Source organism: Ammospiza nelsoni, chromosome 1 (genome assembly GCF_027579445.1).
Source record: "Ammospiza nelsoni isolate bAmmNel1 chromosome 1, bAmmNel1.pri, whole genome shotgun sequence".
Taxonomy (NCBI): Eukaryota; Metazoa; Chordata; class Aves; order Passeriformes; family Passerellidae; genus Ammospiza; species Ammospiza nelsoni.
In genome coordinates this window covers 15,009,311-15,081,399 of record NC_080633.1, presented here as the reverse complement: position 1 = coordinate 15,081,399, position 72,089 = coordinate 15,009,311, and the positions used below count along the sequence as shown (strand labels likewise).

Genomic DNA, 72,089 nt, shown 5'->3' with positions numbered 1-72,089 from the left:
TGACCAATTTATCTGAACTGTTTTAAGGATCTATTTTGGGACAAGATTAATTGCATTCTAGAAACACCCATTTCTTTCCACTTGCCAGAAAGTCAAACAAATTTAATTAGAGACTAATTCAAATGGAGACATGTAAACTGGATGAGATGAATTCCTGATTCTCTGTAATCTTACACAACCTTACAGCTTGCCCATACTTTTAACTGGAACACTGAAAAAATATCCCCCATACACCAAAGGCATTGATGGAATGCTAAAATGCAGTAGCTGAAAAAAAAGGGGCAAGAAATGGAAATTTGATCAGTCATGTCCTCTATACTAACTTATGTAAATGTAAGAATGTACAATTTTAAAAATATGGCGATTTTTTGTATATTCTGGAATATTCATTTGTCCTTTTGAGCTTTCATTTTAAACTCTGATTTTGTAATTTGCATAATTCTTTTTCTGGAAGGTGTTCCATTTAAAAGCATTAAACAAGTTTTAAGGTAAAAATTGAGGAACTTTAAACTCTAAAATTAGGGATAATGTTCAGTAATTTCTCGTAAAAGCTTAATTCAACTTTTCTACTTTGAATTCTTGCTATTTGAAAAGCTATAAAAATGTTGTAACCACTTTTTATATTTTTACTTTTACATTTGAATGTGCTTTACTGTAGCTGTGCTACAGATATTAAGTGTATATTTGACTTGAAACTTAAACAATATTAAAATTTAAGAATTCTTCAGCTGGAAAGGGATTTAGAAAGGGCTTCTATGCATTGAAGTGAACCTGAGCAACAGAATTTCAATGCAGATATGTTTATAATATATACTTTAATAGGAAGCTTTGGAGTTTAACAAGCAATTTAGCAAAATCTAGACATAAGTTTTTCAAGAAAAATTAGTTACAAAATGTAGAAGAGGATCACATTGGTATTTCTGTCACCAATGAAAAAATGCTGAAGATTTATCTGAGAAAGGACAAAAAAGTGATTTAGAAGTGAAGGCAAGAGTACAGTGTTATCTTCCAAGGTCATTACTGAAACTGATAAATTAGTGCAGAAATTGGCAGTAGTGAATTAAGGAAAACAAGCTCTAAAAAAAGGGAAAAGTCCTGCATGAATGGAAGAAACTGAAGAAGTTGGAGCACCACTTCAAAAAGGATGCTAAATTATGAAAACAATTATTAGCAGAGAGAAGGAAGTGTAGCAATCATATGGGTTCAGCAGGCAAAGAAAAAAGATCAAATTCAGAAGTAAGGTGAGCTGGATAAACCCAAGGAATCAGATTCCCCCAGTTAATCTCAGACAGACAAGAGAGAACTGCTGCCTCTGCATTCCAGGTCTGGCATTCACAGGGCTGATTCATACAGTAATTTTAACCTGAAATAATTTAAAATATTTATAAAATTAGATAAGCATTCTTTTCCCCTTGCTGCAGGTGAAATCCATGATACAGGCTCTCACAGGTAATACATGCCAGGCTCTCACAGATAGTACTTTGGTATTTCTGCCATGGAAGTACCCATGTCACTGTTATTTACAGCCCTCTGATGAGAGTGCTGAGTTATGGCTGTGCTCAGGGCTGTTGGATTTCTGTTCTCTCCATCTGAATAGAAAGCCTTGTGTTTCACTGATGGAAACTCTAAATTCACCCACCCTTCAGGCAGGTTTCCTTCATATTCCTGGGGAAAAAGGGTTCTTTTGAAGGAGGATGGGATGGGACAGGATATGATACTTGTCATTTTCCAAAGAAGTCATACATTTCTGGTTTTTGTGGGTTTTTTTGGGTTTTTTTTTTTTTTTTTTTTTTTTTTTTTTTTTTTTGGGTTTTTTTGTCATTCTGGCTAATAGAGTATCAACAACCAGCCATAACTACCTCCCTTTGTTTTACTGTAAATAGGCAGAAACCCAAGACTGGAAAACCTGATCAAATTACTGAGCTCAGTCCAGCGACAGCAAGATCTATTTTACTGGTGGATTTAGTCTAAAGGAACTAGATGGTAGGAGATGGTAGAGTCCTGTTTTCCAAGGTGTTGGTCATCACATTAGCTGCAAATTTGCATTGCATTTTGCCTGTTCAAATCTTGAAATGTACTTTGTGAACTTAGTATAGTAGTAAGTTCACAAAGCACATTTTGTGTGAAGAAGAAGAAACAGAAGCAGATGGGGACAGAGGTTATTAAATTTTTTCATACAATGGACAGGTGAAATTAATAATTTTTTATTACTACAGATTACTGTGTCTGTTTATTACTGTTGCTCTCTGTCTGTTAGCAATTGCTATTAGCTTAATTCAGTGAGAAAACTCTTGTTCATAACCTGAACTGCAGCTGTTTAAACTTGGAGAAATTGATTGCAGGAGAAGGAATTATTTTGTTTTCCTACCTGTCCTTTAATTTTGTCAGTTTTGTGAAATTCACAGGATTGAAAATGTTTCACTTTAACTTTTCTCATTGTTTTGTGAGAGAAAAATACAAACATAAAGGAACTGAATCTAGATTATAATGTGAAACAAAATATTTCCTCTATTTTCAAAACAATCCATTGGCTCTTGGGTATTCTTAGTTACCATGTTTGAACATATTGATGAGTTTTGCTTCCTTAAACCATAGTGAACCATATAACCCTCCCAGAAATTAATTTTCAGCACTTGAACACAGCATGTTTGGCTTTTGGGGACTTTTGCATGAAAATATTTTCATGCAAATATTTTGGACTTCATCAGTTCCTCTACATGCAGTAACAGAGGCTGTAGTGGAATGTACTGGACTGTTACATGACATTTATACTGCAGTATTTGATTCCAGAGCCATCTGCAAGAACCTCATGATGGATGGAGGTAAAAACCTAACAGAGAAATTGAAATTTATAGATTACCCTTAAAAACATTAAAATATAATCAATAACAAATTTTGGAGCAAAATACTTCCATGTTTGCTAGCCATGAGGAAACAAAGAATATGATCCAAAAGCAGCAGTGGAAGCTACAGGAAACTTTCATTATTTCTATTTTCCTTTGAGCATTGGAAGATGACACAGCCCATCCAGCACTACTGTGTGAGAGCTCTCTTCTTTGCCATATTTGTTCCCACATTCAGCAGTTCAAAATACACCCCAATACCTCCACAATAATAGATATTCTGTAGTTTTCCTAATATTGAAGAATTTCTTTGAAGTCATCAACTGCCAGCATTTCATTGGTTTCATATCAGACTTCTCAATCTTGAAAAAGTTGATGGAATAAAGTGAAGAAGGAATTGAATTGTAAATAAGGTTCTGTGAATTTGTATAAATAAAATTGAGAGGGGAAAAGGGAAACATTATTAAGTTTATCGGTTTTGAAATTAGTTCTACTAAATTAATTAACTGCTTCTGAGTTCTTCAAGGTAGCTCATTAATTTGTAGTTTGAATGAGTTTACTCAGGACCTGGATATGTTAAAATGAAAGCATTTATCAGGTGACTAGTGTTGTAATAACAACATCATGTATACAATATCATATAATGTCATAATCTTTCATTATAGAATCTAACTTTGGAAACCATCTTACTTGAGGAAGAAAATCTTCCATGGACTTTTTTAAAAGGAAGTAGTAGATGTTAAAGATAAATGCTCTCTTTTCTTTAGAAAGAAGACTACCTGATTGTAACTATTGCCATCATGACAAAAATCACCAGAGACCTTGGAATTTGCTTCCCAAACCCAGTGGTTTAACAATATCAAGGACCATTTCTCTCTGCTGCACTGGGAATGTGTTATACCAAAAAACAGGTTTCCAGCTGAGCTGATTATATATTAAAGATCATGCTGACATACAGAAAGTATGAATGTTAAATAATTGTAAAACATAATATGTGGTGACAATTATATGAAAATTTATGTGCATTAATGTGTTTTGCCATTAAAAATATTTTTGCTGTATGGAGAATATTTACACAAGTAAAGCTCATACTTTTGTAATAGCTGTCAAGTGAGGAGCCTGCACCAGAAGGAGAAAATACCCATAATTAAATTAGGTCCAGACAAACAATAATGTAGGGTCCCTGCAATGACAATGATTACTTTCAAAGTAACTCCATAAATTATTAGAGTTATTCTCTGTGGCAGTCAGTCTTCCTTGAATTACTACATTATGTCTCCTTAATTGCTAAATGCTTTGAACCTGCAGGGTGAGCAGGAGAAGTCAGACACACCTGGCCTTTTAAAGTTCCTGCTGCAGTTCCTGAAATGACTGTCAGCCTTAGGTGCTCCTTGTTTGTGGGCTAAAAATATGGCAGCATAAGTACTTTTAAAAATTGTACAAATTAGTGAAATAATTGTGTTCAATAGGTTCCAGCCAAGAAACCTGCAATTTATCTGTGTTCTCAGTCTTTCCAGACTGCAAAAAAAAAAAAAAAAAAAAAAAGGTACTGTTTGGATGTTGCACTGATATTTCCACATTGGCAATTAATTTGTCTTAACTTTTTTCATGCCTGTCTCCTGAACCTTGAGGTTTTGTTTCTGTAAAAAGAAATAATGAGTCTTAGTCTGCAGATAGTTTTGCCTGCTTCAGAACATATTCTCATCATGCAAATAAGTCTGTAACATAGCAAAATTTTAAATCTTGGGTTTTAGGTAAATATACAACAACAGAAACATGATATATATTAATCCTTTTTTTGATCTTGTTTTGTACTAAGTGATGCTTCAGCTATTTTAAAGCTTCATTATTATAACAGCAGGAAAGTATGCAGTAGCTTTAATATACATTATTATCAAGGCTGTAATGTATTATGTACTTATATTTATGATCCTATAGTCCTAAAAGACCATAGAATTAAATATAGAACATAGTTTTAAATATGTTACTCTATGTCCTAGATTAAAGCTTATGGGTTTTTCTAAAGTAACCTTTGCTTTTTTTCACCATTCCCAAGGAACTAGAACTTCTACTAGATGACAAAAGACTGCCATCAATAAATCAAGTGAGTAAAATCCAACAGGCAGCAGCAGCTGGCCTGGAAACTGCTAAATGGAAAGCTGCTCATGAAGGGTCCTGATTAGAGAACATGAAACATGGCATGAGGATGCTGACAGTTTGCCCCAGTGAGGTGCTGTTTATCTTCTTGTGGGTTTTTCCCTCTGCTATTACTGAAACCTGACCAGCTCCATAAAATCTTAAGTTTGTGCCACTTCCTCATCTATCTGCATGAAATGGCTGCTAAAGGATGAGGTAAGGATATAATAAAGGATGAGGTAAAGATATGCCACAGTGAAGGATATAATTCTCATCTGAGGATGAAATTGCCAATCTCTGTGCTATGCAAGTGCCATCCAAAATGGGCCCAAATTCCTGTGTCTGGGCTGGTTCTTGCATTGCCTTCATCACGGACTGAAAATGCAGGGATTGCACAGCCTGCAGCAAGAAATGGCAGAAAGGCCAATTCTTAGGAGTTGTAGAAAGTTTTCTTCACTCTTTTTAGAAAACACCGTGTGCCAGTTTCCGGAGGAAAAGCAGACACTGTTTAGATGTTTTCTCTATTGAACATCTTTCTGAGCAGCTTTTATCTTTGCAAGGAAACAGTGGAGCTTTGGCACAGCAAAACTTGCTAAGCTGTCATCAGGTACAGAAGATCTGAAAGGCAGAGGAGCTTTTGAAGACAGTTAAATAGACAGAAGCACTGCTAAATGCAGCAGAGATACAGAGATCTGTATTCTATTATTTAGGTCCCTGTTTAATTTACTCTACCACCTCTCATGCACTTATTCAAGAAATGTTACTGCTCTGGCCATTCCCAGTCTCAGGATGAAGAAACAGATGCTTGGGAAAGTTATGGAGATGCTGTGAAAAGTAGAATTATTTTAAGAGGAACTTAAATAGGGTAAACCACTTTATATGATACATAGATGACAGACTGTCAAACATATTACACAAGACTGGGAATACTGGCAGGATGTACAAAATATAAATAGGCATCAAGCTTAATGAGCAAATATGTTGTGAGAGAACTGTAGAGCTATAGAGATGAACAGGAAGAGTGCCCATGAATGCACAGAGTTGTGCATGAGCTAATGCATCCTGCCAAGAAGCTCAGTACCACTGAGGGTACTTCACTGCTTCTAATTTTAAACTAGCTCAGATATTTCTTCTACTTGGCAATTACATATAATTTATCTTGCATAGTGTTCAATTTTTTTTTTTTTTTAACATGCAGTTTTATGTCACATGGACATTTAAAAGCAATACTGAAAAATGTAGGTTTGATATCAAAGGGAAATGGGCCCTGGTGGAAGAATTCAGATGATTCAGTCTTGAGGCAAAGGAATTGCATGAACAAATTGAAAGAGTACTTAAAAGGTTTTTTTATAACATCTTATTAGGATTTGAAGAAGCTGCTTCTGTTTGGACAAAGAGGGAAGCAGGACGATGAGTAGATGAAGATCCCAAAATGGCATGTGCATTTTCTTTTTTAAGAGCAGTATGAGGAAAAATTTTGAAAGTATCCTGAGAACACATACCTAAATGTGCAGAAAGTAAAGGTATGGCAAGTTTTTGGGAAGAAAGATACTAGTTTTTTCTTAAGATTGGTCAAAGCTGATAAAACCTTGATATTACACAATTTGAGAGAAGGACAGATGGAGAATATTGCTGGAAGAACAAGTAATGATGCTGAGCTTGATTTGTTAGTCATCAGCATGGAGATGATAACTGAGGATGTGTCAGGTGATGAAATTGCTTGGAGAGACAGCATAATGTAAGGTGAGCAAAAGGCTATAGATACTGCCCTGGGGAATAATGAGAGTGGGGAAAGAGCAAAAATCCTCATGAAAAGATCAGCTACAAGAACAGCTTTGAAAAGAACTGGAGTGAAAAAAGACAATCTTCACGTCTAGTGGGTGTAAAATGCCAGGAAGGCAAGAATGATCAATGGCATCAAAAATTGGAAGAAGGTAAAAGAAAGGAAGTGTGGGGATGAAGGACAGGGAGATTATGCATCTCAAGGAGCAGCAGGAGTAGGTGTTCCCACATGGGGGGGCCCTCTGGGACATGACAATGACAGCAGATGGTTGGAGGTACTGACAGGGGCACAGTCCCACAGAAGCTGGGCAAGGCAAGCTGAGCTGGTCAGGTTGAGGCTGTTGGTGTCCCCAGACAGTCCAGATCATGAGGCAAGTGCAAAATGGTGAGACATAACCTGATGTCAAGGTCAGAATGAGGCCGGCAGCAGCAGCCCAGCCCAATCCCAGCACGGTGACTCAGGCAGGGGTGCAGTGACCAGGCAGGCCCAAGGCCATGGCAGGGGACAGCACAGTGAGGCCATGGCCAGGCAAACCAAACCCACAGCAGAGCCCAGCAGGGGCTGGGCACTCCCTGGCACTCCCAGGGCCCAGCCTGGGGAGAAGGGGCTGGTCTGGTACAGCTCTGGGCTCAGCTTTGTGCCAGCTGCACCATTCCAGGGCCAGCCTTGGGCAGGGCAGCTCAGCCCCTGGCAGGGGCACCAGGCAGGGCTCAGTAACTCCCTGCACTCAGGGCCTGGGGCTGGGCTTGGGCACTGTCACATTTTCTGAAAAATCTCTCTGCCCAGGATTCCTCTCCTAGGAAGCTGAGAAGCCTCAGAGAAAAAGGAAAGCAATATTATCTCATTTGCTTCTCCTGTGTTTTGCTGCTTTGGAATGTGTTTGGAGATTGTTTATCCAACAGGGATTGTTTCATTGGTTTCTGTTCTGAGTGTTCTCACTCATTGGCCCATCATGGCCAAGCTTATTGGGACTCTGGAAGGAGTCACCAATTTTCATTTGTATCTTTTTAGCCTTCTGTCTGCATCCTTTCTGTATTCTTTAGTATAGTTTACTTCAGTATTCTTTAATATAATATAGATAATAAAATAATAAATTAGCCTTCTAAGAACATGGAGTCAGATTCATCATTCCTCCCTTCATTGGGGATCCCTGAAAGTACAACAGGACTCAGGCACAAGTAATGGGAATGTGGTCACTGGTTTAATTGGAGTCAGGGACTCACCCTAGGCCTATGTCTGACCATTATTCCTTCTTGCTACTGAAATGTGTAAGGTGGGAAAATAATTTATTATGATCTAGAGGCTGGAATGAGAATCACAGCTGCATTGTGATAAAAACAGGAAGATAATCTGTGTTTTGAAGGGCTTAAATATCAACTACAACATATTCAGGAGGCAAGAGCTAACAAGATAATAGAAATGTTATTGTTTGCCAGTCCCTGTGCACTTTTAAATTTTGGAATTGTTTAAATGTGAGCTTTCTTTTCACAGCTTAGAAATTTCTTTCTCAACGTCACTCACGGTACAGGCTTAATAATTTATCATGGATGTTATTTCCAACATAAAATTTAAGCTCAAGATCCTTCTGTTAGGATTAAATTTTTAAAGAAATTATGAACATAGTTTTCTATCTGAAGGAGCTATCAAACCAGTGAAGGCTTCTTGCAGTTTTGGAATGAAATCTGAAGGACCTGCAGGAAAGGGAGGGTCTGGCAGGCAGCCAAGCAGGCAGCACAAATGGCAGCACACAGCTGCAGTCTGATGCTGGATTATTTATTCATGTGTGTCCATGGAGCAGAATCATGGAGACATTCATATCTCTCAGGACTAGGAGTGCAGGACTGGCTTTTTATAAACATGGAAATTATTTTTAGCCATTTTTAATGTTTCGAATTCTTTCCCTTGAGATGTGAAGAAAAGGAAGTTGAAGGGAATATCTGTTTTGACATAAGTGAAAATGGACACTGACTGAACTTCTGACATGGGGGAATGATATTTTATATTGTCTAAGAGCTACTTAAACATTTTAAAATAAAAACCCTTAAAAGACTGATAAGCCAGGAGCATATTAGTTAAAGATGCATAAAAATAAACTTCTGATCTATATCTGCAATACTAGATTGTCACTATAAATGAAAAATGTTATCAAAGGTGTAAATTTCAGCAGGTAGGAGTCAGGTGCTTTTATTCCCTAAGCTGTACAGAGAGAGGATGTTACACACTTGCATTATATCTTTGTCATATTAAATTTCAGTTTATAGACCCTTTTTAACCTTCACTTTAAATATTTTCTGTGTCAAATTTCAGTTTACTGTATTTACTATGAGAATGCAAGGACAACTTTTCAACAGTAAGCACTCTATCTTAAAATCTTACATTACAAGAGCTTGCAAAACTTTAAATTGAAAAATAATTCTCTCAATTCCTATAGGGAAGAGAGGATATGAGCTGAAAAGAATTTTAGCAGCAAGTCTGAAAGAAAAATGGAAAGACCTGCAGCAAGTGAGGAATTCTGCAGCAGAACAGCCAAGTGCACACGGGTCAGAGAGTGGGCATTCATCTGCGTGTACAGTCAGTAAAAATTGTGGCTTTGGTAGACAGTCCTAAGATGGTTACTTAAAGTATTTTTTATTTTTTCATTTTTATTTTAACTGAAAATACATATTATTGATACGTGGGTGTGATTTGGAATACGTCAGATGAAATGTGAATATTCTAAACTGATCTATGTAGATAATTATCTATAAAAGATAATTAGCCTTAACAGTCTTTTGCCCTGTGAAGATGGAAAGATGTCAGGGGATTCTAAATTCTTTTTTTCATAGAGGCCTCAGTCTCTTTCTTTCTAATTCAGAACTTAATTAATAGAACAGAACAAATAAAGTTAATGATCCAAATATGTACTGAGGTATTTTTAATATTAATGAAATTTACCTGGAAGTTCTTAGTGAGTTTTGAAATACAATTTTGTGATGTTTGGCCTTTGAAGACCAGTGTTCTAAGGCTCAGGAGGCAGAGCTAATTTATGTAGACTTTTCCTCTGTGTTCTGTTCACTGCAGTCGTTGCTGTTTTGTGTCCTTGCAGTTCCTGAAGATGCAGAACCCTTTTATGGGCTGTGTTCATCTTCTCTGCTCAGCTGCAGCTGCCCTCCTTCTGCAAGCCCCTGAAAAACTGTGCTGTGATTTAGGTGTTGGCTAGGACATGTTTTATATCTGAATATAACTCCTAATTACTCTCTGCAATTGTTATGTAGCCAGTGACATTTTAGTATATGAACTTAATATGAAAATTTGATGATAAAATGTTGTAGTTATGAGAAACCATTTCGGTATAAAACTGTTGATAGACTATAAATTCTGATAATATCTCTTTGGGAACTACTAAAATAAATAATAAATCTTTGAAAGATTTTCCAAGAGCAGGAAAATCTTGGCTCAGAAAAAAAAAATATACTATTTTTGGTCCAATTTTCTGATTTTTGTTAAACTCTAATGAAACTGATGGGATGTTTCAGATAACAGGAAAGAAATATTAACCTTGTTACACTACAAAATGTTCTACTACAAGGGCACAGGCAGTGCCCCAGTCTGCAGGGGCATGAGCAGAGTGCTTGTTTGTGAGCTGAGGATTGTCTTGGAAAGGTGCTGAACAAATGGGAACAACGGTCAAGGAGCTGCTTGGACAGATAATTTATGGTCGTTCTTGAAACTGTGCAGAGTTTCCATGAAGCTCTAATGGAGCTACTGTTGTGCAGGTGTTTTAAAACCAATATATTGCTGGTGTTTTAAAAGAATATAGGGGACAGTATCAGTTTTATATCAGATAGTTTTCTATTAATATTGCCCTGTTAAAAGATTCTAAGGGAAGAAAATATAGCTGATCTCACTCATTCTTGTTTTATGAAGATAAGATGCAAACCAACCTAATTTTTATTTTTGAGCAGTGCTGAAGGTACCCTTTTTATTAATAGCAGTTATAATGCTGGCAGAGCTGAGATCTGCAAGTTAGTAGAGTTTTGCAGAAAGATATTTTTACTACAAAATTAGATAAATACGGAATTAACTGTTCTGCCAAGTAATTCCAGCTGAATACTTGTCAGCTCTGTGGTGTGTTCCTTACCAGTGTAAAATGAAAACAGGTTATCTTCATTTTAATTTTCCATCTCAAAAGGAATCAGTTGAGGAAAACCTGATGGCAGGACCCTGAAATCAGTGCCAAGGTCAGACCTTACCAATTTGGCACTTAAGGCAGAATGTTCCATAGAAAACAGGTGCCCAAGAGAGCAGTACAGCAAAAGCTGAACGTGTCAAGTAATTACTTATTTACAGAGTAACATGCCTTCCTGGTTTTCAACTGTCCAAAAGAATTCCAGGCTTCTGACTGCACAGTGGTCCAGCTTCAACAGGGAATGGAGTCCCACCAAACTTTTACTCCATGGTGTTCTCCAGCCACTGCACTGTATCGTACTTGGGAGGGCTCAGGGCTCTGGGTCCTGTATGGATGAAGGTGCCAGTGAAAGGAAATAATGGCCATAAAATTTCATTTCTAGTATTTTCTGTTTGCTCACTGTAGACAATATTTCCAACACAAGCAGAGAATGACTGTATTCCGTTTGGGGATTAAATGAATTGGCACTTGGATCATTTCACTGAAACACCAGTTCTTACAGAAATGTAAGATGCATTTGGATGCTTCCAAGTTAGAGGTGGCTTTGGTAACTCCTGAGTCTGTAAACTGCCTTGAAATGGCTGCACTTTCTGTTCTGGTGGGAGAATTCATGCATCATGTGAAAAAATGGAATGTGGAGCAGTGGGCTGGGGGTGTCTCCCTAATCAGGTACTGGTAACAGCCTGGATATTTTTTCCTGATGTATCAGACTAAAGTGAAGAGTCTCTTACTGCCAGGAGTCTCTTCTGCAACAGCTCCCAGATCCCTTAATACACACTACATGCATTGCTGTCTGAGAGATTTATGGGAAAGTGCTCTAGCTGTACTTCAGTGGAGAGCCTGGAAATTAAAGAATTTATTGTTTTCTGTTCTGGGAGGGAGGTTTGGATGAGCCCATTAGCATGACACAGAGGAGCAGGGCAGACAGCCTTATTGAAATATGTCCATTATTTCTTTTGTTTCATATTTTAAAATAGTAAATGTAATTTACTTCTACTTATTGCTGCTAAGTATTTCTCTTGTGATAGAAAAGAAAATGCAGGAGGTAACTGAAAGCTTTTGCTTACAAGATTGGAATCAAACTGGAAAGCTCTGCGAGAAGCTGGGGCTCTTACAGCTGGTCAGTGCTGGGACATGAATGGTAAATACCAAAGAACATAAAGGTTTCTGACCTTCCTGGGCCACTTTAAGGCTTCATGTAATCCAGTGCCCTCTCTCCATCTGTGCTCACATGGAAATGTGTAGAGAAAAAAATCGATTCTTCCCAGCATAATCTCCAATTTCAAGGTAAGCAATATTTGCTAGGTTCTGTAGCTAATATCCCATGATGAATTCCTCTTTTGTGACTTTATCTGCTAATTTTAAATACATACTACCCACAGCATGTCAGAATCTTTTACAGCTTATGGGTTATGGGAAGATGTACCTTAGATTTATTTCTTGGGGCTGTCTTTGTCTGATAACTCTTTGGTCTTCCCCTATTCACCTTCTCCACTGCCTCTCACAGTAAGTCACTATGGTATCCTCGTTGTCTCTTCCAGGCTGAAAATCCCTTTGTATTTTTTAATGCCCTGTACAGAAACTGGTGTGCAACTTCTGTTACGTTATCCTCCTTTGTATCTTTTCTCATTATACTTTATCTTTGTTGAGAAGGCTGAAACTGAAGTGATACTCAACATTTAGTCACATCAGTCTTTTCTTAAAAAAAAAAATACTGTTTTCTCTTTTGCTTTTTACTTTTTCTAGGAATCCCTACTTATGCTGTGTGTTTTATTGACTGTTACTGAGCATTAAAGTGATGGTCTGTATCAGATTTCCTGAGTAGGCACCAGGTAGTTCAGGGACTGTCCCTGAATACACACAGGTAATGACCTGTTTGTACCCTTAACTTGGTTTAAATGGATGGATTTGGTTTTCCCAGGGCACAGCAGTGGATGTTATCTCCCTCTCAGTAAAGCTTTTGACACTGTTTGCCACAACATCATTGCAGACAGGGTGATGGAGTTTAGGGCAGACAGGAGGGCACTGAGATGGGTTGAAAGCTGCCTGAAATGCCAGGGCTGAGGGGGCAGAGATTGGTGGCACCAATCTGGAGGCAGCCACCAGTGGGGGATCCAAGGGCTGGACACTGGGCCCCTCCCAGCTCAGCATCCCCTGGAATGGCCTGAAGGACAGGGCACCTCCTCAGCACCTCCAGAGAGGAACAAAACTGGGAGGAGTGGCTGGCTCACTGCAGGGCTGGGGCTGCAGGGGGACCTGGCACACTGGGAATGGAAGAGACCTTTGGACATTCGATAAAGAGAAGTGCCAAGGCCATTCCCTGGGGAGGAAAACCCAAGCCCCAGCACACCCTGGGGCTCAGTGTGTGGCAGGCAGCCCTGCAGAGGAACATTGCTGTTCCTGGTGACTGCACAAGGACCAGGGAGTGACTCAGTGCCCCCAAGGCAAAGGTGGCAGTGGTGTCCTGGACTGCACTGAGAGGGGAACTGCCAGCAGCTTGAAAACTCACCCATGTCACCTCCCAGGCTGGAGAACTGGTAACTGACTTCCTATGCTGTGTTTTTAACCTTCTACCTTAATAGCTGTTTATTCTTTTGAAGACTTTCTTCACATCCCCTGGCAGTTTCTGCAATAGTCCTTGATGCAAAGCATTGTTAGAAGGCTTTGGAAGTTCAGTTGTATGAAATGCCCTCTTTGCATGTTGCTGATTCCCTCAAAGTGCACATCTGTGAGATGGGACATCCCTCTTCCCTGTCACACTTACCCTGTGTGCACTTATCATTCCTACCAGACAGTGGTAGAAACATCTTGGTAACTCTTTTTTAAAATTTTAAGTCCCAGAAAGCCTCTTAAAAATTGAGACTATGTGTGTTAGACATTTCCCATCCATATGGCAATGAGACCAGGCACTCATCCTTGAGTTCTTCAAGGCTTCTCAAATGATTACCATTGGCTTTTGGCACTTTGCTCCTATTCATTCTGTTGATTCCTTTCTAGAATATTTTGAATAATTTCTCTGGTATTTGCCCTCTGCTGGGGAATGTTAGGTTGGCTGTCTCATGAAACTTTTCCATAAGAAATATATAAGCAAAGAATGAGTTTACATATTCTGTCATTTTTTTACTCCAACTGTCCTTCTTAATCTCGGTGTCAGACTTCTTTTTACAGTCTATTTATTATTTCTTGTGCCTTTCATGAGGAACTAAATCCTCTTTAGCATACTTCTAATGTTTAAATTTCTTTCATATTTTCAGCTTTTTCAAGGACATCTTTGATCAGCTGCTTTTACTGGCTTTTTAATCCAGCTTTCTCTTTGTGTAATCTTTCTAAAATCTTCCTTGAACAGGTTCTCTGGTGCCCAAGAAAAATTTGGTGGCTCCACTCAAACATACTTATAGTTACCTCCTTGAATTAATTTTATTTTCCCATTTTGCAGTTAGGCATTACTACAGTAGATGGTTTGACTAGCAATTGTCATATTTTTAGAGTTTCTGATATTATTCTGATTGTATTATTATTCTGATACTATGCTATGTCAGCACCCTCATTAAAAACATTCAAAAGTACTTTGAAATTATGTCCTACAGTGTTTTTTTTCTATGTGAAATTTATCCATTTTATTGAGATGGGGTTAATGTATTTATTATAATTAATGAACATTCACTGGAGTTACATTGCAGCAATCTGTGTCTGATAGTTGTATTCACAGCTGCTAATAAATATTTTCTTTCTGTTAGATAAATGCTTTGGCAGCAACTGACTTTTCAAAAAGAAAATCAGAAGTGCTTCAAAAACACCCTCTAAAGAGAAGTGTGTAGCTAGAACATATTCACCATCTCTACTTCATCAGTACTTTACTTAACTAAAAGCTTCGCCTTTTTATCCTACTTGCATTCTATGTTCCTCTGAGAATGCATTTTTATTTGTTATGGGAAAGAAAACGTATTGTAGCTTTTGCAGAAAAGGAACAAACCCATCAGCATCCCCAGAGCATCAATTTATCAGTCCAGATTCCTCATGTGTAGGTGCTCAAGGCTGTGCTAAGGCTACTTTCCAAGCAGACTTAGAGGCAATTCTAAGGTAGGAGGCTCAACATACCATTGCAAAATTAGTTAATCAATGAACCACATGATTGCAGAGAATTATTTTCTTTAGCTGACTTGTATTTTTGTCTTTAGTTTCTATCCAGGGTAAGAAACTCTGATGATTACAACTGCCATAACACAATTCTAGCTTAGCTCTTTAGTTACTAGACAGGAGTTGAGGAGATGGATGGATTAAGGATAGTGAGACTATGGGTATAATAACTGTAATTATTTTAAAACAGAGAAACTGCTGGGACCTTACATGTGGCTTGTGTGGGATCAGTCTTCTGGGTTGATGCACTGCTACTGACTGTAGGAGTTCACTGCTCTGTCCACTGGCAGAATTCAGGTAAGTACCTGAGGACACTGCTTACAAACCAAGGAGGATTCACAACTACTCCTGGCTCCCAGCATCCAGATTTTATCCTATTTGAACTACATCTTCTCTCTTAGCTGCATCATCCAAAATCCTGGTTAAAGCAAATCCCACAATCTGTGACCCTTATCTTGAATCTGATCCTGTAGGGTGGCAGCTGCTCTCTCTCATTTAAGAACTGCTCACTTGGAGATATTAAGCAGCATCCATCTGCCTGGAAGCCTCTGCTGGAAACCCAGTTCAGACAAGGGTTTAGAAAAGCTCTTTTAATGGGCCACTTAAATTCAAAGCCTTCAGCATCTCTGTGGGAAAGCAGCCTATCAATCCACAAAAGCATTTAGAAACCAGACTTGTTAAGGAAACTGGAGAACATGTAATATAATGAGTGGACAGGTTAATGCACATGTAATTAAATATTGGCCTAATTTGACAGCACTGGTAATACTGCATAGGGGTCAGTGTTCCTAAAGGTCAGCTTCCTGTGTGACATTAACTCCTTTCAGGGCATATTTGGTATTATTACAATTACTACCTTGCAGAGATGCAATGCTCCGGTTTTTTGAATAGTAACAACTTCTACAAGATAAAGAGACGAGATCAAGTATTTTAAGGTATTTTTATTTAATAAATAACTTCAGTAATAGCACTGTAAAAAGTGAACATCTGTTAAAATAAAAAGGCACTTAAAACAAGAATATGACTATGATGCAGTTTGAATGGTCTTGCAAAGGCAAATATACATGGCACATGCCAAGAATGATGTGTGACTGTTCACATGACAAACTATGCAATCTTAGCTACAGGGTAGAGGCAAATTTACAGCTAAGACTGCTCAAAAAAAAAAAAAAAGGAAAAAAAGCCTGTGTTGATACAAAAATATTACAAAAATAATGGCAACCGAATACGTTAAAAAGATTAGAAGGTGACAAAGCACCAGGCTTGAAAGCAAAGAAACATTACAGAATAAAGACACAGCATCACTAAGGCCCTTAGGTGATCTGAGGATGTCTTGGTAAGGTACTTCATGATACTGCCACCCAGGGCTTGAATTTACAAAGAAAAACTAAGTAAGTTACCAGTCAGCAACTTCTTCAGTAATGGCACGTGTTTTAAAGCTATTTTTTCCTTCTTAACATTCTTCTCAAAACATTTCATTTTAACCATAACCTGGCAATATGCAACTTGAAAATCAAAGATAAGTATGCACACGCTTTTCAGTCTTGTACACTGCTCCCCTCCAGCTTACTCAACTTACCAAACACTTAATCATTCATCTAGCAAGTCAAAGACCAATTAACCACCAGCTCCATGCTACATGAGTTTAATTACATCTGCAAACTCAAGCCCTGATTTCCCTGTAAAGCTAAAAAGTTTAATACTAAATGGCTAGGCAGAGCCCTCATGCTGATTGCTTTAACCCCTTCCCTCCCAGTCCTGCCATGCAGCACCATGCCCTGCACAAGACCTGGATTCACAACACGGGAATGGGAAAGGTCAAAAAGGCACCATGTGACCTGGGCTGACTAGGCTACACAGTCTCAAGTTTTTTTTTTGTCCCACCTCTGGCACCAATTACTCTTATTTGCAAAAAAAAAAAAAAAAAAAAAAAAAAAAAAAATTAAAGAAAAAAAAATTTACATAAGGTCTATTTTCACACAGGAAAACAAACCTGTATGTAATTCATTAGTAAAATCACTGCAGCTTGCCCTAAATCTATCTTATTGTGACTACAAAAGTTGCTATACTGCATACAGTGTTGTGAAGTTATACAAGCAGTGTTCATTTTCCCTCATATTTAGGATTGACCACAGTCGTCACTGCACTCTTGTAAATAGGATTTTCACCCTAGAAAAAGAAAAAAAAAATTATATTAACATTTAAAGATATGAAAAAAGATCTGTGTTTGCAAGAAGCATAAAAATCAGCATAAAAAACTACCCATTAATGCTTTGCTTGTATACACAAACAGCTTAAGTCAAACTAGTTTTCCTTCTAGTAACTTGAACAAAGGCATGCACAGCTAATAAATAAAGCAAAGGGTTAGCAGGATCCTGTTCCATTTGCACCACAGAATTCCTTGGAGGCAGCTGAACCTCAGGGCTGAGGCATCACCCAGGGCTTGCAGCCCAGGGCATTTTATAGAGAAGAACAGAATTATAAACACCAATGTTTGACACCAGGACTGACCACAGGCCACATTCTGCTATAATAAACATTTAAACAGCTTATCTTACATTGTAATTGAATTCTAGAAACAACTTGGAAAGACTGCTAGTATTTTGCTAATACACAGTCAATATTTACAGTGAACATTCAGTACTTGTCATTCTCATTTTATTCCTGCAGATCTCCCCAACCCCCTTAAGAGGAAAATGTACAGATAAAACAAAGAAACTTCTGCACTGGTGCAGATGCTGTAATAAAACAATTATTTCTACTGATATGAGGCAAGCCTACAGAACAATTGCTTACATCTCTCTTGATGAGATTTAAAACCCCCTAAATGAAGCTTATTTTAAGCTTCCTTTTCCCCCAGGTTTCCTTCTATCTCAGCACATCTTACTTCACTTATGACATCCTTGCACACCTCAGATGAACTCAAAATTAACAAATAAATCTTCACAGGAGAAAGGACCAGTGCTAGAAGGGCCTGGAGCTGCAGCCTGAACCTCAGCCTGAGTGAATGCTGTGTGCCAGCATGGAGCTCTCTGTGCACACACAGCTGCCTTCTGAGAAAACTGAGCTCAGCGAGGATGTGAGCTCCAGTGCTGCCTGGCCAGGGCTGGATCTGCCCTGCAGCACAGTGAGGGAATCTCTGTCCCTCCAGAGCTCCCCACCCCAATCTGAGATGGGCTGTACAACCAGACTGACTCAACTCCATTTACAATATTTCAGGTTAAACCAATTTTTCCTACACTCAATTAAACGATGCACAAACACCAGGTGTCTATTTTTCAGGGTCATAAACCTGGAAAAACAGCTTGGAATACCACAGAATGTGCCAAAGGCAAGCAAGAACCTCACTTGGTGTGAAATTTTTTCATCATGGCGCCTGGGAAGTTTGCTGCCTTCTGTTTGCAAGGCCCAGCACAGGATGAGTAACTGCTCTACCCCAACACCAGAGGCTGCAGCTGCTCTCATGGTTCCTTTCACAGAAAAAGGGTTTTTCTCCCCACAGCCAGCTTCTCTAGCATGCAAAGAGCAAGAAGGCACATCCAATCTTGCCTAGATCCAAGAGACCTGTCCAGCCAGAGCCTGGACTGCCAGACAATGGAAGTCAAAGCTCTCTGTTCAGTCTTCTCAAGATCTGACTCAATGTCACCTGGACAGAGGTGTCACCTGAAGGAGGAGCTGGGTGTTCAGTGCTGGCTGTGCTTCACAAATACAGTGGAACAGCAAAAGTCCTTTCCCCCTTCTATCAGCTCCCAGGCAAATGCTGTCTAGATTAGAAGTGTTTCACCTACTGGTCTGGGAAGGGATGAGGAGCAACATTTGGTTGGGGTTGTTTCAATTTTAAATCATGGACAATCATGTGATGTCACCAGTTCTCACACAGACTAATTAATCAATGCAAAATTATGACCTTCCCTAATATTTTTAGCAAAAGGTTTGCAATAGTAACATGCAAACAAAACGGGAAAAACACGTAGGGATGAGGGATTTAATCTGGTACTGAAGTATCTCTTTATGCCTCAAAGTTCTTGGCAATGTACATTGCTTATTTCCTTGACAAGTTTTAACAGAGAATTCTTAAAAATACAAATATAAACCAATAAAGTTTATGATGCAGAGGAAGTCTGTAAGCATGAGAGGCTGTATCATAGTAGAAGTTATTGTGCAGCTCCTCCATGGCAAGGTGTTATGTAATAGTTGTGCTGTGTGTAATGCTTAGCCTCCAACATTTTACAGAACAGACTCCCCCCAGCACATACAGGGGCTATACACTCACATCTTTTAATTTCTAAAAGAGAGATAAATTCTACCAGATAGCCTAGGAATGGGTCTAAAGGTAAGGACTATAACTTCAAAATTTGCTAGGTGCTACTCATAGAACTAATTTGAACCTGAAATCAGGCTTAACATACAATTTGAATAACAAGATTGCAAGTTTTCTACTACACTGCTTTTTGAAGAGAAGTCAGAATTGAAGTTCTCATGCTGTTGATTTAGCATAAGCCCTTTAAGGATATTGAAACTCTGTCCTGCCTCCCCTTGTACTTGCACTTCTCAGAAGCACACAGTGGGATTTAGGTCACTGGATAAAGCACTCAACTGGCTGTCTCCCCATGTCAGGTCAGTGTCTCAGTTCCCATTACAAATAATGGAGATTTAGTCAATATTCACAACTCTTCAGCTTAACCCAACCTGACATTTGATCAGCTAAATGGCTCCTGAGGCTCTACTGCCTAAAATTGCAACACAGGCACCTGATGGACCTGCAGGTTCCACTGCCTACAACTGCAACACAGACACCTGATGGACCTGCAGGTTCCACTGCCTACAACTGCAACACAGACACCTGATGGACCTGCAGGTTCCTTCCCTGCTCTCTTCTGGTGAAGCCCTGGCTGCTCCAGCCACCACAACCACTCTGCCTTGGGCCTGCCTTAGCAGGGTCTCCTGCAGACAGCTCTTCATTAAAATAAATATCCACTAATCCAACATGATGCTCCCCTCACTCAGGGCCTCTCACAGCTGGCAGAGAGTATATATTTTCAGAAGCATTAGAAGCATTCCAGTCTTTTCATTGGCCACTAAAACATGGGATTCCAAACTTGACGTCTTAGACTAATAGTATGATTTGGAATGCTCCCTTTTCTTCATGGCACTGCAGAGAATACACTGGTTTAAGCATGCAGAGTTAGGGAAAACACATTTGCCACATACCCCTACAAATGAAAACTCCATGCACACTTAAACCAAAATTAAAACTAACAAACAGTAACCACATACAAGACTCAGCGAAATACCGAGCAAAATAAAGATGGAGGTACTTTTAAAAAGTCTTTAAAAGACTGGAGTGATCAAAGGACAACAGTTCAGTCCAGTGTTACATAAAGATGAAACTATCACACAGAATAGTTCTGTGTTCAATTAACCTTCTTATTCCTTTTGCTGCAGGGGCTCAGTGTTCCAACAGCCACTGAATTACCTCCATGGTGGGTTTAAGACCTAAGTCACTGTAAGAAAAGGAGTTAAAGCTCATGCACACGCTGTTCAAGAGCTGCCTGTGACTGCTCCAGCCCCCGCCGCTGTCCCAGCGCTGCTTCCCAGGAGCGCGGGGCCGGCTCCGTGCCCGGGCGGCCGCCAGAGGGCGCCGCCAGCCCCATCCGTCCATCTGTCCATCCGCCCGTTCGTCCGTCCATCCCTCCATCCCTGGGCCACAAACCAGCGCTCACTGAACACAACAACTCACAGGAAAGGGACTGAAAACACGGTATCTCTGCTCCCACACCCAGAGCACCTCCATCATTCAGCAGCAAGGCAAGTCACAGGCATAAAACCCAACTCAGGAGAAGGACAAGTCTCTGTGACTTTGAGCGCTTTGAACTGTTTTTGGTTTTTTTTTTTTTTTTATTTTTATTTTAACTAGTAGCTGCTAATAAGGCTAACCAAATTACTACAGACCTAAATTTCTTAAATTTCCCATATTTTATTATTTATGTCTAATACAAATGTGTTTATCACTTGTGAAATTCAAGATGACTGAATTTGGAATCTTTCTGAAGATGCTTTGCAATGCACAATCTATCCCCATGCAGGAGTGGTAATGGCATTCACTACAGATAGCAGCTCCGTGTTTTAAATTTGTAGCACAGCTTTTTAGTCCAGAAGAAATTTATCCTTAGACTTGTTACAAGCATGATTGCACCAAAGCTTTTTATGGCTGGTTGGGGTAGAACCTGGGCAAACCCAGCTGTTTGAGCATTGAGCACTGGGATGCTGTGGCATCATCTGCACCACCATGGAGCAGCACCAGGGAAATACCTGAGTACCTGGTCCATGGCAAACTCCAGGTGCTGCAGTTCCCTCACCACACAGCCCCAGCCCGTGTGTGGATGATGGCTGTGGGACAGGGGAAGGGTCACACAAACTGCACAAAGTTAATTTGTGGATGCACACACCTGGAGGGAATCTACTACAGTGTGATTTTCATATAATGGGATTTCAGATGACTTTCCTGCCTTGATATTACAAAGCAACTCTTCATCTAAATGAGAGGCTATGGCAATAATCTAAGACCACCAGAAAATCTATCTATAGGGAAAAGCAGGACCTTGTTTTACATCTCATGGCTCACCTACTTTGACAATTCTGACTTCCTCCTTTCCAGTGTTCCATAAGAATAAACCCACCTCCCTCTCTCCCCAGACTTCTAATATTTCTATGAGTATCAACAATTACAAAGTCATGTTTAAAAAACCCAAAGCACACCCTTTTCACACTTTTAACCTTCGTATCTGAGCGAGCCAAAAAGGCAGAAATCAATCTCTCCATTTACACCAGAGAAAAGCTTTTGGCAGGAAATACATTTTGAGGAGAAATGGCAGCACCAAACATTACATCCTGAAGAGTCACAGGGTAGAGAACAAGAGCACAGAATGGAAGTTACACACCGTATGGGTTGTTAGGTGCTTGTCCTGCATGCAACAGAAAGTACACAATTAAGAGAATGGCAGAAGAACAGGTAACAGAGACTTAACCAGATGGAGTATGTGAAGTGTTAGAAAGGACCAAAAACTCAATCTCCTCCCCAGAATAATTGGCTCTGGGAAGAAAAATGAAAGGGAGGTGAATGTGGTTGATGTAGCAGGCAAAAGGAATGTTGTTTACAATCCATTTTAGACACACTGCAAAGTGAAATGATTGTGAAGAGAAAAGGAAAGTATTCATCAGGAAGGGCTTGGAATGCTACACAAAGTATTTGGAACTGTTGTCACAGTAAGAGCTTAAATATTCTCAGTTTCTGCTTTCTCCCCTTATTTTTCCTTTACAAAAAACTTTTGAATGCAACACTGAAAAAGGGAGACAGCAGGCAGTATAAAATTAGAGACAATGGATCCTTCCCTTCCACTGGCTTCTGAAAAACTCCGTTGATGTTTAATGGATGTGTTGCCTTCACAGCTTCTTAATTCCCCTCCCTCTAGTCTCATCTCTGCATTACTTTCTCTTAGTGCTCTTCTGACATCCATTCCCCATGTCAGCCTCCCTCTCCCTCCTTCCCCAGCAGCTGGGGGTCCCAGGGAGGAGAACACCTCCAGCACTCATGGAAGGGCAGTCTGAGTCTGCAGAAGGCATCAGCTCATCCCTTGTGCTTCCCTGACTTCCTCTCCTGGACACTGCTGTTACTCTGGGTGTTGGCTGTGAAGAGGACTGAACTCAGCAGCTCCAACCAAATGAGGTGCTCAGGCTGAGTTTAGGAGGGAGTAGAAACTGAGTGAAAAATGCATCTAGAGGGGACAAGAATATTTCCTCCTGTCCTATTAATGTTCCATATCTATGGACACCCTAAAGCTGGCTAGGTTACAAGGACTGTGATATTGCCAGTTTCAATAGAAATAAGGATGAAAAAAATAAGGTGCATATTTAATTATAAAATTAGTAGAGTATATGCATTTCATACCTTAATTACAGACTACATCTACACTAGGTTAATAAGTCAAAGCAGTTGACAGAAAAAAGTAATGCTACTCTGCATGTTCACAGAGGTATTCCAATAAAAACAGGGATATTTATAGGCTGGGATATTTTAGGAGTATCTAATCTAGCTTAGCAAAAATATTGATTTTAAGCGAACTGACTGCTGATTTGAAGAACTACAAGACAAAGCATCCCCTGTGTGTCTCTCTACAATCCAAAAATATTCTTCAATCCTAGGAGCTGCTCTATTATGTATCCACACATCTAGAAAAAATTAAGAATCACTTGTAGTATAGTTTAAGCCAGTACTGGCAGTATTAGTAAGCAATCTCACTGTCAAAACCAGTTAAAAATTTTCAAGCTGCATTCTTGAAAGCCCCACAATCAAAGCAGAAGTAAGATACACTGAGCAAGACTCAAACTGTGATTAACAGACTGTGACACACAGTGAGTATGAAGTACATGCAAAGGGGGAAAAAAGGAAAGAAAATGAAAGGAGATACAAACTGAGACTTAGAGACCAGCTTTACGTCCATAGTTTGGATTCTTGAAATTGTTAATAGGGCTCTTGTATATTGGATTTTCTTGCTGAAGTAAAAGAAATGGTCAATGTCGAATAATTCAACAGGAAAAAAAAAAGCAACATTCTCAAATATCACTGAAAAAGAATCATGCTATATATAAAATAAAATGTTAGTAATTTTTTCCCCAGTGTGAGAATAATCAATTTTCTTAAATAAAACCAAAAGGCTTCCTAGGACAATTTTTTAAAAAGATATTTTCTTATCAAGCCCATGGGGGTGTTGACTTCTAGAGAACTGTGGTAATGGGGCTCTTGATTAGAGACTCCTGACCCTGCCCAGAGGCAGCGACTCCGTAGCCTATGGAAGCCATAGACCACAGGCTTGCTTTCCTTGCACATTTCTCTGCTGACAAAGAGCTGGGAAGATTTCAACAAACCAGTACCAGCCATGATTCTGCAACTTTATGGAAGTCTCCCAACTAACCCTGTGTGAGCATTTACAAGATTTCCTCACTCAGTGCAAAATTTTCTTCTTCGCTTTCTACAGAAGTGACTCATCTTTGTAATAAACGTTTTAATCATAGGCTGTAAAGCGTGATAGAACTGCAAAGCTGAACTGTTCTGTCACCATCACATTTCCTCTCTGAAATGTTATTTAAACCTGAGCAACTACTCTCTTTCTGCCTCAAGAAACACCTCTCCAAGAGGACTGGTTATAATCTGAAACACTTTAAAGCACATGAACAAAAATCTTCTATTTTTCCTCCACTATTGTAGCTTTTGTGCATAGAAAAGCTTCTTGACTCACCGTATCCCACTTGGCATTCATCTTCTCCTTTTCAAATTTAGCAAATTCTCTTCTGTCATGAATGATCATTAGTAGTTTCCAAATCAATAATAATGCAAGTCCAATAAGAACAATTCCAGCAACCACACCAGCTACAATGGGAATGATGTCAGGACCACTGGGGCACTCTGGGGAACAAAGCAAGGGAAACATGATTTTCCAAAATGGTAAAGGTAATGTATATCCAGAAGCTGTTAATCTTTGATTTTGTACTGAAGCCAATATTTTAAATATCAGATATGCCAATACTACTTTTCTTTCAAATAACAGAATTTTTGGAATATGTACATCCTGTAACATTCCAGCTTATTTTTATCCTTCTAATTTGTGTTTGATCTTAGCAACAGAACAACCTGTTCTAAAGATAAAGTCTATACACTGCTTACCCCTTAAGCTAATTATTTACAATATTAAGAGTAAAATAACTAGCAACTGTATTTAAACATGCAAGAGCTCCAAGTCAAAGCTGTGGCAGCACAAATGCCAACTAGCAGAACAGGCCCCACGCACAGAAACAGAATACCCCGAGTTGGAAGGGACCCACAAGGATCATTGAGTCCAACTCCTTCCCTGCACAGGGATGTCCCAAGGGTCACACCCTGTGCCTGAGAACATTGTGCAAACACTTCTTGAGCTCTGGCAGGCTCGGTGCTGTGACCACTTCCCTGGTGAGCCTGCTCCAGTGCCCAACCACCCTCTGGGTGAGGAACCTTTTCTAATATCCAGCCTGAACCTTCCCTGACACAACCTCAGGCCATTCCCTTGGGTCCTGCCATGGTCACCACAGAGATCAGTGTGTGCCCCTCCTCTTCCCCTCATGAGGAAGCTGTAGACTGTGATGAGGTGCAAGGTGATTTAAAGTGGCTGACACAGAAATAATAATCCTCCAAATTAAAATCCAACTCCACTATTAACGTAAAATTCCCAATAATCACAAACTGAAGAAAGGCTTTTGCAGAGCTGAGTGCACAGACTGAAGGAGTCAGAAGCAAATGAATGCAAGTCCTGTGCAACAGAACAACTGTGGATAGAACACAGCTTCCCCCACACTCCCTGTCTTCATAGCTGCCTCTGCAAGAGTCAGGGAAAGTGGGAAGGGACACAACAGGAATTCCTTGGGAGCCAGTAAGGAACAAGTGTCTGCTCCACAGAACACAGCTCTACTGGCCAGAGCTTGTTCCTTCAGCACTTGTATGGCACAAATTAAGGTGCCTCCTCGTGTACATGAAAAGGTCAGGCCCCAAAAGCATAGGGCATATACAGCTTGTCCTAGGAGAGAGAGCTCAAGTTCCTCCTCTATACTGTGGACTACTTTTGTAGAGAATTTAAAACATTCTGAATTGAAGAAGTATTTATTTCTAAGAGCTGCTAGTCACTGGACTGTGTTAAGTCATGATCATCAAAATGATAAATTCTGAAAATGCTTAAAGAATATAATGCAGCACTAAATCTCTAAGGTGTGCATTTTCTATCAGGCTTTTAAAAATCAACAAACTGCTAATGTACAGAACCATAAATTCTGCACTGTTAGATGCAATATCCAGTGATTCAAACTAACAATACTCTTGGTAAAGAAAAGATAAATTACTGATGGAGCTATAGAATTGGTCTCACGTTTTTTTTCCTATCATAAGATTGATCTATTAGGGATTAACTAAACAAAATTATTTTGGGATCTATTACTGAAGGCACCACAGTCAAGTAAAAGCAAAGGTTCTCAGCATAAAAAAATTCAAGCAGTTTGCAGCATAGTACACAATTTCATGCAGACTGATCCCAAATTATCAAGAAAAGGAAAAGAAAAGAAGGAACAAAACCCCATAGACACCATTGTTTATGACAGAAGCATAGTTAAAAAAATTATCCAATTTATCTAAATAGGACTTGCTACAGGGGAGATAAAGTAAGTCAGAGTACATCAAGTGCAAACAGGAAATGTTTCAACAAATATGCATATCTGATTTACCTTTTGTTTAAAAAAAAAAAGAATCTGTTTCTATCAGCCCAAGGGTTTGAAAAATTTAGATCTAAGGAAACACATGTTTTTCTAAACTTTTTTTCTACTTTTTTTTCCACTTGGACATGCACAACTGTCACTCAGGTGACAGGCACTCGTTTCTGAATGCATTTAACTCACCCAAACCAACCAGAGGCAGCCAACAACTGCACAAATCAACAAGGGAGGAGCAGGCAACATTGTGTTCCTACCTGGGGTCTCCACCACGTGGACATTGGCTTCACCATTGGAGTTGACAGAGTAAGTGAAGTAGAACCAGCAGTCATCCACGTCCTTCTCTTTGCAGTGGGACAGGGGGTCGGGCTGGCCGGGCTGCGGCAGCTTGTCGCGGCTCTCCACGCGCGTCATGTTGAAGTGCATGCACTCCTGTGAACACGTCTCCTTCTTCTCGCCCTTGTCAAAAGCTCTGCACTGAACACAGTCCCTGGGCAAGAACAAAACAGAAAAGTGCTTCTGAATGTGTGCATGGAAGATTTCTAGCATTTAATCTCAAGAAATGTTATGGAGAAAACACAGGGCAAAAAGCCCAAAAAACCCCAACCACTTTGCCATAAAGGTTAGGAAAAAAATAAAGTTGTACCAGTCAAAAAATTTATACACCTTGAGATTAACAAAAGTCCTTTTCATAAGATCCTCTTTCCCTGAATGTCCTACAGGTTTGAAGGAGAGAAAAAACCCCAAAGTTTTTCAACACCTCTACCTGGGAAATGAATACTCTCAGAGAAGGCACTGTAAGAACAGAGTGGAACACACACAGGTTAAAAAGAACAAATTCAGTGATGGGCTTTACAGTGGGGTATCACTGAATAATTCATTGAAAAATGCAATTGAACAGGATGTTTTTACTAAAAATACCAAGTTTTTTTCTCAGCACAAAGTGAGTCGCACAGGAATCCTCTTAGCCACTAATCCTAAACATATTTCAAAGTTTTCATGCAGAAAATGCTAGGTTTCTAAAAACCTCGATTTCCAAAGGGAAGGATGCAAATTTCACTGGCTTACACAGGTCTAGGTTTAGTTATTGACTGTCAAGTTAGTAATTTCAGTATTTCATTTAAGTAAAAAGCTGAAATTTTAACTATCAAAAGCTTTGTTTTAAAAATCCTCACATATCACAAACTCAAAACACACAGAAGCTGGGACTTGGTTTTCTGGGTACATACTTGTGCTCTGCACAGACACCGAGGCAAGTCTGACACATTTCACAGGTGGGGCCTTGGAATTTGGGATCTGTACAGTTACAGGTGCCACATTCACAGGTTCCTCTCCCATTGCAAATCTGCCCATTTGATGCCATACACGGTGTAGTATCCAAGGAACAATCGCAGGCGCTGCCAGTGAAGTTGGGGAAACACTCGCACACTCTGCACTTGCAGATTCCATTTCCTGTGCAGTGAAAGGTATTGCAATGAGATCAAGTCTAATACAAAAACATCTGTGACTGTGAGAAATAAATGTTCACCACCTCAGGGTACATAAAAGAAAAAGAAACCATGGCGAGACAATGAAGAATGAATTAAGAGGTACAAAATAAATTTTAGCTCCTTGAAAGACAACTTGCAGGCATTTGTCCCCTTTCCCCATTCTCCCATACATCTGGATTTCTTTTCATAAACAATATAACAAGATGGAGGAGTATCAGATCAAGAATAGTATAATGTGATGACCATATCCCCTGGGTGGAGAAGCATGACAGCACTGCTTCAGTTCACATTCTGGCATGCACTGACTGCTATATGAAAATATGAATGGATGTAGACCACTACAGATAAATTCCATGCTCCTGTCTTCATATCTATCACTATACAAACGTATAAAGCAAGACTTAAAGGAGTGCACTAACAGAGTATTCAAAACAGAGAAAAATGAAACAGCTTTGGCTCCACAGTACACCAATGTTCAGCTGCTCTACTTCTGACCTCACACACCCAACCCAACTTCATGCTCCTTACACTCTCTGCACAAGCAACAAGATGCCTTTATACTGATCTGGATGACAAGGAAAGGTCTTTGGCTACACCCCTCACTGTCCAATGAACGAAGTGTTTCAGTCAAGACTTTCCTGTCACCGTGTATTCTGGAACATCACCACCATTGCTCCCATCCTTTGCAGAGCAATAGTGGATTCTGAGCAAATCAGACAAATGAGGTATTCTCATCACTCAGTTAGAGCTTACTGGCTTCTCTGTTTTATTTTTGCAGCACAGATAACACTGAGGTAGTGCTGAGTTATGCTCCTACCAGATACTTCCACGAGCAAAACAGCAAAATAATTTAGATACTGGCTGCTGAATGGCTTTTTAAATTGCTTTTGATTTCAGGAATTAACTATCATCAAAGTCTTGCTTGAAGTGCTTAAAGTGTTTTTCTGGATCTTGCACATTCTGGTCTTCACTTACCTTTCAGAACAGTGTCAAGCAGTTCACTGGTATCCTGTCAAGCACCAAAGTCAAGCACTCACTATTACAAGTAAGCTGACGCCATTCTCTCTTTCTATTGACACAGTGCTTACACTGAGCCAGTACAACATTACAATCTCAGGACAGCTGTCAGCCTTCTTTACTGAAATACCTGAGAGTAATTCTGTAATAAACAGCAGGAGTCAAGTTCACTTTACACCCTTCTTGGAGCTGTGATTGAAGGAAGGTGAGATGTGCATTAACAGACTACATGTTCAGAGAGCTCTTTTATTAACAGACAAGTGTTTGTAATCACTAAATCTGTGAGTATCCTCATCTCTGCTATCAAGTGGCTTTGATCTTTTAGCTAAGTATGCCTACTCTGCTGGGTAGAGAAGAGAAGACAGACTTGTGAACTGCTGATCAGCTTTGCTTGCAGAAAGCTGAAGCATCTCTCACCTCCACAGATTAAACCATTTGATCGATCACAGTTGAAGTTGTCACATTCACAGTATTTGCCAGAATACACCTCATTGGTGTTCTCCCTTTTCTTGCACACACATTGTCCACAAATGCATTCTCCATTGTTACTGCAGATTTCTGTGCTGTTCTCCCTCCTGCAGTAAGCATCCATATCCTCACTATTTACTTCATCTGTGCTACATTCACATAGTCTTCCGATTCGTCCTTCATTACATCTGCAAGGTAAGAGCATGGCTGAAAACGTAACCTTCATGGAAAGACACAAAAAAAAAAAAAAGACCACAAGAATAGCACAAAGAACAGCACTAAAAGTGATTACTCTCTCAAGGGATATTCCAACTTAATCTTCAAATGAGGTTTCCAGCAGACACCTATGTACCAGTTCTTGAAGGCAGTGGAGCAAACTGGACTAAGCTGCTTTTATGCTGATTATCTTATCTGATATTCGAGGTGAGAGACTATGTGTCACTCCCTCTAACTAAACTGTCACATAATCATTATTAATCCCTCTCTCATGTGACAGAACAGTAATTATTTCTCAAGTGACAACAACTGTTCCCTGTAGCTGCTGTGGTATTTCAATGAAAAGGCTCTTATGAACATCAATTAAGAAGGAGAGATGATCTTCAGAGCTGCCAAACTGAGAACTTCAGGGATCAGCACTTCTCATCATCAAGGGTAAGATACAGATGAGCAAATGGAGGTTGCTCTTGTTCCCATCAGTGATCAACAGACTGATACATGGTGTCCATCAGAGACAACAGATCATTGGGAAAGTGCTGCATTTACAAAACAAAAGTCTGTGCTTACCCACAGGCCTGTTCTCACCCATGTGAAACCAAGTGGACACCAGTGACAGTGACACCAAGTACAAGAAGTTCTTCCACACATAGATGGGAAAATCTGTTCTCTTGATTTTAAAAAGGAACACCAAAAACTGATCTGTGTCCTTTAAAGTACTGACACAAGGCCAAATTTGAATTCTGACTCATAAAACAATGCTGATCTAATGATCAATATTTAAGCATAGGGATTATTTGCAGAGATATGGCAGTATTTCAGAGTATCCTAAAAGGGCTCTAACAGCAATTCTTGTTCTTTAAAAAAAAAAAAATTAGTGAACTCAAGTAAACCCTAATTAAGGAAACAAAGATCTTGCTCGTATTTCTCTTTTGCAAAATAAAGAAAATGTGTATTTATTTACCTGCAGGCACCACATTCAAATGTTCCATTTCCTGCATGGCAGGCTGGACTATTAGGTTCTCCTTCACTCTGACACTGACACTCACAGATGAACTGAAGATTAATTTCAACTTCTTCAGTGAATCCCAGGGGTTTAATTTTAATTGTTTCATTTTGTTCTTTCTTTGGACATTCATTAGCTGTTATATTAATCTCGAATCTAACCTAAAAAAAAGGAGTGTCATGTTACTACAAGGAGTTTTGTCTGTACTATTTAAAAGAAATGCTGTGTTGGGCATTTTAAATGCATTTTGTATTTGAGCAGCAGCACTGCTCTGAGTTACCTCATCTCCAATTGAAATGTTAGAACACTTCCTTCCATCTTCTTGTGTGTCATTCACTCCATTCTTGCAGAAAGACTTGTAACTGATTGTCACTCCTTTTGGTAGCTTAGTATTTTCCAGGATAACCTCTGAAGAAAGGGACTGAAACAGCAGTTATTACCTAACTTCAAACTGAATTGCAGAAGTGTTCTGTTGAAGAGCAGACATTATACAACTATGCCCAGTCTAAGCACCAACCCCAGAGGCACACTGGAATTATTTAAGTTCCAATGTGCTGAGAAACACCAGCCCAGGGCTGCCCAAAGTCACTCTGCGGTGACTCCTTCCCATGTCTGAGCTTGTTACAAGGTCAGGACAGGTTCCCCCAGGCACTCGTTTACCCCACATCCTCCACAGGAGAAGTGAGCCTCATTTACACACAATGCAGCAATGAAGAAAATATTGTGGGGCCAAACCCAGCAAAATGGCCTCTTTTGCTAACAATTGGAAGGAAGGTAAAAGTGAAGAAGCTGAAGAAACAGTGTAAGATTTGGCTATGAATTTTATTTTCTGAAAGGGAAAACGCTGATGATAAGTCTTCCTTGTAATGCCATTTTAAATGACTTTAAGAGTGCATCTTTTTACTCATCTAATCTCTTACTGCCACAGAGGTTTAATGTTTAGTATGGTTTTACAGCAATGGAGTGTATTTACAGTGTAGAACACTAACTAATCCACCTTAGAGTCTCTGCTTGAAAAACTTACAAGCAAGAAAAATTAATACATAAAATCTGAACTTACATTGTATGCATCAATGATCAGCTGGATCACATTGCTGGAATTTGAAGACAATGTTCCCACTGCTGATTTTGGTATCAGATTTTTCAGTTCCTTTCAATATTGACAAAAAAGAAGGAAAAGTACAGTCTTACTAACAAACAGAGTATAATTCGCAATAAAAATGGTGATATAATGCATTAGTGGATTAACTAGTCAAGTACTTCAGAAAATAAAGCTGTGTTGCCAGTGATGAACACAATTTTTGAGGTTATACACAGCCTTTCTGGCACAAACTCTGCATTTGGTAAGAGAATACTAAGCCTTGTACAAGCTGACCACAATCTCTCTTCAACCACACTTAGAATACATTAAAAATAGGCAGGCATCATTTGCCAACAAAAATTTGAATACAGTTTAAGAAAGAACCCCAAAACCAAAAAAACAGGTTAAAAGAAGGAAAAATATGCATGTCCTTTACAAAGTCATTTCCTATTGCACAATCACATCCAGCAGTTTAGTTAATTTTAAACATGGGATACATAAATAGAACAAAAGAGACAAAATATGTTCTTTCATAAGTGTGTCCCCTGATTCAGTGTCCACACCCCCCTCAGCTATTTTGATGTAAAAAGGTTGACAAAAATTAGAACTGCAAATGTGTTCTCCACTCAGTCATACCTATAAAGAGTAGCTAGGACAAGGGGCACTTATTGGAAATTACACAGAGTCAGTTTTGATTTGAAGAAATAAAAAAAGCTTAATAACAAAGTATGTGGGTAGCAAAATACTACTTCCATGATCACTTACTTTCACAAAATTAATTTAATTTCAGGTTAGTAAATTTTAATGACTTCAGAGTAATTTCTTTACCTTATAGACTGCCTGAAACTCTTCAGTAACAGCAAAGATTGTCTGAATATTGTTCTCACTAAGTTTCTGTACCAGATGAGCAATAGAGGGATAATCCTAAAAAAGTCAAGCATAAAATTAAACTCAAATTTGAGACATGTTGTTAGAAAATAATCAAAAATACTCTGACATCATAAATACAAACCATCTTTAGAAACATACACAGAACTCCTAACTCTTCATGTCACAGTTCTAAAGCAAAACAACCTCTGGAAACAAACAGGCATTGGTAAGATTTCATATATGCCTCATGAAGATAGGTGTTCCTTCACATGGATGTTATCACATTCCATGCCATACAAAAGGTTAAATCCTTAATCTCAATGTCCTCAGAAAATTATCCTCTGTCCCTCAAAATCACTACTTTTTGTACTGTTTCACAAAGAAATGATAAAATAAAACTGAATTAATTTTAGGTTTTTATTGTGGTATTTTCACTCCAAGTTATGAATATATGAACACACAAACTTGGTGAAGTTTATTGTGGTTACCCCATCTGGTAATTTTTTCTCTTTGCATTTTTTGTCTGATCTCCCTCCCAATAAACCACGAAGACAATGTTAACCATACTCTTACCATAAACTTTGCATCAGAAGACTTCAGTCTTAAAAAACCATTCAAGCAGATATTTTACAGTATTTTTCACTAGTAAACTATTCTGAAAATGAAAACTGGTGAAATGATAAACTAATGACACAATCATCAGTTTTCCAGTGGACATACAAGTCCAGCTTAGGAGTTAGACTCTATGACCCTTGTGCACCCCTTCCAACTCAGAATATTCTGTGATTCAGTGTAGCATACAGGACTATTAGTCATCAGAAAGGTTAAAATCCAGTAACATATAGTCATAGCATGAAAGCTGCCATTTCTTGAAATTTTCCAACTAAGGCTAGATTAATTCTTGCACATTTGCTTTAGTTTAACTAAAATCACTTAGTGTAAACAGATAAATTTTCTAAGACATAGTGGTCTGACACCATATCAGATGACCCAATGAGTTCTTTTGAGCTTTAGCATCATAAAATATTCATTTCCCTAGAAGATGATATAATGACTTACGTAATAGTGGCTCATTGTGTACACATTATTTTCCAGATGACATTTCCCATCATTTGGCAGAACAATTCCACCAAGTTTACCATCTCCTGCAAAGTGGAAACCAGCATCCGTGGAAAATACTAATAGTCTTGTAACATTCCTCCAGCCAATTTGTTCCTTGGGAAAAACACAAACATATTTCTGGTACTTTGTACCAATTTATTTTAATGCATTGGGAACCAACACTTGAGACAGAAGTGCATGGAAAGTTAGAGACTCAGGAGAAGTCACATTGCAGAAGTGTCACCCTGGAAAACATTAATTCATGTAAACCTTGGAAACACTTGTATTTCATTTAATGTCTGCTCCAAAATATTGGCTGCAGGTTTTTCATCAAAGGCAAAAAAGATTCTTTTTGAAATAGACCCTGCTCAGTTCTCAGTGGAGTATCTGAAAAGTGACAGGGTTTAGAAATCAGGCTCTTCAGTGCCAGTCCCACTCCCCTGCCAGGAGCAGGCAGCCCAGGACACTGGTGTGCAGCACTGCTGCAGTTCTGAGCTGCCCAGCATTACACTCTGGAGAACCATCAGGCTTTGCCAACCTAGTGCAGATCTGCACCAGCACAGTGCCTGCCAGAGGACTGGCCCATCAGCATCCTGGCCCACAACTGTTTAATTACATAAATTGCCCTTTTCTAATTTTAAAAATTTATCCATGGAGCTGAAGCAGTAGCTAATTTAATGAAAGATGACCCTGCAGAAAATGTCATATACTAAGTCACCACCAAAAAAAACCTATAAGGCTTATGATAAACACTGCACTTTTAAATCAAGACTCCAGATCATTTCAGAAAGTCTTCAATCCATTGATCAACAGCAAAAATAATATGGAAACAGAGCAATAAACTTGGGTATTGCTTTTTTTGGAAATCCATTTGGTACAGGTGCATAGAACAGTCTGAAAAAATGTCAGACACAAGCAATCTTTAGGCCTTCAAAAGTAAGTAAAAAACCAGTTTTCCATCTACTTTGAGAAACTAGTAAAAGTCACAACACACCAAATTTCTGCAACCACAAGAAGCTTACAGACCTTTAAAATAATCTGAGAATACTTGCTACCTCAGGATCTCATACACTTTTAAGCAGAACCTGAGTCTTCTTCTATAGCAAACTTTAAAAGCTTTGTCCCTATGTGCTGTGATCACAACCTCTGTTTGGCACCTTCACATTTCCCAGTTTCATTCACTCACTGAATTCTTCCTCACCTACCCTGTCTTGCTCACAGGAGGTGACATATTCAAAAATCAGCCACCATAAAACACTATGGCTGCAGGCAAACAATTTCATCTAATAGAATAGTAAAAAAAGATAATACACACTTACCCCACAAACTGCAACCTGCATTATTGCATCAAATCCGCCTTCAGGAGAATCTAAGTTCCCAGAAATGTGCTGTTTACCTACAAGTTCATTGAACTTGTTTCCTTCACTGGTAAGACTGAGCACATTTTTATAGCTAAATGGACTTGTACAGTTCTGGTCCCCTGTGCAAGGATTTCTGAGTTTGGCTGGTGTTGTACTTATATAAGGCATCACAGTTTTCTCCACAAAAGAGCCAAAGCCTAAGACAAGAACAACAAAATCATTGTAAGTTGAAGAATGGAAGTCTCATTTCTATTATCACACAACAGAATTCAAATGCATTATAGCTGTACTGACATCAGAAATAGCTCTTATACTTGTTTATGTCTCACCATCTCCACCAATGCCAAATACTTTTACACTGTTCAATGGGTCCTATGTATTAAAACATCTGCCATAATACTGCTAAACTGAAAAAAAATACTCTTCATTTACAATAATGTAAAAAACATGAGGAAGGAAACTTAGAAGAAAATTATTGTATTTTTAGAATAGGCAAATCTTTCTTACCAATCCGAAAGTCTGAAGTTATTTTTTCCATCTCAAACATCAGAGCTGTTCCGAGACTTTTCACATTCTCTAAATCATCTTTCATAGAATAGGAGAGGTCCATAAGATAATAAAGGTCAATGGGGTAGTCTTCAGCTCTCTTGAATTTTAATGAAAATGTCTGGGGTTCCCCTGTTTTGCAGATTAAACAACAAACAGAAACCATTAAAAATTCCATAACTGCACTGGCAAGAAAAATGCCTTTCTAAGGAAAGGCTTGTAAATCCTTATGAAGGTTTTGAATTGCTAAAGGTGAGTTATTAAGGTGAGTTATTTTTTCCTCCTGTTGACTGAAATGCTTAACAACAAATTATGATTTAAAAAAAACTTCAACAAGTCTTTCTTTCAAATGTTCAACTTTGTATTTCTGAGGTGCTTTATCTCCCCACAGAAAAATTATCATGCCAAAACCCAAGCTTGTTATAATTGCTGCAATTTCAAATCTTCATAGTTGTAGTCATTCTAACAAGGTTCCTGTAACACCTAATGGCACAAATTTTTGACATCTATTTTCATCCAAGATGACTTCAATAATTCTCAAAAGTTAAAAAACCACATTGTTTTAATAGATTTATAAAAGAAAAATTAATTCTGGATTGAATACTGCAAGTTACTTTGCATCTACCAAGCTCAGAGCACAGAAATGGCAGTGAGAGAACAGCAAGTCAGTATTTGTTGTGATTGTAAGTCCAGACCCTGCATTTTACCTACAGAAGAATGTAGTCTCACTCTGATGCTGAAAGACAGTGCAGAAGGACTGCACATACATACCACATACCCCTTCTTCCCAGAAACTGGAACAGTATTCTTTTGCCTATTTTATATGAAATATGGAATTAAATCAATAGGATTGCCCCCTCCCCTCAGTCATTGAGCTTAAATGGCAGTATTGCTGCTACTTAAGTTTGCTTAATAATTAGGAAACATTTGCTAAACATCAGCAAAATTAGTAATGTGAGAAAAACATTAAATGGCTAAGTCACACAGCCATTGTAACATGGTTTTCACCAAAAAATCCCCAAACAACAAAGGGGGAAAAAAGCCAGCACAAAAATCTGTTTAGATTTTCCTTAGCTAATATTTCAAAAAGCCTGCACAGAAAGTAAGTATCTCTCTCTGCAGTTCTCAGTCCCTCAGAGAACTAATACCAATGGAAGAGCTTACAAACATCTTTTGGGTAATTAGATTCTGGTTGTCCAGGTCCCTGCTATGTTCTGATGAAGAAACTTCTGTGTCAGCAGAGGAACAATAATTTGGTTTGAAGCAAAAAAGTTCACATTAGAAATAAATAGGAGCCCTACCAAAATTGCAAAATAATTTTCATTACTTTTCTCTCTACATCATGCTGAGCCTGCTTCACATCACCTTCCAATTATTACTGCAAGTACCAGAAAGCAGCTGACCCCAAGTACCAGCTCATCTTCCAGGAAAACACAAGGCAGCTGTTCCATGTGCCTACAGCATCTAAGAACTCTCCCTGAGGACAATCTTCATTGTGTCCAAGTGAGCCACTAGCCCTGCTTCTCCCCACTCTCCTCATTTGAACTAGCTAAAATTCTCTTTAGAGGCTAGAAATTATATACAACTACTTTGTGTTTTCACTGCTGTGGTTCTGTGCCCACATCTTTAGCATCTGGAAGGTATTTTACGTAGCAATCCAAAAACTGTGCTGCATAACTGCAAAACCACTTTGTTCAGACATGCAGACTTCAGGAAACAGCAGAACTTCAAGCAAAAGGAAATGCTCCACTAACTTGAAGTTTTTGCTGACTCCCCTACTTTCATCCTACAGGCACACTGTAGAAAATCAACTACAAAATACTGAAAACAAAACAATTCTACCTTTCTGATATATCTAACAATCCATGTTGTATCAATTTTCTCCTAAATTCTATTGGGAAAATAGAACGAGTGATAGTATCTAATCTTTCTCAAAAATCAAACAGTATTTGGAGTATCTAAACACCTGGAGCTGAACTGAATGGCTCTGCTATCATTCATGTTATCTGAAAAATAGTCATTTCTGTAACAAAATGGTTACAGACACAAATAAAAAAATGCAGGCATGGTGGTGACAGAGAATCATCCCAAAACTGGAACGAAACTGTCCTTACCAACTCTTAGATGCAGTGATAATTTCTGTGGCTGGATCTGTGTAATGGCTTCTGGTTTCAGCTTCTCTGCAGCACCTTTCTTACGATTTGTTACTTCTCTATTTTCGAGCACCTGTTTGCTGCCTCTGGGATTCTCTATATCTTCCATGGGACAGCCTTTACTCTTCAGTGCTGCCAAGTCATCACAGCGGGCAGATGTTGGCTCTCCTTCTTGCAAAAAGTCCTAGAAAACAAAGCAAAAGAGAATCACTTTTACAGCTGTGTGCAAGTTGTTATATTCTACCCACAACTGCTCTTCCTACAATGATCACATCTATTTTTTTCCAAAGTTCAGTAATAAAACACACGGTCTTGAAATATATTAAATGATACTACATATATTCAATGGCTAATATTTACTCCAGAAGTTTGCATCTACTTATACTTATCTGTGCATAAGATGCAAGAGGGAAAAAAAAATAAAGCCCAATGCCAACTCCACCAGAAGTGGGACATCTGTTTAAACTGGCTACTCTAGAAGTGACTGCGAGTAGAAAAATCTTTCATTTTCACATAGTACCAATAATGTGAACCTACTCATACAGCCTGCTTTTAACATTCTTTCCTTTTTAATTAAGATTATATAAGTATACCTTGGTACTCCACAACAAAGTAATAGCTGACAGAGCAGGGCAAAGACAGACAACTCTTATTTTGGGGAAATTCAATCTGAAAGTAACACCCATAAGCAAAAACAACCCTTAACTTTGTTCTGAACAACAAATTATCATTACATCAAACCTTAAAAACCTCTAACCTCAAATATAAATAAATAAGGCTTCTAACTGAGAAACTTGGCAATTCTGATTCTGCTCCCTCCCCTAAAATATGCATATAAATAAATGTATACTAAAGCTTGTCAGTTTTTGGTGCCACAGACCTCCAGGAAATCTGATAGCTCAAGGAGACATTATAAAATCAGTCAGTTTAATTAAATATTGAGAGTTTATAAGCTGGTATTGGGAAGAGTAAGTAGGCTATATATAGAAATAAAAATAAATTATCATCTCCTAGCAAGAAAAAGGAAAATTTCTCAGTTTCAATAACAAACCAAAGAAGAGGTATAGAAAATATTTTCTTCTGTTCCTAACCTGAAGAAGATACATCAGCAGACAGTGGTTATATCTTATATTTTGCAGTTTCCTAAACTTAATTTTTCTTAACATACACTTTTTGCTTCATAACGAAACAAACTAGCCACCCACACAAACCTATCTCTTACTCCTCAGGTCTATCAACAGAAAAGTAAAATTTGAAAATCTTTCTTTTAGAAGAAAAATCCCCTTCAATCTCTTTCCCTACTCCACTTACATCTGTCTAAAATTAGCTCTAACTCTAATGTCACTGGAAGACTATAATTAAGCATACTCAGACAGATTCCACATTGGAGTGATTTTAAATAACTATGAGATGGCTTATAGGGTCTGTATACACTTAGGATTTAGAAAAGGAGAAGTAAACACATTGTGAAAAATGTTTATACTCAAATCAGAAAAATCACAGCATTTGATTGTTAAAGTACAAATAAGTATCGAATTGAAGAAGTACAGGAAATTACTATTAATGAAAACAGTCATTTCTATATGGGTAAAGTATTTAGTAAAGTTTGAAACCAAGGGGAAAAACCGAACCATAAAAAGATGTTTGCAGCACTTACAGTTTTTTTACACCAGCCACAGTTTGGTCCTGCTTGTATACACTCCCCACATGACTTAGCATTTGCTTTTATGCAGTCGCTTCCACCTAGAGAAGAACGCAATCCATCACTTCAGGTATAAAAAGGTCTTTTACAACAACAAACCAGCATTTCACTTTGGCTCACTCTGGTTTTGTAAACTAAGTTCCAACTACAGGTTATTAATATGAGATATGTTAATCTCTGCCATTAGCATTTGTCTAGTGAGGATGCATTTATCCACATAAATAACTGCTAAACAGATACAGTTTTATTAACTACTGCAGTGCAATCGAGTGCCTTACCCTGCTGGGCAAATCCATTCCATATCAAGCAGCAGAGGACGCCAGCACATGTGAGCCATTTGAAATTAGTCTGGAAGACAAAACAGAAACCAAACTGGGTGATTTACTCTAATGAGTAAGTGCAAAATTATTATAATTTCACGAAGCTGTGGACATACAACAGTGTTTCAGAGGAGACAAGGAACACGGAACAAACACAAATCTAATTCTCTTAGTTGTACCACTGGACAGTTTTGCCCTAATACAAACCGTGTGTGTGGGCTACACTGTATTTAGAAGGGGTAGCTTCTTAAATTATTTTGAAATGCTCTTCTGCTAGGTAAACCAGCAAGCTATGGGAAATCTGGAAACGTTGTTGACTTGGGAGGAAGAACCCAGACCAAATTTTTAACACCTTATAAAAAATATTTATGCTCTGAATGTTATCAGAGAGAGACTTCTAAATAAAGCTACCACAGCAATACAGGACAGAAACAGAGTTTCTACACTCACACCTCTATTTTAAGATAAACACCAAAACATGTTTTTTACAAAATATTTTCTTTATAATCTTCAAAAGACATTTTACGGATTTGCACTTTATAAAACAAAATAGAAATTTCATCTCAAAATATGCACAATAAAGCATTCCTGACATAAAAATCCACCCATTTTTTCTTTAGAGAACAGAAAATTAATGGATACAACCCATATAAAAGAAAAAAAATGTTCAGTACTATAAGTATTAATGAAAGGCTAAATTTTTCTAAATTGTTTCCTACCTTAATAGCAGGTAGTCAGGCAGGGTCAGCTGATTTTTTAATTTTGATACTATTTTAAATTATATTTCTCTTTTATTCATTATAAGAGTTCTGAGAACTTAAGATTATAATGGCCAGTTTCCTTGAACACCCTAAAATATTGCTGCTAATTAAAGCCTCTCCAGTCATCCTGGAAACAAAAGTATTCTTAATAACGTTTTGTCCTAAAAAATATCTTGCAGTATAGTTAAAGAAAAGTGAATTTGGCAGAATCTCCTAAACAGAATATGTCATTTTTCTAGAAGCCATACTGTTTTTTGTATAAATTAGCAACAAAGTAAGCAGTGCTCAATTAGTACAGCAGTTGAGCTTTGGTTTTTGCACACTGAAACACAGTTTTTAATTTGCACATCCAGCCAGACCTATCAGAGAAGGGATGGCTGCTCCAAAATCCAATGGGGAAAATTTCAAACAGAAGCCAACCCTTTGCTAACAAATTGTATCCAACAACAGTATTAGATGGCTCATATTTTTCTGATAAATCATTTTGGCTCACTTTTCAGTGGATGCTATGGTGAGAGGACAGGCAGTGGAGTTTAGACACAGCAGAATTAGGAGAATATCCTGTTGAACTACTTTGACAGATGTTGTACATAAACACAAAAGAAATTAGTGGTTAAAAAAGAGGAAAAATTGAAGCATGAATTATATCCTACTTAACTTTTGAATGCTACTCTCTGCATATACACAACTTGAATTTCTCTCTGCACACTGTTGCAAGTGACCAGTCCTTCATTCACAAAAACTCTCTTTCAGAACACTTTTATTAAGTCCCTTTATAAGTAATCACCTAAATTCAACCTGTGCAACCACAAACCTCGATCAGAGAGAATGGTGACCCCAGGAATGGGAGCAGGTGGAGGACAGATGAAGGGACTGAAACAAGGCTTGGAAGGACAGTGGTTACATGGTTAGGATCTCACCTACCAGACCAGGAGTCTGGACAGCAAGTCCTTACCAGGTCGCTCAACTTTCAGGTTCTTCTTTCCTGGTTTTATGGTAGGTATGCTGTGTTCAGCAAACCTCACTTCCCTCAAGTGACTTTGTTACTCATGAAGCAGTTTTGCTCTTAGTACAAAAAGCCCAGAATGGGGTGGACTTTTCAGTAAGAAAAAAGCCAAGCTGCTGGCACCAGGTGAGCACCATCTTTTCTGTCAGCCTAGACAAGAAAAATTACAAACAGCTCACCTTTTTAGGGCAGACTAAGAGTGGATGCACAGCAAGTCCACACAGACTATATAAATAAGTCAGCAAAGATGTGACACAGTGCTAAAGCTATGATTAAGACCGTTTGGAAGAGAAACGTTCCAGTGGAAGCGCATCCGCATGATGAATGCAGCTCTGGGAACAGAGTCCCGGCAAGGCTAACAAGGAAAATGTCCTTTCCCATATATGGCCGCGCCAATGCCTCTCCCAGGGCTCGCTTCCTCTGCCTCCCCAGCCGAACAGCTTTTCCAGCTTTCTTCCTCTGCCTCCCCAGCCGAACAGCTTTTCCAGCTGCCGGGCGCTGGGAAATGGGAGCACAGATCTGCTGATGGGACTCGGCTCTGACTGCTGCCCCATGCCAGCGAAGCCATGCACGCCCTCGTCCTCCCACCCTCCTGCGGCCGCTGCAGCGCCGAATGCACTCCCTGCAAGTCCCAGCAGATTCTTCCATCGAGGGAATAAACCCAAACAAATCACTCCCAGTACACCGGCTGGGCAAAGGAAGCCTTTGGAAACCCTTGGTGAAGCTACAACTAAATGTCGTGTCAGTATTCAACCAGAGATGACTGCAACTGAATAAAACCCCATTGTTACAATGAATTAATATTTTTATGCCACATTTAACTATTTTCTATAATACTTGATCCACCCTTTACAAAGCCTTTGTGAAAAATGCCAATCACTTGTATTTTTAAAATTTTAAAAGTTTAATAGTAATAAAATGGTTATAAAAATAGTAATGCAATTAGAGTAATAATAATATGGACAATTTGAATTAGGACAATATGAGACAATAGAAACAAAGAGTTACGGACGTCTGGGTAGCTTTTTCTTAAAAAGGACCCCCATTAACAAAGGATTAACCCTTAAAAGCAATAGCCTGTTGCATATTCATACACTTCATACATGATGCGTAAATTCCATTCAAATACAGGATTCTGTCTGGTCATCGTCAGCTCCTTCCTCTGAATCCTGACAGTGCCTTCGAGACGGGAAGAAGTTCGTTTCTTCTGATAAGAGGGCAATAAATTCTTTTTCTCTGAAAGATTTAGGTGTCCTGTGGCTGCTATCTTGCTGCAAGTCCTTTCTTTAAGAAAAGTATCCTACATAGCACAGTTTCTATTTTAACATTTTTTATAACCTAAAACTATATTTAACACACTACTTAAGAGAATTAATACAGCATTACTTTCTAAAACCACACATACAATATTCATTTTAATATTTGCAAAAAGCCAATCATAAAATATGCATTCTTCACACCTTGAAAAAGATTCCAGAATCCTTGAAAAAGTGGGTTTTTTCTCCTTGAAAAAAAGCAACTCAAAGCCAAGAGACTGAAATCTCTTTAATACTGTATCACCACTTGGATCCTTTCTAAAAGGCAGCAAATGGTGTGCTGTTGAAAAACTGATTTTAAAATTATTTCTGCACATTTGTGAACCATACTCTATTTTTGTTAAATATTTTAGGAAAACAAACATGGACATGACCTTAAATGTTTAGATTCAATGCTTTCCAAGTTTTTTTTTTTTTACTGTCTTGACAAACAGTAATGCTTGAAGAAAATTTTTTATTTATAAAAACAGCTTCAATGGAAATTTCTGGAGTTTTTAATTTGAAATGAGAGACTCATTAAGTGACAACAGAAGGAAGGATTATTTCTCTATAGAATTTTGAATTTGCAAAATTCTTCACATTCTGCTAATCATCAATTGACTACTCCACAGTACCGAAGCCTTTTAAAATTTATTTATCAGAATGGCAATATCATCCCTACAGAAAATTAACTGGGCAAATAGGATCAAGGAAGAAAGGTAATAGTTGTACACACATTTAATCCTCTCAAATTAAACACTGATGGCTATGCTGCTCTCCTCCCATCACTCCTCAGCTCAGCACTGCCACAGGCCACAGTTTACACAGATATTAAGGTAATATTAACACTGACGTGTTGGGTTCCTGCAGTATTATTCCCTTCAGCTGAGCTGCTCATCTCCCCCAGTGATGCAGAATGCACCAAGCTGATGGCAAGCACAGGAAAACACTCCATGGCATCTGCCCCTACTGCATTCTGAACTCTGCCTTAGTGCAAAGCTTTCCACTGAAACATGCAACCAGAGCACGGGGGAAACATTTCAGTGTGCAGTAAGAGCCGAGCTGTCGTGCAGACAGCACCTTTTTAAAGCAGGATCCAGACAGCCAACTGACTCACAGCCCCACACACCACTCTAATTGCACTTATAAACCTAGAAATGAATACACAACTCACACTTTTGGACTCGTACTCGTGCTTCCCTCGGCCTGACACCTCTTAGCATGAGCTGTACTTTCATGGGTCTCAATCTTGGTTCAGAAATGCGGCACAGAATTGATTCCTCCTGGAGCCGATGTTACCTTTACAGCCACTTTCATGTAGTGCAAGGATGGAAAGTCACTGAAGAGAGCTGCCCCATTCTCCTTGCTGATTATTCCCTCTTGTTAGTCAACCTCCTGGCTGATTACTCTCACTGCTATCCTTTTTGATCAATGCCAGCATTACCGCGGCCACCAGGAGGGCTGGAACAAGAAACTAATCCAACAGAGGAAGTAAGTGCCTTGTTCCTTCCACCTGGCTACAAAATCACTTCTCCTGGTGTGGGACAAGTGGTGAGATGATGATGGAGAAAAAGAGAACTTGGAGGGGACGGGAAGCAAAAGCTCCTGCTGCTCAGCCAGAGCCAGTGGTTGTGCTGGACTACACTGGTCACACAGCCAAGCCCCCACCCCCAGGCATGAAGGCTCTGGTTAAAAAGGGAGCAGGAAGGGACAAGTTTCTAAAATAAGCAGAATGAAACAGTCTCTGGAGATGCCTGTTTCAGAACATGGTGGCTACCCTGCTAAAACAGTTCCTTCTTCCCTCTCTCCAGAAGGTTTCCTAGCAGTAGCTGAGGGCCATGCTTTTCAGTGTGAATTTTATTGACTGGCAGAATGAATCCCATTGATATTTCTGAAAAAAAAAGTGGGTGGAAAAGAAGGGCCTGAAGAAGCAAACAACCTTAGTGACATGGGACACAATGACACAAAGACTACAAACCTCTAGCAATGACCTGCAAATACTCTTGACAGCAGAACTCCCTCAACAGAGGGAGTTAATTAATTACAATCCCCAAATCGCCTGCATATGAAACAACTCTAAACATATCTGCTTGTACAACTATTCACTCTAAAGAAGCAATTCACTATAAAAGAAAGCACTAAAGTGGTATCTTTCTTTTCTGTTTTGAGAGAGGCACATTACTAAGGCACCAGTACCAAAAAAAAAAAAAAAAAAAAAAAAAAAAAGTTTTACACTAAGGAATTAGTTTTCAAGTCCGAGGAATAGATTTTCCCACAAATCTTAAATTGGTAATTCTTCATTTATGACCTTCACAGCTATCTTATTTACTTAATCAGTGTTACTGTGATACTGAAGTATAGTCAGAATACACCACACAGTAAATTCCAGGATCACCATTAAGAAACTATGTGATGCATTCTTCAATAAACAAGCAGATATTTGGGATAAACACTGCTGCTTGAATTGCCAGCAATTTTAATCAAAGAACCCAATCCTAAACTCAGCCTACAGAACTATTTGTTCCCTGGATGCAGACGAGCCTTGTGATGGTTGCCCTTCACAGAGGTCCAGCTCCTGACCTTGCATCATGATGGATGAACTAGCAGAGCATCCCCACACAGGGAAAGTAAATTTGATGGGACAAGTCAAGATGGACAACAGAAGTGCAGTCCCCAGAGCAGGGCTTTGCAACACACCAATACAAATGGGAATTCTACAGGTAAGCCTTCCTACAACAGCCTATCTATCTACCAGCCTCACACCACGGCTCAAGACCACAATGCTCCTTCTGCCCCTGGTAACTTTACAGACACAAACGCAGAAGTTTTTGAACTGCTTGCAGTAATATGGAAAGAATGGGATGTTATCACAGACTGAAGTGCAAAATAAAAAATTCCTTAGCACTGAAATAACTTCTACACAAAAAGTTCAGCACATCAAGACTGCTTACTCAAAGTGTTTCCTGAGAAAACTTTAAGGCATACACACTTCAGCTACTGTGATGCTACAGCATAAAAGAAACAACAGTATTTCACATTGGACTTAACTTCTGTCAGTTATTTCCAAGTTAATGGAATAAAACATGTCTCCAAATCACTTTTCTAAACACTGTTTTAGCAGGGCATTATATATTTAAATAATATATAATAAACTAGTTAAGACTTAACTTTCAATTACAAGAGTTAAAATCTACAAAAAGCTGATTTTCTGCTTAGGTTAGGGAGACTGGCTCCTCCATTCCAGTATGGTTCTGTAAGGTTACCTGCCACAATTAGTGTATGTCACTGCTAGTTCAGAAGATTCCCTTGCAGGGTTGAGAGTCCCAAAAGAGATGAGAATACACATTTGTGCATGCCCAGACCATGAGAAGAGATACCACAATTGTACCAGTTTGACACCGAAACTCCTGTGCCGTGCCCCATGCCCAGTAAGGCAGGCAAACACCAACAGTAATGCAACTGCTAAGACTCTGAGTTACACTACATTACTACTCACAGTTGATTCATACAGCTCTAAAAATTTTCCCACAAGATCCAGTAGCTTAAAATTCACCAAAAAGGACAGAATGCAGTGGGAAAAATCAGTAGGTGTTGGGTTCTAAAATACCCTTGTGTCTTTTGCTGAAATCCCAGCATGGGCACCTACAACACATGGCCTCTTCAGCAGAATAAATGAAAATGTCCATGTACAAGTAGGAGCAGGCTGAGGCCACAGCTCATGAGAACAGAGCTGGAGGGCTGTTCATTGTATCATCTTGTGTCCCCAGAGTACGTACGGGGTGTTTGTTAGTTTATATAGGACACAGCTGCTTCAAGACTGAACCACTAACTTCACAAGCACTCACATGGTTTGACCAGTTATTGCTTTTACATAGAATTTGCTCATGCTTGTTTCTGGGTTTCACAGGAGCTCTCAATTTTCTGACAGTTCTAAATAATGGAATGAAAAGACTGGGTATTTTTATGCAAACTACTTTTTGGTTTTGATTTGAATTATGGAATGGAAACAAATCTGCCCAAGTTAGGTGTCTGACTGCAGGGAATTGTGGGGAAGGTTTTTCTTGATGGAAGACATAAATTTAATCTATAATCAGAAAAAATACAGGTAGAGGTTTCAGAACAAATGTAGATGATAAAGTTTTTGGGTATCTGACATCTCTGCACAATGAGAAAGATAAAATGCTGTAGATCCAGTTGGGACATGACAGAAGGTGGTAATGGATCCCAGATATTTTACAGTATTGTGGCATTCACAGGAAGTAAGGTAAATGGGTTCCAGTCCCTCCTCAGCCCCAAAGGGTTTGCATTCCCATTTCCTGGGAATGCTCTATCATCCTACAGGATATACTACTATGAGCTTTAATTAAACCTTTTGTTGTGCACAGAGACAGAAAAACTGATAGTTTTGTCTCTAGCTTACCTACTGAAGGGCAGTAGAGATAGCAGAGCTAGATAAAAAGGTGTAAGTGGGGTTCCAGTTACTTTCCCTGTAATATTCACAGACTTACAGCATATTGTACATGAGAAAAAACAGACACTTGGGTTCATAATCTGGAGTACGAACGTAATATTCCTTTCTCACCAAATGCTCTACCCTGAGGTAAAACAGATGTATGTTCACACTCAGACACATAAGAGAGCCTCAACTGCAAACCTCCTGTGTCATGGATGATCACTCTGACCTGTGCACGCTGGGCTGAAATCCCTCTTTACTTGCAGACCTGACCAATCCAAATTATATGGACTTCTCTAGGAACTTACATTAAAAGTGAATACAAGGATCCAAATACAAGGAACCAAAGACAGCCAGGGAACTTCTAGAAAGCCAGAAAAACCTACAGAATGTAGACTTTTATGGAACATAGCAAACCTGTAAAGGCAGGGTAAATTACATACCATGCCTGATTTCATTGCATTTCTGTATGTGTTTCACTGTATTTCTGTGTTTTCACTAGCAAAATCTATTGACAATTTCTCTCAATGACAAACTCCTGCAATTGGCTGCACACCTAAGTAATACTCATCACAAGAAAAACAAGTGCCATAGCAAATTGTAAAAAAGAACACTGCTACTAAAGCCCACTCAATTTATTCTCAGAATACTCTGAGCTGGAAGGGACACACAAGGATCACTGAAGTCCAACTCCTGGCCCTGTACAGGACAGTCCCAGGAATCACACCACGATTTGTCTTTTCATTAACTATCTCTATTTCAGAACCCACACATGTCAGAATGTCATGCTGACGATGATGAGAGAAGGCAGAAGAACAGAAAAAAGATTCACAGAGGCAACTTGAAGATGCAGCTACTGACAAAGAGCCTTCATCTTTCTAGTCAGCAAACCCCAAGTGCAACCTTGATCTCTTCCCCTTGTTCTCAGGCTTTTTGGAGAGTGCTGCAGTGCAGGCAGGATTAACACTGGTTAGTCAGCACCACTTTTGAAAGGAGAGCCTTTCTTCAAACAGTGTGTGTGCACACTGCCATGCACAGACAGCTTGTAACTCATGACTAGATCTTCACAGTACTATCATACCATAAATCATTACCAATTTAAGAACACTGCTTTGCTGTATTAACCATCCTTGTCCCTTGCTTGGTTTGTATGCACATGACGAGATGATTTGTATAACACTTTCTTGACCTGTTGCATCATAATTTGAAGCCAAGATTCCACAGTTCAGGAGTTACTCTGGGAAGCATCTCAGTGCTTGAAAGACAGGTAGTACTTTGACACAGCTCACAAGAACAAGCAACCTGTGCATGATGACCACATATATGAAACAGTTCAAGAGCCAAGTCAGGTACTCTCTCACAAAAATGTTCCTTTTTATTTAAATTTTTTTACCAGGCAGTTATCCACAAACTGCAATTTACAGCATGAACTCTGACAGCTATATTTTGGAAAATTAGACTAACAAAGCAGGTGTATTGTGCTTAAAGTTCAACACTAAATTAGGAGAGAAACACAACTCTGCATGCTGTCCAGCAGAGCACTCAGACTTGCAGCTACACCTCATTAAAACATCAATGTGCTTTACATGTTGATTACCTATGGCTTATACATTGTTTAAGCTATAACATTTACATCCCTGACAATCCAGTCTGCGACTACAACTTGCTCTACATTTCTCAAACTGTTGTGCCTATGAAATCCTATGTCATTGCATCCCACCCACAGAACCCAAGGATTCATACAAGGATACAAAGAAACTCTGAATTTCAGGAAAGGACAAAACAATGTCCTGTGCTGCTTATGCTGGTGTGCAAGCACCTTGCAAAGGCAGCACCTCTCCAAGCCTAAACCACTGAAACACACCAGGCCTATTGCTACTTTTTTTTGTTTTTTATTGCTGCGGTTGAAAGTGTTTGCTACACCTACAGCACCTCTATACATGCAGAGCTAGAAACTTTCCTCTTTAAGGATAAATATACAACAATATGCACCAATAACAAATGTATGTCATTTTTTCCCATTAAAACTGTCACTGTCAAAGATATCCCTTTTCCATGAACTATTGGAAGCTTATGTTTGGAAGAGCATCACAACTTTACTGACTCAAAGCATGTTGTCTCCAGAAATTTATAAGAATTATTACTGCACTCAATCTTGCTGTTATCAGCAGACATTTTTTCCATTACAAATATTTCAGGATTTTCATTATTATAAGCATCCCTTCACACAACTGTGATTAAAACAAAATTTTAAAAATCTATTGTTTCAGTACTTTTCACATGCTTTTAGAACCATGAGTTGTTTTTGCCATAACAACTTAATCTCCGCTCTAGTCTAAATATAACACCATTTTTTGGTGGGAGAAAGTGTGAACTGGATACTTAACTTGTTTACATAGCTTTTTCCAGCCTACAAGACTTCTTGGCTACATTTAGCATTTCCATCACAGACAGATTACAATCAAGAATGCCACAATTCAAGCCATTCTAGTAGAAAACATGGGGGTCTGTTCCATGTGTATTAAATTCCTGCATACTCTGCACCACTTACTACTCCCATAAAGACACTATTTAATTTTGTGCAACTTAAACCTCACATTTATCCACACAGGGAAATGAAAAGTTTAGTTAAGCATATAAATATAGCTCTTGCACAGCTGACTGTAACTGATGCTTCCGAGGCTGTGCTGCCTCCATGACTATCACAACATCTGGCTAAACTTACTTTAATCCAAGCTTCTCTGTTAAAGTAAAAGCAGAACAGAGGCAAGTATGTTCTTAAGTAAAAAGCTAGAGAGTTTCAGTAAATGCAGTGTCTCATGTATCTATTTCTTTAAGAAAAAACAATTGCAAACGTGCTGCTGGCAATTGCCGCAGGTACTGCAGGAAGCCGGCAGCTGGCACGCCACAAAGAGACCGCTCAGCGGAAACTCGTCTGTCCTTACATGGCAGAGTTCACCCACCAGGAGCTATCATTAACACCCAGGGCACAGTTTCAGCAGCCAAAACCCAGATGAAAGCAAACTGCAGCTGAAAGAACCAGCAGTGCTGCAGCATCTCCAGAACAGCAACCTCTGCCCCTGTGCTAACAACTCAGGGACCTCCCTCACCTCTATCCCAGCCAGCTCCACTTGGACCTTGGGCCATCCCTTTCCCCTCTGTGTCAAATGGCACTTTCTGTAAGGCTCAGTGAAAACCAGACCTCCACATGGGCAGAGGAGCGCTGAGCAAACAGCTTCTAAGAAGGGGCAGGTGGCTGTCAGACTGACCGCCCTCCAAAATTACACTGAAGGCTCTCTGCTGCTGAACCAGCCTAAATTCAGGCAGTCAGGCCAACCACCCTAAGCTGATCTTGGATGAATTGTTTAGAAATGCTCTGCAACACACCCAGCCAATTTGAGGAACTATTCTGATTTTAGTTTTACAGGTTATCAGAATAAATTAGTTGGCAGAAAAAATTAACAGAAGCAAAGAACAAAATACTGAAGGATTTTAGGTTTGTTGTTGTTTGTTCATATTTTAGTTCAGGATTTGAATAGCAAGCACATAAAATAATGTTTACAGATAATATTCAAATATTTAACATCAAGTTTTTAAAAAGATTCACTATTCAAACACAATTAGAATGAGACTTGTACTGGAACAACCCTTGTCCTCAACATTCTTAATGCCAGCGTCCACAAAAGTGATCATGTAGAAACAATAAAAAACTGGTCATCCCACAGAAGTACATACAGCCTTATAAATCTGTATCTATGAGATTTTGAACAGAATTTAATTCTATATATATTTAATTCTTCATATGTATGCTATATATTTTTGTGTACATAATTAATGATGATTATTAATTCAATGGCAGTGATAAAAGACTAGGCAGAAGCACAAACTGAAAAAAACAGTGAACTTTATCCAGATTTTGATGCAAATTTGAGCACTTGCAAAAACCTCATCAATCTCAGGGAAAAAAATAGCTTCAACCTTAAAAGACTTTTTAATAAAAAAATCAAAACCAAAACCACCCAGCTCATCACAAAGTACTTCAAAAAAGCAGTTCTGGCCAGAACAATCTGCCTATTCATACACTTATGCTGCCTTCCAGAGCAGATTTCAAGCCTGGAGTCCACAAGCTGCTTCTAAGAGCACTGCAAAAAATAATAAAAGGTGAGGTTTCTCATAGTAGCCAAGTACATCTACCAGTTTGCTACTAGAGAACCCAGGAGACAGCTCAACTTCTCCAGACCCTAAAATTGCCCACTTTTCACCCTTCATTTCTCTGGTGCCAACTACAGAAAACACTTTTGCCCCTTAGCTGAGCCAGCGGAACAAGCTGAGCAATAACACCTTGCTGAGTGATTTCTCACCTGATCTAGCAAGTTAAGATGGTTTACTCAAGTCAGAAGAGCACTGAAGCAGGCACGAGCAGATGCTGTGAGGTTCCACAGCAGTTTATGCCATCTTATCTCTGGACTGCCACAGTGGCACACACTTTCTCTATGAGTTGCACGTTTTCCCCTTCCTCCCTGGCTCTGAAGCACGTCCCTTGCATGTGATTTCCCACCTGCAACAACTGACCTAGCTGAAAATTATTTTTTGGCCAAGCTATTTTTCAGCCAGAACACTTATTTCAATAACTCAATGTACAGCCCTATAACTTCCACAGCTGATGCAAGCAGGATGGCAAAATTGCACAGCTACTGGCAGGAGGGACAGTTGAGACCTAGCACTGGTATCAACTGCTGCAGAACCACATTCCTATGAAAATTAAACACAATTTTAGTTGAATTCATGGCTCAAAATGAATTCATTTTACAAAACATGAAATTCAGATAAATTTGAAAAGCAGTTGTCTGCTGCAGAGTTTTGAGTTATCACTAGTGAGTTTGTTTTTAAACTCTGCAGCAACATAGCATTAAAATTGCTTCCAGCTACAACAAATGTTAATCATATTAAATACAGATATTCTTCATTTAGAAAGTGAAACTGTATTGTGAATTATGCACCAAAAAGAGGCAGTATTTGTGAAAACTCTTTTATTACTATCCAAACCAGACAGCTGGCAATGGCAAAAATGCTGGCATTAATCTCACACAGTATAGTTACTCCTTAAAGCTGGAGTTGAGTTTTTCACTGAAAGGAGATATCTGTAACATAGCTGTGTAAAATTTTAGTCTAGTTTTTGAAAACTTGTGTAAACAACGTGTAGTGGAGGGAGATAACACATAAACAGGGAAAAATGTTTGTTGCTGTTTATTGATTTTATTAAGTGATTTTTAACAACCTATAGCTGGTATGTACAGCATGTTCTTCCAAAAAAGGAAATTTGCCGTTTCCTTTTTTATGCTGAAGTCCACACCCAGGAAAAATTACACTGAACTTCTTGTACATTAATTTCTCACACTGATTTGTATTTGCATATAAGTGACAAAAACAACACAAAAAATCATCCCCATTTTTGAACTACACAGAACAAGTGCTACCTTCTAAAACGTTACACTTTCAAATGTTTTGGAAATGCACATAAGTTATATTCATATGTCACTGAAAGACAGATTTTTAATCTATTCTGCCCCCAAATCAGCAAATTGACAATTAAAAAACTGTCAAGCCTTGTATTCTATGCAGATGGGCTATAGCGTGACTTTCAGCTGTGGGACAATCTCCACCCGGCATCACAAAGTCAGCACAGTAACACACACTAAATACAACCTTGCAAAAGCACAGAAGGAAGCTCTGAGAAAGTAATTACTGACTTTCTCCTAAGCCCACTAAAACTAATTTCCTAATACACAAGAAAATAAAACATCAGTGTAATAAGAAAAAAGCCCAGCCAGAATTCACTGGCAGCACATCAACCGTGCTTACCCTAGCCAACCTTGTGGATGGTGATAGCAAAGATTTCCTCATATCTCCTTTTCCTTAGCAGAAGAGGGAGCATTTCACTTGCTGACTGGACAAGCATAAAACCTTCAGCCACCACTCCATTCTCAAAGATGTGTCAGCAGTATCAGAAGTCATCCTGATACAAAATTTATTCCAAATTTATTGATAACCAGATACTAAAATGTGTCATCTTTTGACACCTGGGAGAGTGCTTTGATTTAACATCAAAAAGATGACGTACTTTCATATCTGTCTCCACTACAGGCCTTCCTTTTAGTTGTACTCATCTTTATCCAAAACCTCTTTACCCAAGATTTGGAACACCTGAGGATCTAGGTGGAGCTGGATGCTGCCAATTCAATACTTAAGCAGCTGAATTGGAGGATGCTGGCCAAGCTACTGGAATGCCAGGTCCTTCAAATGACCTCCTATGGTCCCCAGGATGCTCCTGGACACTCTGGTTACCCCAGTGCTCACTGGAAGAGCACCCTCTGCTTTGTGGAACATCACTCCCAGCAGGTCTTGCCAGCCTACAAGGACCCAGAGCAGATGAGGACAGATCAGATGCAGCTTCCTGCACCAGGGGAAGATGTGGCTCTTGGTGCCACTGCCCAAGGTAAGCACATGTTAAGACACATTAAATTACAATTCCACCAAAGAAAATTAAGAAACACCAGAGTAACACCTTATCCCCCTTTCCAAATGGACACATCCTTATTTCAATATTTACCTCAAGGGCAAGATTATGCCAAACTACCCATCCCAGTCTCAGAATTGTTTTCCTGAGACCAAGTATGCACTGATATCCAAGATACCACCTTAACTCATCACCATTTCCTAAGTGAAATACTGACTCCTTCTAAATTAATCTGACACAATTATTTTTCTTCTCTTTTAAATAACCACAGATCAGTCATCTTTGAATGAGGGTAAGTTCAGTTCAGCCCAATATATAATTCATTCTACCACAAAGGATGAGAAAAGAAGAAATATTTCTCTTCTTCTATTCAGCTTCCACATCAAAAATGCTTTTACTTCTGTATCTACACAATTTAAAATATATTGTTAATAGCTATAATAGAAAATTAAATGCAGGTACTTCTTTGTAGTATAAATACTACAGAGAAATTTGTAGTTTAAAACAACAAGAATTCATACAAACAACAGCCCTTCCTGCTTTTACACTAGAATGTACCAAGAGCAGAAGTTAAAACTAAGTGAGTAAAAACTAGGACTAAGTTAAGTATGTGATCTCATACAAAACCCAGAGCAGAAATAGGAGAACTACAAATATGATGCCAATCATTTGAGCGAGGAAATTCTGGCATTAGGTATTGTATATGTTGCAGTTTATGAGCATTATAAAGAGGAATCTGCACTTAAACATGGTCTTACAGATCAGAATTTTTGAGAAAGTGACTTTTATAGTCTAATGATTTGCTGACAAAATGTGAGAACTGCATTAATTAAACAAATATTTGCAGAACATTTTTCTGTGACAGAAAGGAATGAATAGGATGGTAAGAAAAGACTAATATCTTCTCAGCTCTTATGAGCAACAACAAAGTTAGGATTCCAGACTCAGTTCTGTTACTCAAAACTTCCCCTCTAATTAAACCACAAGAATACTAATGGCATTTCATTGCTGCTGTTGAAAAAGAAACAAATGAAATACATGAAACTGCTTTTAAGACAGAAAGCATGTTTCATAAGCCACTTTGCATCTGACTGTAAAGAGAAATGAAAAAGATATAGCACAAAAAAAAAATCACTAAAATATTAAAGAGCCTCTGCTCAGTGACACCCCAAAGATGATTCCAAGTAGGAATTCTATGACCTTTTGCAAAAGAAAACATTAATATTATAGTCTCATCAGGCTAATTCCCCTACCATGTGCTTGGTTAAGTGCAAATTTTGTTAACATCTTTCTGAACATATCCAATCCATTAATGAGAAAATACAATAGCCTACAAAGTCCACTAACCACTCTGATTACTTTAAGACTAGAAAAATAATAGAAGGTGGTTATCACAAAAACACAGGATGTTTAATAGCAACATTCTGCTAAAGAGAGCACCTTTAGTAGTGAAAAAAAGCAATATTATTTAGTGATGTATAACAAGGTGCCTAGGGTCCCATTTTTCATTCACAGAAGTTAGAATCTTCATTTCCTGCATAACATTCCCAACAATTGCTGCTCAGATACATTGGGCTAGAAACTCACACAGCTAAAGCACACAACCACTTCTTTCAATGACACCATATATATTTTTACTGGTTCTTACCCTAATAATCCACATATTGGGAAAGAAAAAAGTTCAGAGAAAAAGTCTTGTCATAAATTTATTCTGACTTACAGTTTTAGGAGTTCAGGTTATTGGACCACACCTATGCAGGACAAATTAGGAAAAAAAAAAAAAAAAAAGAAATAGAATATGTCTTCCCATTTGTGGGTGAACACAAAAATGGCTTTGTAGGCTACCCCAGAAACGCCATAACCACAACAACTGACAGATACTGGTCAATATTGTGGTCCCCTCTGGTTACCACATGACAAGAAACATCATCCTTAATAGAAAGTTGTCAACACAATACACCACAGAGCAGAGCAAGGAGGAACTAGACAGTAAAAAGGAGAACATATTTGTCACCATAAATGACAATAGTCAGCAGCACTAGAACTATCCAACAGATTTTAATTTTCTGACATAAAAGGAGCATTAAATCACACACAGATATTGCTAGTATCTGTCCAGGAGACAGAGCCACTGAATTTGTTCATCTATTTATCTGTTCTCAAATCTGTGATACTCCCTCCCTTTTGAAAAGCAAACAAACATCCTCTTCAGAAAAAAACAGCTAACTCTCCCCTACAACAACAACTTATTGTCATGTACAGGTCTGAGATGTGTTTGTCTAAAAAACATCCCTGCACACCTACACCAGAGGAGAAGGCTGAAAAACCTGGAGTAAAGTGGCAGTGAGAATGCTGCTATTAGAAGGTGACTTCAAAGTAAGGCGAGTGGGATGAGTGAAACAATTTGAAGAATCAGCAATATAAAGACAGATGGGAGATGAGAGGCAGGAAAACACAGACTGAACTCGGAGTTTTCTGCTGCTGGGAGACCGGAAATTTTTTACCAGGCACAGAATATAGCAGCTGACTTAAAAATCTAGTCATAGGGGAATAGTACACATACTGGCAAGTACTTTTTAAAGACACTTCAAAAATAAATCTAACTACATATTGCCTTAATTACATTTTTAAGATTGATTAAATTTATGTAATTGCTTTATGAGCTCTACCAATAGATGCAGCTTAAAAGGCAAAGGAAAAAAGAAAAAAAGACACTCCCAACAAGGATTCCCTCTCAGAGGGCTGATGGCAGCCCCTAAGAATTAAAAGGATGCCAAGGGGATTGGCCATCCTAAAAAAAAAGTTGGAAAAAATAAATCACTTGACATTCTAGAAAAGCAAAGGAGGCAGAATAGGTTCTGCTATTGTTAAGTATGGGTTCTGTCTTTTCTGGATCTATCTAATCAATGTCTTTTCCAAGTGCCTCATGAGGTGGCATGAGCAATCTTAAAGCTAGTGATTAATACTGATTTAACTTCATTTGAGCAATGCCTCACTGATTACAACAGTCTGCCTTACATGGAAGGGGTGCAAGACACATTTGGAAAGGAATGAGGAGGAAGAGGAAGGTCAGGTATACCAATGGCCAGCAAGCTTCATCCAGACCTCCTCCACAAAACCCACTTCCTACACCATGGCAGAACTACCAGAGATAGTAGCACAGAATTAAACCCCTAAACCTCCTGTGCAGCAGTGACAGGGACACCAGCAAAGGCTGCAGGAGGCATCATGAGCGTGTCCACACTGAAGAAACCCAGGCCCTCGGACCACGAGCAGGAGAGGAACAACAGGGACCCTGCATGGCTGTCCACTAAAAGGAAAGGGAGCCTGATGCGGAACTAGAGCCTTTGCTTACAAAGGGTCCCATCAAGACAAGGTACTTAACAGCCTGTGGAGCAATCAGCACCTTGTTTCAGCACCAAGAGCCACAGCCAAGCAGGAGGCCTGTAGCAGACCGATGAGAAGCTGGGAGAACCACAAGCAAAGCGTGCATCACATCACCCAACTAAATCGAGACTGGGTGGAAAGGCAGGCATGACAACTATTTACAAACAACTGACGGGCACTCATACCAGCAGCAGCAAGGGAATTGTATTCAGGGCAAGGGAGGCCACAGCACGTGTCCACCCCATGTGTGCACGGCTCTCCCCAAGTTCACCTTTCTGCCACCCCAGTTATATCTACTTCCTGAGTATTGCTACAGCAAACAAGCTTTTTTCAAATCTGAACTACAGCAGAGCTACCCAATGAGAGGTATACAGAGAATGGTTTAGAGAGAGGAATGGAATCATGAAGCAGGAAGAAAGAACAGCAGGAAAAGTTCTCAGACAGTTTTTTTTCAGCTTTGGGACTCACTTCCCAAAGGAAGTGGTGTAAGGCTAACCACTTGAGTCATTTAAAATACTCAAGACAAGACACTAAAATTCTGCACTCCCATCAGAAATTCATGCACGTTCTTAGAGAAACAAGCATCCCTCCAAATCAGTCCTTCACAAGGGTGGGCCTTACTGGGACACGGCACAGATCAGGCGCCTGAAGAAAGACAGCAGAATGAGCTCCCTGGCTGCACCCACAGACAACAACAGAGTTTTAACTGCTGACATTTCATTTTGAAATAAATATGGTTCATTTATCATGTGGCTGGCAAACAGATACAGCACTTAGCAGCTCCAACTTTGATTAACGTAAGATTATGCATGCCTGTCAGCTTTTCACCTTTCAGCTGAGACATCTTTGAAAAGGACAAAAGTTGAAGGTGTTCACATCTTAAACTTGCCTTGTCTTGCCAATCTACTGCCAATGGCTCACTGTTTTTGCAACCCTTATAAATAGAGCCTTAGGCAAGCTTGCAAAATGCTACTTAATCATTACCCAGAGGCAAGTAATACTTTTTGTGACAGGAGAATGAATCATCGGTTTTGTCGGTTTCATCGCTGCGATGGATGTGGACAATCAATGTCTTTGCTCTTAGTCTTGCTTAATTTCGTCTAATTTACATCCTTCTAGTAGTATAATACTACTTTAAAAAGGCCCATACAAACAACCAAGAACAACAAAATCCCCTCACTGCCACCAAGCTGCCTCATTTCTCAAAACTGATTTTCCTCACACTGCTACCATCACCTACCAAATGATCTGCGTGCCAGGAGTACAAGTTATTTAAATCTTTTTCCACATACGTAGGGTCCTGCTTAATTTCAACGCTTTAGCACACAAGAAGCATTAGCCGTGAGTGGTTCCACTAATCTAAATGGAGACAATCGTTACTCCTGAAAGTTTGTGTACCTTGGCATGAATAGGACTGTAGCAGCAATGGCAAATCTACCAGAAAAATCAACATTTTTCACCCAACAGCTATGTGCACATGTGCTGGCATGAATGGACTGCTGTATTCTATCAAGGACAAATGAAGAAGCAAACATGAACGCTGATCAGCTTCTTTTCATAAACAGTCACAGACTACCTAATGAGTTTAACAGGCAGTCAGATCCTTATTCCATAACATAAAGACATCTGACATGGGCCTGAACAGTGAGTCAGAATGAATTTCCCATCGCTCCATGTTTCCTTCCAACCACCAGTAACTGAAGGCAATAAGAGGAGACAAAGCAGTGCGGTAATGCTGTAAGATTTTTCAGAAATCCCCATGTGGGACACGGTACAGCGGCCTCGCATTCCCACTCCATCCCGACACAAGTTTTAGCAACTATAGAGGCTCAGAGCCAGTTTGGACGGATCGAGCAGGCAAACGCTGCACTGCGACCATCCCGTCATTCAAAGTGCACAGACCCCGCTCTCAGGGCTCGCTTTCTGCAGATTTGTGCAGGTCAAAACCCGGGGTACTCAGTTCCTGCACTGCCTCACTCTTTTCGTTCCCATTCTTGTAACTCCAGAGCCCGCTTCCCCTAGAAGGAACCGTCCCCCTCCGGCCGCCCGCCCTCGCCCACACTCCGGGGAAGAAGTCCGAAACTTTCCCAGCCGAGTGCTGCCCCCGTCCCGGGCATCGCCGGCGGGAGGCGGCGGCGGGCACAGGGCAGAGCACCCGCACGGCTTCAGTGCCTCTCGGAGAGGAGGGCTCGGGGCGCTGCCCGGGGCGGCCGCTACTCCGCTGGTAGGGCCAAGGCCGGACAAAGGCCCGGCCGGCCCCGGCGGCACGGGAGGCCCGAGGCCGCCGTCCCGCCGCCACAGGAAGCCGCAGGCTGGGCCCGACACCTTCCCGCCCACAGCGCCGGGCAGGCACGGCAGGAGGCGGCGCCCCCTCCTCCGCCCGGGACCGGCGCCGAGGGACCCGCACTCGGGGCGGCGGCGGCTCCCGGCGCGGGAAGCGGCGCTCGCAGTCCCGCGCCGCCCGCCGGAGCCCGCCCGAGGCGCTGAGCCCCGGGGCGGCCACAGGCACCGCTCATCCCACTCCCGGCCGGCTGCGACCCCCGCCCGTCCTCCCGTTACCTCGGCCATGGCTCCGGGCAGCGGGCGCGCTCCGGCCCGCCCGGCTCGCTGCTGCGGCGGCGGCGTCCTGGGCTGGGCAGGGCTGGGCTGGGCGCGGCGGGACGCTCGGACTCGCTCCTGGCTGGCTGCCCGCCGCCGCCTGCTCCGAGCTGCTGCGGGAGCCCGGCCCGCGGGGGAGGGGAGGGGAGGTCCGCGCTCCGCTCTACCCGCCCCGGAAACACATTCCTCCCCGCTGCCGTCAAGCGGGCCAGGGAGGCGTCTGCGGCGCGGCGGGCAAGGACGGGAGAGCCGTTCCTGAGGCAGGGCTCGGTGCCCGCTTCCCTCCTTGCCGCCCGCCAGCGCCTTATTTGGCGGGGTTTGCCCGCGGGCCGGCCGCTGCCGGGCTGGGCCGGTGGGTGCGGACGGGGCTGGGGCTGCCCCGCGGCCCCCTCGCTCCTGGCGGTGGCGAAAGGCTGCTCGACCCCAGCCCTTGTCCAGAGAGCTCTTCTCCTGCTCACCTCTCTGCCTGGTTCCACGCGTGGGGACAGCGGGGAATCTGGGCAGACAGGGATTCCTATCCCTCTTGCTGGCAGCTTTGCCAAGAGCAGTGGAAGTCACTAAGTGATGAGTGGGCTTGTCTGGTGCTAACACACGCTCCGAGCTAAAAAGTCGCTTTCCCCAAATCCCTTGGCCGGAGCCTGCTGGTGTTCGGAGCATGCTCTTGGTATTTCAGAGTGCCCCTTAAAATAGGTACTTGGGAAATTACCGATTAAAAAAAATGAAAAAGCGTGCCATTCGACACCTTTCTGAAGGTAAGGTGTTGGGAAACACAAGCTATCAACTCGCGGCTCAGAGCTCTAAGCACTGTGCCTTTATGTGTGGCTACTGGAGCTTGGGCCAGTTCTTGTTTTTGTATGGTTAACTTAACCAGCAATGCTGCAACTTGTTTATAATTTCGATCACTTTCCTTCTGCTTGCTTTCTAGCTGCATTTTGGAATAAGAAAGGAATGATTCTAGTTTACTCAAGTGTGGCCTGTGATTCAACCCCGTGTTCCACTTGGGCAGTGCAGTGGTTTAGGGTGCAGTCTCATAACAGCTGTTTTAGCAGAAGCTTTTAATGCTGGCACAGCTGTAATTGTAAAACTGTTTTAGTGGTGTTGGAAAATGAGATTGAAATGACAGACTACTGCTTCAAGCAGCTCCATCGAAAGCAAGCACAGGACAAATGAAATGGTGGCTAAATAATTTTGACATCCAGATAAGGACAACAGGGACTATATGTTTCAACAGGCAAATCAAGATATAATATTAATACTGCCAGGAAAGAAGAAAGCCACCAGAAAGCCAAGGCTTTAAAAATGCTAAAAAATTAACACCATGCAAAGTAAAAGCAAATGCCAGAGGGGTCGTGATCTGCCAAAAATGTGTGAAATTTAGGGATTGGAAGATAAAAAATTAGTTTTATCCATGGTATTCTTCTCTGCTTCTTTATTTCAGGGGGAAAAAAAATCACATCTGGTGCTAATTATGACAAAGTTGTGGATTTTGATCCTTGTGTGGGCCATTCACTTAAAAGATGGACTTGATGATCCTTATGGGTTTCTTCTAACTCAGAATATTCTGTGATTTTGCCAGAATATGCAAATAGTGAGCAGCTGTCCACTCTAGTATACTGCAAAGAACTGGTGGCAAAAATGTGCTACTGAGATCACTGGGGCTCTGAGGAGTAAATAAAACTGCTCAACAGACTGGTTCAAGTGCTACCCAAGGCTCTGCTCAGAGCTTATTGTGTCAAGTGGCCAGTGGCTGGCTGTGCTGAGCAGTAGGAAATCAAGAGGAAAAAGTCTCACAAATGGCTGAAAAATAAAATCACTGAATTGTTTGGCTGCTTTCTGGACTCCTTTGGAGAGCACAGATGGGTATGAAAATCATGAGTTATTTTCCAACATTTGTGAAGTACTAAAGATGTCAGGGGCAAAAAACAAGTGCTGGAGGTGTCTGAGCCAGTAGACACAATTGTAGGTGATGTCAAAATGTTTAATGCAGCATCTCTATACTGCAGTGTACATGGCATCTGGGAGAGTGAATGAACAGTTTTGCACCAGGAGGGCTCAAGAAAAGATGGGTTTTCATGGATTGAGCGGGAACCTGGGAATTGTTTTGTTCACTGTTAACTTGTTGAATTAATATTTCTAGAGTCCCATACCTTCCAGGTGGTTTTCTCACAAGCAGCTCTTCACAACAGTGCTGCTCCTGCTTCTTTGTCAAGGCTCCTCCAAGGCTCTCCCTGACCAGCCAACGCACCCCTTTTTATCCCAGTTATCTTTATTAGCCACAGCTGCCACCCAATTAAGGACATCACAGCTGCAGCCCATTTAGAACAACTAGGATCGGGGCAAGGCCACTTATATAATACATATTTTACTGAGACTCATACTATATTTCCCCTTTTCTTTTACTTACAGATATTCAAATACAATATAGATATTCAAGTACAATACATACATTTCCCCATGACTCAAAGGCCATGTACAACACACATATTTCCACATGACTCAAAGGCCATTTACAGCACACACAGCTCCTTGTCAAAGGCCATATTCTCACAGCTCCTAGCTGTCACAGCTCCTCAACTCAAAAAGACCATGTTCTTCTACAGCTTTTGGCTGTCCTATCTTCTATCACATCTTGTTGTTATATTTCTAGAGTCCCAGCTCTCAAATTGCCACAGGTCTCAGCTGTCCTACCTTCTATCACATCGGGGTCACCACTTGTTCTATTCATATTGTTATATTATTTCTAGAGTCCCCTACCTTCCAGGTGATTTTCGCACAAGCAGCTATTCACAACAGTGCTATTCCTGCTTCTTCATCAGAGCTCCTCCAAGGCTCCCCCTGACCAGCCAACCCACCCCCTTTTATCCCAGTTATCTTCATTAGCCACAGCTGCCACCCAATGAAGGACATCACGGCTGCAGCGCATTTAGAACAACTAGGACTGGGGCAAGGCCACTTATACAATGCATATATTTACTAGGACTCCTACTATATTAACTTACCTTGCAGATACAGATTTTATTATAACTTTTACACAAACACCAATCCCAAAGCAGGTTTTGCTGTGTCCAGTGCGGCCTTTGTAAAGAAGCCAGCTGTGTAAATCAGGGGTGCCCAGCTGCAGCTCCAGGGCTGGGGCTGAGTGTGCCAGGCAGTCCCTGTGCAGTCCCTGTGCCAGGCAGCTTTACTGCAATCCCTCCCAGTGTCAGGCTGGGAACCTCTGGAGTCAGGGGTCACTTGGGTGCCTCCAGAGAAGCAGGAACTGGTTGGCAGGAGCAGCTGCAGCACCTCCTAACCAGTTATCAGGGTATTTCCTTGGCTGCAGTTTCCCGTTTGCCACATGTTGCTGCCAGGCTGCTGAACTCTGACTTCCCAAAGCCCACACAGCCAGGGAGCTGTCACCCTGTTCTCCAGCATCTTCTCCACTCCTGCAGCTTGCAAAGGGTTGAGATATTTTTCAACTGGGGCCTCAGTGATAACAAACACAGGATGTGTTTTAATGTGCATAGTTTGCACATTAATACTCAAATGCAAATGCCTCCCATCAGGGCAACCATTAGGCAACTTCATAATTTCACCAGCCACTAACACTTGCACCGTTACTATGTCATACTGTACCAGTTATCTCTCTCACCTCTGCCCCAGGGAGCGATAATTTATCTGCACTGCCCCACCTTCCCAACAAACGTTGTTACTGGCAGTAAGTACTTTCCCTTTCCACTCCACTTCTTTTCCTTCCCTGCCTCTTCAAAATGATCCTACCCTACTTAAGGTATTTTTTTTTCCAAACTAAAGAAAACCAAATTATAAAGCTGAGATAAAAAATCATGGTCTGATCACAAAAGATAGATAAAGGATGGGAGAGAAAAGAGGAAGTCAAAGTCATTTTCCCAAGGATAGGAATGAAGCCGGGAAAAGAAAGCAGGTCTTCTGGGAACAGATCAAACTGCAGCCAATGAAGCCAGGAGAAGAAAGCAGGGAATATTCTCCTGGGAATACATCAGACTGCAGCCACCTGGGTTGAACTGGCTGTGGGAGCGCCCAGTTTTCCTGGCCTGACCTTGGAGCAGAGAGCAGCAGCAGCTGCAGCCGCTGTTTTATTCCAGCAGCAGCTGTGCAGTCACCAAGGGGCGCAGCGAGCACTGAGACCTCACTGGCAGCTGGTCAGCACTGGGCTCTGCCTTCCAGAGTGGAGGATGGAGGAGATGTTGGGGCTTGGACAGAAGATTCACAGAGAAAGTATTATTAGAAGGGTCACTTGGTACAGGAAGTGATGGTGCTAAATGGTTGTGGTCATTGCTTTTGATAACAGCCCCTATTTGGCTGCTCGTGAGGAGTGAGCAGCACTTCTCTGGAGGCAGCCTGTCAGACATGTATAGTGTGCCCAGGATATGGAATGCTGTGTTTACACTGGAGCCCAGTTCTCCTGCCCCACACAAACAGTGAAGTGAGTCACAAATGTTCAGCCAGGAGGTTGCCACAGATTGTATCCTGTGGGCAAAGTTTTGCCCTGCAAGATTGTCTGCCTGCTGTTCACGGGAGCAATGTTCAGCGCTTAGGTGCAATAAAGCTGATGTATTCTCACCTGGTTTATGATAAGTGCTGAGATCTCTGCTTTGTTCAATTGACAGTCCTGTGTTTAACATGAGCCTGGAAAGGTCAGAGTCCACCAAGCCCTTCCTTCAGCTCGCCAGCGTTTAAAAAGCAACTTGTGGCTGTCAGGCAAGAAGAAAGGAGAGGTCACCAGAGCACATGGCCCTTCTGGTGGGACTGTGCCCTTCTGGCTGTTGGAGTAGAGGGGCTGGGGGACAGCTTTGTTCCAGCTGCATTGTGCCTTCCGATGCTTCCTCTGACTCCTTTTCTGCACTTGCTTCAGCTGAAGAGCTGCTCTCCCCTCTGCATATGTTTGGGTAGGCTGTGCTGTTGCTGTTACAGTCCCTGCTGCCATTAGCATACACATTCCTTCTTGTTTGTCTTTGAAAGCACTTTTGTGGGACTCCTCTGTCATTGTGAAGACAGTTTGTTTCATGCAGAAATTCTATAAGACATTTTGATCCTCAATAAGCAAGGCAGGAATCCTTTTTCATGGTTAGGCATGAACTACAGGTTGCCCCCTGTGTTCCAAAGTAAAGTGAGCAGGAGTTAAGTGAAGAGACTAAAGTCTTTGAGATTTATGTTCAAACACTCATACTCATGGTAACAGGGCAGAGAACTTCTGCAGCTCCTTATGTTGCTTGAAATGAATCATGTTTTCTAGAGAACTAGATTTAAAAACTTCAGGCTTGAAGATATTTTAGTGTTTAATTACCCAAGAAAAAATGCCTTTGGGAGATTAAAAATATCCCCAAAGGATGATAATTCTGAATGCACAGTAAATTTCTGAGATTCAGCAGTTAGTTAATTCTTACCATGTGCTGCTTTTTTCCTGTGAGACTCTGAGATCACGTGCCTGCATATTCTGTTCCATCCTTCTCAGGGGATTCCCACTGTTTAGACAAGCAGCTCATGCTCATTCAGGGGAAAAATGAATTCCACTGCCCCCAAAGAAATGAGCAAGGAGGATTGCAAGAGTTTCCTTGAAGAATTCTTCTGCTTCGGTTTTGCCCAGAGGGACATCCTGCAACATTCTAAGCTCAATGCAGTAGTTATTAGTGCATAAAATTACTTAAATTTAGACTTGTGCAGAGGAGAGGAAGGATAGAAATGAGAAAGGAGGGTTTTGGTATCAGCTGTAGAAAAATTCTGCTAGTACTGAGTCTGTCATGAGAGCAGGAATAAGGACAGATTTAATGTTCATTGATATATAGGGGAAAGAGGAGTTATGTGGAAAACAGAATATTTCAAGCAAGACTAGTAGGCAAGAAAAAAAGGCAAAAATAGTCTGAAGGAAATAAGTAGTAATGGTACCACTGGGAAAAGACATGTGGGCAAATGGAATGACTATTGTATGAGGTGATTGGCTGTTCTAGTGGAAAACAATAGCAAAAAAGGGCAGAACAGAATATTTTTTCTAATACTAATTCTGTCAAATAGTAGAGTCCTATGTTGAGATTGTTCTGAAACCCTCAATTTATCCTCCCCACTATTAAACACCTCAAGTTATTTTCATGATTGTGTTTCATCAAATAATTTCATTGACTTTTTTTAAAACTTATTTTTTTAAAGGCTCATATCTAAAATGCTTTGGCAGTAATGATGTTTGGATGAAGATGCCAGAGATTTACAGCCAGAACCTCTTGCTTGTGCACTCTCAATGATCCCCATATGATGTCATTTTTCTAGAACAAGTGTCATCAATATTCTTTTTCTTAAGAGCTTATGTCTGGACGTTAATAGCAGTTTTGCTTGAGTATTGATTTGTCCCACTACCTTGCCATCTAAGCAGAGTCTAATACAAAGCAATTCTGACTTTCTGTTTTCTATTCAGCCAGCTTTTCTTGCCTTCTTTATGATTCTGGCAGCAGTTGCAGTTATTTTGCAGCAGTAAGCTGTGTAACTCACAGGACTCATCAAGCAAAAACTGAGTTTCTCAGTTTACAGGTTCAGGCTCTTAGATGAAATTCATCCTCAGGTAGGGAGAATTGTAGTTTGCTAATATCCTTGGCAGTAGGATATTCTGGCCACAGAATTTAAAAACACGAAATTCTGATTTTAGCTGGGTGTAATGAACCAACAAGGAATGAAAGTGAAAAGATAATTGTAGATGAACTTACATACAACAGAGAAATTCACAAACAATTTTGAGAAAAGCTCAAAAAGAACAAGGTTGAACATTGTAAGGAGGTGAATTGATCACTCTAGTACAGGTTAAAAATGTATTTTAAAGTTAGTATGATTCTAATGCACATATAGGCCATCCAGGATGTCCCATTGCTGAGATGGTAGGAAGGCATTTGGCTTTCAGCCTTTTGCCTTGCAGCTTACCTGAGATCTGTGGTATTTTCTGTAACCACATACTTGAGTATGTGGCATTGGCTTTCTGCTGTATCTGAGGTTTAGCTAAAATTAAACTGTCTTCAGTCTAGTAAACATAAATCTTAATTCTCTTTGCTTGTCTGGTGTCTGTATCACAAAAAAATCTTGTACCATGTATGATCCATCCTCCATCTTACCCTATCCTTCCCTTTTAATCTCCCCATTTTCATCTGTGATCCTTCAGATTTCCTGACCTGTTTTGTACAGTCCTCTTTCTCTGGTCTGCAGTGTGGGCTCTGGGCTGTTCCTTTTGCCGGTGGCACATACACCCTCATGCTTGCATTCCTGCTGCACTGATCTGTCCCCAGTTCCCATTCAGAAAAATTAATTCCGAGAGCTGTTGAGGCACACAATGTCCTCTGAAAATGAACCTGCAGGCTCCAAGAAAACTCCACCAAGCTACTTTCTACATTGGAGTCAGCATGCTATAAACTAAGTTTTGGAAAATGTCAAATTCTAGTTTCTATCAAATATACATGTCCAGTCTCATCAAGTAACTTGATTTACAAAGCAGTCATAAGAAAGGCCAGGGATGCCTTTGGCTTTAAGACCTTTGCCCTGAGGATGAGAGGTTGCAGGAATTATTTTAACTTCATTTTTTGTTATCTTTGTTTTACGCTATTGAAAATTGCAGGTCTGTTTTTACTTTCCAGAGCAAAACACACAACTTCAGGAAAATTATTTCCTTAGATACCTTCATCCTGATGCATTAATATAGCAAAGCTGTATAATAGGTAAAATGGGGTTATAAACAGAAATTTAGACTTAACTGAAGACAGTAACTACTAGTTTTGTAGGTTTACGGGGACCTTGCTGAAGTCATATTATAAATTTACATATTACAAATCTCCCAGAACTGAGATTTGTAAAAAGCTGTAAAATGAAAAGCAGATGGTGTTCAATTTAAATAATTATCTTAAGTGACATAGTTGTGAGATAACATGTAAATCCTAAATTAGAATTGGTCTGTGCTGTGTAATTTCATTGTTTAAGCAGATCTGATAGACTAAGTTTAAAAGCCATGATTAATAGCATATATTAAATTAGCTTTGAAATATATCCATTTTGATAGTTTCTCCTTTGACAGCATAAGTATTTAAAAAAAAAATTGTGACATTTTTGTCCAAAACCTCCTCCTTTTAGTTTTTTCCTTTATGAAAGCATCATAAAAGCCTAACACCTTATTTTAAGTTAGTTTACTTTAATTATTTTTCAAACATCAAAGCAAAAATGTTTTACTAGTGTCAATATCTATTTGTGGACTATGAAACTATTCTGCAAGGCGTCCTCAAGAACACATCTGCTGTACTCAGGCCAGTGGGTTCTCAGCTTGCTAAAATAAGAGCAGCTCTTCACCTCTGCTGGTTTCCACACCTGCACTGGCCTCATCACTATTGACAGCTTGAAAAAGAGCTCAGCCCGTGATCCATCCTGCAAGCAGCCAGCACCAAACCTTCCCAGGTTTGACAGAGGAGCCCAGGCCACGATCCATCCTGCAAGCAGCCAGCCCCAAACCTCCCCTGAGATCCATCCCAGCCAGAGGCAGCTCCTTAGATTCCAGGCTGACCCCAAACAGTGGACACCGATTCATGCTGCCTGAAGATTAGTGCCTGAAAAGTCTTGCATCTTTCTTCCTTGACTGTAACAACCAGTTTGAACTTGGCACTTCACTTTCCATGGGCAAAGTGGGGTGTGGAGAGCACTCCCTCTCTCCTTTTATGTCTCACGGTTGTGGATAATGGATCTGAGCACTGGCAGAAGTGTGTGAGAGTCCTGTGCAGGCGGCCACAGGAAGTTGTGAGCTCTCTGCTAAATAGATTAGAAACCACGTCCTGGAGTTTTATAAACTTCTAACTCAGTTCTTCTCTGTGAAACATTTCCACTTAGTCACTGGCTGTTCAGCACAAATGATTGATCAGAAACATTCCTCTAATGTAAATCAGCCTTATCATGTTTAAACACAAATAAAACTTCTACCAGGCAGGATGTTATGCATACTGGGAGTGGGAGGGATGCAAACAGCTGGAAGCATTCCTTGTTTGCTGAATCCATATTGCCACAGTGCTGCTTTGCACAGTTGGAGAATTGCTGTGCAGAAGGAGCAGTTCACAAAGAGTTTAAAATTCTTGGCCTTAAGACCACATGATTTGCTTTTCATTTCATGCTTTGATTTCAGTCCTCTCTTTGGGCTAAAAATAAGGAGACAGAAATGTTAAGTACACTGGCATTTTATTTATTCCACTAATTTCACTGCCATCTTATAGTAGAGAACACCTTCCCACCAAATACTCATTTCACATTTCAGAGAGTTCTTTCATGCTGCTGGGAGATGCATTTTCTGCCTTTGAAAGTACCATAAAAGTACAGTGAACTGACTCAAGCTGACTCATGGTTGGCGCAGATGATGCTTACAGCTCAGCTGATTCTAGATAGCATTGCAGGTTATTTATACAACAGGCTTAAGGCTTTCAAGTGACTTGCTTGTTCTTCCTTATTTAAAATTTAATTTTATACCAGGCAAGCCTTAGGTATTTATGTAACAATTTTATCTGCTGCACCTCATCCTTTTACTGGAGGTAAACTGAGTACAAGTGCTGAAATTTTTGTTTGGAGGCATTTTTATTTTCTGTTGGGAAAGGAAGGGACTGAAGTGAAAATGAAGGTTGTCATTCTTGTTGTCTGGACATTTTTGCTTTAGTCATACTCTCAGCCTTGACTTCTAAGTGCACACAGGAACTTGAGTCACTTGTGGGAAAAGGTGCAGACTTGTTTGCGACACTTCACCTGCAGGAGAAGGTTTGTCCTTTGCTCTTATTCAGTTGTTGAAGTAAAACCAAATGACACAGCACTGATAAATCCATAAACTGAACTACTTGTACCCCTCTACTTTCTTTATCTTACTGGACTTACTGTCTTCAGAGCACTGTGGTACTTCTGGAAATAAGTTTTTCCTGGAATACAAAAAAATTAATTTAAAATTTAAAAGAGTTTTTTTTTCCACTAGGTAATTTTTATAATTTTTCTTCTCACAGAAGTCATTTAATCACTTAGTAAAAGAAATAGTCAGTTATGAGATAATTTATGTCTAAAAGAAAAACCCAGGGTGCTTGTATTAAATGTCTTGCTGTACGACAGAGGAGAAGTCATCCACCAACTACAAAATATGCAGTTAATTTCATATAGGAGTTCATTGCCAGTTTACTCACATGGCACTCTCTTGTATAATATATTTAGGGTTTCATATTCTTACACTTATATCTATCACTTATAGTGGTGGAGTGTCCCCTCAATGATACAGAGTGCTTTCCTGGCTGAGCAAGGAATGTGAATTCTGGTGTCTGGCTCCTTGAATTTTAGATGTCACCCACTGGCATCTTCTTTTCTTTCCAGTACCGGTAAATAAAAGTAAAAAAATTATATAATTTATTGAAATTTATTCATTTATTGAAGTGAGGGGAAAAAAGATTAATTACTGTGTAAGTGGAATCTGAATCTTGATCTATTTATGTCTGTACATATATATACATACCCATAGATGCAAATACATATGTGTGTATGTATCTGATTTATAAAGGTTTTTCTCTTCTGCACTAAAAATCTTTTTATAAACTGTATCAGAGTGGTAATTCTCTATACTCTCTGGTTTTAATACTTGTTGAGAACATTTGAATAACTCATCTAGATGATGTAGCTATTTACTTATTTCTTAAAACTTTATAGGCCAAATTGTATGGGCTAAATTCAGGACAAAAATATATCTGCTTTTGATTTCTTTAGCAGTGTTATTGCAATATTCTCTGAGAAGAGTAACAAATTTCTTATTAGCATTTAAGTTCCCATGTTTCATACCCCCACTGGTGTTTGTTCTAGGAATAAGTAAAATTTGTCACCCTTTATTTTGGATATTTTGGATTTTGTCACTCTTTATTTTGGAACTATGCTGCTATATGACCCTGAGATGCCACTGCTGTTCGTGACTTTTCCAGGGAATACACGAACCTTAGTGAGCACGTGAGTTCATGAGAAACCAGTGAAGCCTCTTTTGCTTAGTGCTTGTATCTTTATGGTTTGTTTGCTTTTTAAATGAGCTATGGCAACATTTCAGTTTGATATCAAAATTCATTGTGCAACCAAACTGTTCTTCCCTTCTCCTGTGGTGTGTTTGGGCAGCAGCATGCAGACTGCAGTGCTTGTGGTGGCTGCACCTTGTTCCCGAGAGCACGAGGGATGGTGCTGTGCTGCCGGCGTGGCTCAGCAGCCCTGGCCTTGTGCCATTTGCTTCATGTTGGGCCCCTGGCTTGAGATATCTCAGCGAGGAACTGTCCCATGGTAACTGCCAAAGCTTTTTGTTTCACAACCCCTTTTCTACTGGTGCCCCAAGTCCCCACCCCAGGTCAGTCTCCCCACAAACCTCATCCCAGGCTGCTGCTGTCAGCCTTGCTGCTGCTCTAAACTTGGTGCCTGTCCTTGAGTGTTTTTCCAGATGCTCAGCTGCTGCTGTGCTTTTGGCTACTGGTGCTGCTGGCCAACTCCACTTCAAAATACATTCCTCTGTTAAAAATATTTCTCAGGCAACCAAAAATATTCATGTCTCATCTCCTTCTGCATTTGCTAGAGATCCACTAATGTGGTCCAAACACTATGAGGCACACATAGGTACACCAGTTGGTAGTGATGAGATGAAAAACCTTTCATGTTTCCATGTTAACTGGGCTAAAAAATGAGCCAGTAGTGTAAAAATGTAATTTGGCTGTGCAAAATTGAGACACTTCATATTTACCACTTTCTAGTATCCTACCACCCACTTGAAATTATTATTCAAACATGCAAATTCGGATAACCCAAAAGAAAAGCCTGGCCACCTGTTCTCTGTGGCCTCCTTATTCTATTGTTCCACCATCCTTTGAAAATTATTTTGTTGAAAACACTTTCACGAGCTGGCTGGCTGTTTTCCTGGAAAATAGCTTCTGAATAAATAATAGGATGTGGTGGAAACTCCATGGAAACTGCGAGGTTGTCAGCTCTGATTCCAGCTGTTGTCCTCATCCATTTCTCCATTGTAACCAGTGGATCTATTAAAGTGTAAATCTTGTGGTTTCCTCCCTGACAGACTTCCAAGCTTTTCCCTTCACATTTCTACTGTGTGGACAGTTTTCATTAGCTCTTTTACAAGTCCACAAACTTTATCCAGAAGGGATGACCATTAGTAATTACCAATTTGGTTGTAATAGTTTGGTTAATCTAGAGTCCATTGGCCTCATAGACTCACTAAAATTGCAATACTAGAAAGGGAAATTAGTCAAAATCAAGAATGGTTTTGATGTTTTCAAGATATCCTGTGCAGCTCTTTTTGCAAATGATGGGCTCATTTTATTCTGAGCTCCTAAACCTAGAGTCCACTGTGAGGTTTGGTGTCTTA

At 40.0% G+C, this 72,089-nt stretch overlaps 1 protein-coding gene across 1 annotated transcript; it reads right to left on the bottom strand.

Moving 5' to 3' along the window:
• Positions 1 to 15,993: 15,993 nt before the first annotated feature.
• On the bottom strand, positions 15,994 to 59,821 carry ITGB1 (integrin subunit beta 1). Its single transcript, XM_059467857.1, has 16 exons — positions 59,660 to 59,821; positions 39,640 to 39,709; positions 39,317 to 39,402; positions 37,621 to 37,843; positions 35,468 to 35,638; positions 34,919 to 35,157; positions 33,558 to 33,713; positions 32,457 to 32,552; positions 31,608 to 31,697; positions 30,828 to 30,968; positions 30,506 to 30,708; positions 29,278 to 29,516; positions 27,583 to 27,805; positions 26,611 to 26,843; positions 24,364 to 24,530; positions 15,994 to 17,236 (listed from the first exon to the last, which is right to left on the bottom strand). Exons 1-16 carry the CDS (start codon positions 59,666 to 59,668, stop codon positions 17,171 to 17,173), a joined length of 2,412 nt encoding a protein of 803 aa, XP_059323840.1. The 5' UTR covers positions 59,669 to 59,821; the 3' UTR covers positions 15,994 to 17,170.
• Between the last annotated feature and the right edge of the window lie 12,268 nt (positions 59,822 to 72,089).

Excerpts from the sequence above, each read along its gene's own strand:
- ITGB1 (XM_059467857.1), bottom strand. Across the intron at positions 35,639-37,620 it reads ATCACTGCATCTAAGAGTTG|GGGAACCCCAGACATTTTCA; the intron begins GTAAGGACAGTT and ends TCTGCAAAACAG. Across the intron at positions 35,158-35,467 it reads AACTTCAGACTTTCGGATTG|GCTTTGGCTCTTTTGTGGAG; the intron begins GTAAGAAAGATT and ends TTCTTGTCTTAG.